Source organism: Eutrigla gurnardus (assembly GCF_963514095.1).
Source record: "Eutrigla gurnardus genome assembly, chromosome: 5".
Lineage (NCBI taxonomy): Eukaryota > Metazoa > Chordata > Actinopteri > Perciformes > Triglidae > Eutrigla > Eutrigla gurnardus.
In genome coordinates this window covers 12,141,721-12,213,809 of record NC_139919.1, presented here as the reverse complement: position 1 = coordinate 12,213,809, position 72,089 = coordinate 12,141,721, and the positions used below count along the sequence as shown (strand labels likewise).

The 72,089-nt window shown below is 41.9% G+C and overlaps 2 protein-coding genes across 4 annotated transcripts; one reads left to right on the top strand and one right to left on the bottom strand.

The window, feature by feature from the left end:
- Positions 1-47,254: 47,254 nt before the first annotated feature.
- On the top strand, positions 47,255-49,911 carry lbx2 (ladybird homeobox 2). The gene is made up of 2 exons (XM_084010529.1): positions 47,255-48,010; positions 48,717-49,911. Exons 1-2 carry the CDS (start codon positions 47,686-47,688, stop codon positions 49,178-49,180), a joined length of 789 nt encoding a protein of 262 aa, XP_083866655.1. The 5' UTR covers positions 47,255-47,685; the 3' UTR covers positions 49,181-49,911.
- Positions 49,912-54,784: 4,873 nt separating this feature from the next.
- pcgf1 (polycomb group ring finger 1) lies at positions 54,785-62,464 on the bottom strand. 3 transcript variants are annotated; one of them, XM_084009513.1, is made up of 9 exons: positions 62,356-62,464; positions 61,064-61,169; positions 60,799-60,951; positions 60,527-60,598; positions 58,086-58,191; positions 57,907-57,949; positions 56,045-56,131; positions 55,314-55,394; positions 54,785-54,963 (listed from the first exon to the last, which is right to left on the bottom strand). In XM_084009513.1, exons 1-9 carry the CDS (start codon positions 62,440-62,442, stop codon positions 54,913-54,915), a joined length of 786 nt encoding a protein of 261 aa, XP_083865639.1. In that variant the 5' UTR covers positions 62,443-62,464; the 3' UTR covers positions 54,785-54,912. The 3 variants fall into 3 exon arrangements, with proteins under 3 accessions (XP_083865639.1, XP_083865641.1, XP_083865640.1); XM_084009515.1 differs by having other exon boundaries at positions 56,045-56,128; XM_084009514.1 differs by having other exon boundaries at positions 61,064-61,166.
- Between the last annotated feature and the right edge of the window lie 9,625 nt (positions 62,465-72,089).

Below are 72,089 nucleotides of genomic sequence, written 5' to 3'. Positions count from 1 at the left end.
CAATAAGCAAATAACTTTTAATGCGGTTGTTTTCTGGCTATGCCAACACTGTAGCTGCTCCATAAACACATAACTACGGCCATGAACAGCCTCTGGTTTCGTTTTGTCAGGGCTCTGTACTAATGAGTTCTATCCTAGAGCTCAGGGAGACCACAGACCACTACAATATGTTTTGTCTCCATTTCTGATCCAGTGATGACTGGAGGAGAATCTCAACGCTGATTTTGTGTCACAGTGTCATACGGATCTTTTGCTCCAGTTGAAACATTTCAAATAAAATATTCGCCTCATTTGCGCTGCTTCTTGCAAATTTGCATCCAGTCGTGTCTTGCATTGACTTCGTATGCAACAGCGCGGAAAATTAGCTTTCCGTTTGGTCTGAACACACCTTAATGAGTCTTAAAACGCTGATGATTAACCTCCAATAATCATAACATAATGATCATTAGCTTGTATTCAAGATGTCAATAAATGGTTGAGTTCTCTTAGCCACTAAACCTGTTAAAAACACACATACACAATAGTTTCTTCAGACCCACAGTTTATACCCAACAACAGCTACTTGGTGCCACGTCACGACTTCTCCGATCTTGAAACGAAACGCAGAACTAAAGTCTAAAGGTGGGCCAAGAATTCCAGCGTTGAAGCTAATTTCACGTCCGACTCTGACAGTTTAATCATCCTTTTAGTTACAACCTCCTCGTTTATTTACATAGATCATGAAATGCATGAGGGGATTAGATCATTTCTAACGGAGCCTCCTCCATATTAATAGCAACATTCACAATGTTGTGGCACTTGCATTAATTTGTGTGGGCAATGACATTAGCCTCGATTGCTTTGCATTTCAGGCCAATTTCAGGGCAGTCGACTGGATCAGCAACCCCCCCCCTCCCCCCTCGGCGTCTAATGAAAAAGACATCAGCAGGCGTCGAGAAGGTCGCCCGTCCTGTTCTCTGTGACCTCGGCGTGTCTCTGTTCTCCCTCTGACAGGTTTTGATGCGTCAGGGGTGGCTGGTTTCCCAGCCAGGCGATGGGGATGGGCAGGACGGACCTTTCTCACAGCATCACTTCACTCACAGCCTCGGGCGACCACCCTCCTTTCCTCCATCCTCCCCCCCTCCCTACCTGCGCCTCAACCTCCCTTCTCACTCCCTGCACCCTTGCCACTCAATTACAATAATAGCAATAATAACCTCTATGTGGGAAATATTTGAATATATGGAGAAATAATGTGAAACAATGAGATTCAGATCAAAATAATGAGTTGAACCAGAGACTAAAAGTTAATACACAGATAAAATAATAACACCAGGAATCAAATATTTACTCAACTGTCCAGAATGCATGGCAGAATGAATGCTGGGAGATAAAATAACTGATCTTCTGGTGATCTTCGGCCCACAGAGCCAGAACACAAGTGTTTCCTTTAACCCTATCTTGCTCAGTCATGGGCTCATTCCAGCTCCATGAATGTAAATGAAAATATTTATTGAGCTATTACAAATGGAGTTACCTAACATAAACCTAACCGAAAACTAACTGAAACCGAACCGAAACAAACCTAAAGAGGTAACCTAACCTCGTTCCCAACGTAAGTCTATGGGGAAAACGTCTTTGGGCCCAGTGGCTCCATGTCCAAGGTCTTGTATTTTATTTTATTTGTATTGTGCTGTGCTGTTTTTTTTTTATGTGATATGGATCCACTGGGTCTGAAATAAAGGAACTATCATGTGACGGACCCAGAGGTTGGAATTCCACAGTTTGGGCACGACAGAAATTTGCTTTAAAGGCCATCACTCTTCCTGGTGGATTGGGCTGTACAAAGAAAATGAATGGATTACTGGATGTCTTTGGTATAATGTGCATAAACTAGTTGAGGTAGATTTTGTTTCATGACCCCCACCAAGATTACCTTTGTGACAACGCAAAACGTCACCTGTTGGAACTGAGAACGAGGGAGGGATAAGAAAACATTTTATTCCAAAAGTTGCGCTTTACAAAACAGCCAATATTCGGACTTTAGACAGCTAGCTATAATAGCTCAGGCTAATAAATGAAGGTGAGACGTGGTCTCTGACCTTATGGGAGCTTTACAGCACATGTAACTGGAGCTACAATGTTGGAGGGTTGCAGCAGACGGCGCTAGAAAGGTGGTGCTCCGCTTTGGGTGTGCTCGGCCTGCCAGAACATTTTAGGGTGAAAAATAGTCTGGAGTTTTGTATTAACATTCAATTTGGGCAACTTTTATGTTAACAAATTCCACAAGTCTCTTCTTTGCACCAAGTATGTCTAACAACTTAATTCAATGACATGGTCCACAATTCTCATATTCTTATTTTTCAGATAATAAGGACCCAAGGCCAGATTTTACTGTGAACATCAATGATATGACGCTTGATGATTTCTCCTCTTTTTAGCCTGCTTGGTTATAGTATCCGACGTACAAGGTACTTCAGTTTTCAGTTCTTATAAAGACTTTCTCACCTTTTTTATTTTGTGAAAAATAATCACTGGGATGGATGTATCTTCGGCTAATTTGTGCTGCCCAGAACAATGGAATAAGTTTATATGCAGTCGCGTCCCATCCCTTCATGTTCAACCCGACACCCAATAACAGTCGTCTTTATCGGAATCCTCCGACAGAGCGAGACATCCCCGCCTGAGGAGCTCTATAGGTACAACCCCCCTTGTAACGCTTTACAAAATGTGAGCTGTAGCTGGGAGCTAGAGCCGTCACTGTCACATCTAGAGTTGAAGTCCGTCACCTTGCTTGGTGGGCAAGGTGACGATGGCTCCCCGGGTCCCCGCCAGGTGTTCCCGTGTCCCCTTAATGAAACACAAAGGGCAGTCGGTTGAGACGGAGCGAGCCAAATTGAATCGGGGGCCTCTCCTTTTGTGTGCTGCATTAACAACTCAATTAAATGCCAGCAAGCATCTGCCGCTATGCCAGTCTGGCATGAATACCTTACTTACTCTGTCGCTGCTTCGAGGGGGCGAGACACAACAACACAGAGGGGGAAAGAGGATATGTGCAGGAACTCTAATCCTTCCCACTGACATATTAATCCTCAAGGTGAGACGTGTACATTTAATGCACAAATTCATGTTACAAAGATGATGTACACAAATACACCTAGTTATGTTGATTATAATGAGTGAAAATTTAAAGAAACGCATATTACAAAATAATTCAAATATACAAGAAGCTTTCTAATAATAATATTAACAATAAGGCATTAAATTAGGGATCATTTTACACTGATTTAGCAGGTCTATCTATGCAGCAGATATCCTGGAATCTGTTGTCAGTAACCATCTTTCACATCCTCCTAAAGCAACATTAAAAGCTCTGCATGTAACATGGCTGGAGGTTGTGATGAGACAGAGAGAGGGGAACACGAGGGAGAGAAAGGGGGGAGAGAGTGGGAGGAAGGAGAGACTGCTCATCCCAGTCTGGGAGTTCATCCATCATTGGAATCAGTGTGTGCTGTAATTACTGTGTCAAATAGATGGGATGATGCCTGGGAGGAACGCATGAGTGTGTGTGTGTGGTGTGTGTGTGTGTGTGCAATGCATGCATGTGTGTGTATAGGTCTGCATGCAGTGAGGGTGTCTGCATGTGTTTGAGAGGCATCCCATGGACACCTTATCTTCATAATCTCCCCATCACACACACACACACGCACACGCACACTAAACCACTCCCTCCTCTACTGTCATCTGTCATCCATAGCCGGCGCTGTCAACTGGCGCTGTCATGCATTGCCAACATCAGGCAGTCAGGAGAGGAAGTCTTAACTCTTTCAGCGGCGGAGCCCTTTGAGGATTCGGGAGGATGCAGCTATTTAAGGAATGCGCGGCATAAAGGATGGATGAATCAACTGAAACATGGGAAGCGTGGAAAATGTGGGCTATTGGCGGAGATCACGGTTCTTCTATGGTTGTCTTTTGGTATTTTTGATGTGCTCTACGGCAGACGTTACGTCACAACACAGAGAGCACAGGAGTTTACATAGAGTACAGAGAATAACGCTCGCTCAATGTGGGTTTTTCAAAAGCTGAGTGAAAAAATGTAATAAAAGATTCTGGGTATGCAAAAGTTTGAAATGCACCGAAGCCAAACTGATGAAGGTTTTTGAGGTTGTGCAGCTTTTTGACGTAATGATAGGTTTGAAGGCCAAACAGAGATACATGTGCCAGTTATCTCCTCAGGGTTTCTGCAGTGTCTTGGGAGTTTTGGGACGATTGCGGGATAACTCAACTAATTTGAAAAGAATACTATAATTTGAATAGAAAATGTATCCTTATAAAAGCTGTAGAAGCTTTAGACTAAACTTGACAGTGGCATAAACCCGCGGGAGATAAAACGCTTGGTTGTGTGTGCGTGCTGAGTGTCGGCATAATATCACATACTACTGGATCCATCAGCCTTATGTTTTATATTCCTTTATGACTGGATGCTCAAGTCCGGTCAGAGTCCTGCGATGTGTTTGGCTAACAGAATGTAAATGCTAACACAGCAGGACTGAGAGTCGCTGTTCAGAGTTAAACGGTGAATTGCAGTAACTATGACAACAGAACAGGTTTTCATGTAGGCTGAAGTACATTAGCTGAGTACAGTTTGGAGGTAATAGTATATTCAGTTCAGTGACAGTGTACACATTTACTCCTGTTCAGTACTCAAGTACGCTGTTGAGGTACTTGTACTCTGATAAAAATGTTTATACAGTTGATATTAATCACAAAGTGCTTTACATAAATATAAAGATAAAGAGTTCACTCAGATATAATCTGGATTATTTAAGAATCAATCCTGTTAATCCTGAATCTTTTAGTCTGACATTTTCTATTGCACTAACAAAATAAATATTGATATTTCCACATTGTAATGCTATTTTAATTATTGGATGCACTTCAGTAAATCTACTTTTTCCGCCACCGAGTACAATTGTGTAATTAGAAGCTGAATGCATTGCATCAGTTACACTTTCAAAATCAATTTCCCTTTAAAAAAAAAAAAACAATCCCCCCAAAGAACCATGACCAGCTAATAACGACTGCTCCTCTCTCCAGACCGTGCACAGTGGAACGGGGAGGGTGGGGGTACATCTTTCTTGTGCTTGCGTTCTGTCCTCTCGCTTGAGAAGTTATCTGAAAAATGGGGAGCGTGTCCATAAGCCATATGGCTCGGCGAGAGCAGCGGCGAGGAGAGCAGCGGAGCACGTAAAGAGGTGGAAATGGTGTTAGCCGCTTGGCTGCTCAATGTTGGCAATCAAAGTCCTGGTGAACCAGTGAATGATGTAAGCGGTGGAGAGGATCATGAGCTCGGTCACTCTGCTTGGCGACGTGACAGGCCCGTCCTGAGGGTGGAACAGTTTGATCTGTTAAGCGTGCAGACTTTCCCTATTGATTTCCTATGAGGGAACTCTGTGACCGGGTGAGAAATATCCACCTTAACAAGTCATTTACGGCTGTGGTCCGTTTTTGTTAAGGCTATAATGTTAACATTAGTCAGTAATGTCAAATGAGTGTCCTTGTTGAAAAGCATCCATATACAGTAATGTCAGTGATCAATGCATAAAGTGATAAAAAGTGAAGAAAATAAGGAAAAAGATGCAATACTCTAACGATATATGTTATTAATAAACTCAAATTTGACTCTAAATATATAATGAATGAGCCAAAGCAGCAGGTTATTACACCTCATCAACATGAAGGGAATCTCATGACAGGTACAGGTAAACGAGCACGTTTTAGAAAAGCCAGCAGCAGATGCCCCGCGCTGCTGCCACGTCCTCGAGCAAGGCAGCACTCCAGTGCCTTGCAACATGCTTCCAGTGAAAAAGACTATAATTAATTATATAGGTAGAGTGTGACTTAAGTTCCTTCTCTTCTCTAATTTGTGAACGCTGAGCGGCTCCGGGCGCTATGAACTCATAATGTTGGCAGGATGAACTGACAGCTCTCAGCTCCACCGTCGAGCCTCTGAAAGTGCCGACGTCTCTACACAGCCTTCCCTTTTCCTTCTGATGGCAGTGCTGCTACTCTCAGGGGCTATTAGGGGAATGTAACATTCGGTGCCATATGCTTGCAGGTTGTTTGGGAATAGCGAAGTGGCCATATCGTGACATGCTGTAGCTTACATTTTGCCAGTTAATTACCATCATGACATCGAAACTGGGAGCAAACTGCAGATGCCGAGCTGGTAAAAAGCTCTCTGGGAGGGAGGGGGAGGGGAGCCCTTAGGGGGGAGATCATTAAAAGATACAGTCTTCATTATTAAAAGGTGAGGGGGCTGACTTATTGAAAGAGTTGTTTCAGATTGGTGATGTTCAACCATTGTCAATTTGGTGAATAAGATTAAATCTAGTTTTGCTAGTTAGACTGGTTTTCAGGGCAGTTGAATGTAAAATTGTACGTAGCTGATATTATGGTAAAACTCAAACTGGTGTGGCCATGTTTTCACTCATAAATTCAGTTCTCAATTAGATGCCAGGTAACTTCTGTCCACATGCCACACATTGTGAGATCAGTTCAGCCTTTCAGTTTATTTCACAGAAACTATAAGTACCCAAGTATGATTTGTTCAGATTTACAGGCATGGTAAACAAGAGATTCCCTTTGAAACAATCATTTAGTCATGATATGTGTGCATTCCTCGAATATTCATATTCATTCAGTCTAAAAGGGTCCACCTACCAACACAATCAGAACGGTTGCATTTGAAGTGCATTGTTGTAATTCATTATTATTAACTATTGTTTAAATTGCCATGGAATGGTCTAGATGGTGGTGTTTCTTGACCTTTCCTCAAAGGTCTCGCTTATCCTGTAAAATACCTTTGCATCTTCTAGATAGAACGACATATGTACATTTCAGGCTTTCCTAAAAACATCGGTGATCCCCGACCTTTCCTCTATCGCCACCATGAGGTTGACATTTGAGGTTTTGAGTGAAATTGGATGAACCGCCATGGAATTATACGGACATTCACGTTCTGGCTTTTTGTGCTGCTTCATCATTAGATTTAATTCGCCCAATAATAAACAAATGTTAGCATGCTATCCAAGATGTGTTAGCATTTAGCATCACAGCTTCTTATCCGGCTACAAGTCTTGTCTGAGCCAAAAAATAAGGTTTTCTTCCTTCTGGAACACAACCGGAAAGATCAGGTTTCACTTTGGCTCTCGATCTAAACATACTTTATCTCTTCCCACAGTGAAATGTATAAATGCAGCAATGCTGATAAAATCTACACGTTTGCTGATAATGGAAATGTTTGATACACGTAATGGAAAAATAGAGCATGGAGCAGTGGTGGTTATATGTGGAGCTGGGTGCATGTGCACTTGGGGACGTGTGTGTGTGTGTGTGTGTGTGTGTGTGTGTGTCTACATTTAATATCCCCTGCAATGAAGAAAGCCAACTGTGGTCCAAAAGCCCAGGGGCTATTTATAGTGGGCAGCAGGCTGAGTGGCAGACTTCTCTTAATCAGCATGCTAGTACGAGAGGTAATTTAAAGATGCCTCGCTGCTGACAAGAAATTAAATTGTGTTTTGATTTTCTCATTAGCCTAATCTCAAGTGGGCCTCGTTATTGTGTAATTTTCCCGCTTTGACACGACATCTTGTTTTGGGCGATGACAGCCGTATGCCGCCGTTTTGGGGACAGGGGCAAGGGTGGCAGCGGCGGGGCGGGGGGTTGTTCCATGGTGACAGCTCGAAGTTATTTGGTTGGCTGTTCCTTCTGGTACCCCCCCCCCCAACACACACAAACTAACCCACATCAACACACAGACAGACCGCTGCTGACGGGGTTAGTTGGCGATGGATGGCTGCAGGGGGTGTTAGGAGGGCCAGGCGTGTGCGCCTGTGTGTGTTCAGTTTGGCGAACGCTGTGCAAATGAATCTTTCATTGTCACTCCGAGGCTGAAGGTTCGTCATCTTAGCAGCCAAGAGAATTTACTTGTCAATGCGTACGCGTTTGTGTGTCTGTAATGTTTGTAGGTAGTCTGCATCAATCTAATTCATCTGATTTACCACTAATTATTATTCATAATGGTCAGGACAGCCTGGTTCAACAAATGGCATATGAATGACAACAGCAATTTCCGAAGTCATTTTGTGTGTTTTCACAACATCGCTCTTGTTTTTGGTGTGTCACTTCACAGCATTTAGTCCGTACTGACTGCGATGCTACGTTCAGAGCTACTGATGAATAACGAGCGATGCTCAGAGCGACTGAGTCAGAGCTGAATAAAAAGTGAGAAAGCCTACTTCTGGCTCAACACAGCCCAACTCGTCACATTCTTTTAACGCTCGGTCAGGACCTTTCCTTTCACTTTCTAACGCACTCAATCTGTGACACTCTGCAGTAATCACTCGGGTAACATCGTAAATTCAAACAAAAGCACTTGCTTAGGCGGCAAAACCAATTACAGTAGTTAGATTTAGGAAAAAACAACATGATAACATAACTTAATGGAAAATATATAATTTATATCACTAATGAAACTCCTCAAAAACATTTTTTGACGGTCTTGAACACTGGTCTGTTTGACCACTCCACCCACATTTTCTCTCCAGTCATTAGATTATGTCATCTCATTCCCTGAGTGTCAGATTATAATGTGGGTGGTTTTACATTGTAGTTATTTGAAACACTGGTGCGCCTCATATAAATGCCTTCTGCGTTGGTATCGGACACCGAGGGGCGGGACAGAAGGAGCCCGGTGTTCATGTCCTGTGTGAAATCAAATGTTACTGACTCAATTTGACCATACAGTTACACTGTTTAGTTTCATATTTGGCTTAGTTTACGTACTTATTTTAAATACGACAACGATTCTTTTCCTAAAGTGCTTTGTTTTCCTAAACCAAAATAAGACCGTTACTACAGTTTTGTTGCCTAATTATAAACATGACGGTTTTATGTTAATGAGATGGCATGAAAAACTCTTTCACACCATTAACCCCCATGGCTGTAAATGACAGACGAAAAGCCTAAAATGTGTATCATGAGGCAGGAAATGTCCTTAAAACCGGCATTCTGTTTATTTGCCTTCCCATGAGATCATGTTGGTCAGAAGCGTCAGGAAATACCTTGGATGTCTTCCCCATTATCTCCCCTCTTAGATCTTCTAACTACTTATCTTTGTTTGTCCTACATTACATTTCTGGTATCATGGCATTAAGAATGTAAACGTGGATATTATATATCAGTTAAATGTGATGCAAACCATAACCACTTCATCTATTTTTTTTTTTTTAAATTAATTTATTTTGTCAAAGATTTTACTTCTACCTGCTACTGCCTATATTTGAACATTTTACATATTTTTGTAAAAACAGTAAATATTGTAAAAGTTATTTTTCCCTTTTAAGTCACTGAAGAAACGTTCACCACTCCTTTCATCGTATGACTTCAGCCCCCCCCCCCCCCCCCCCCTTTTCTTCTTCTTCAGTGAAATCTGTCATGGTACACAGGAGCTATATTACCACAAAGGTAAAAGATGATATTTATGTTCTTTTGTTGGCACTTCTGTACTTCTGTGTAATAAAGTATGAAAAGGCACATTAAAGTCTGACACACAGGGATTAAATTATTGACAACAGACTCTGTTTTCTAACCCTCCTGGCCGTTTTTCATACAGTCGTGGCAGGATTTTAGAAGAGGTGATAAATCACGTCCTTTAGTATCCTGGATTCTTTTCTTGCCGCAGGTTTCGTGTCGCCAGTCTTTAGCAAGCCAAATGTGAAAGCTGTGACCTCGCCGTTGCCCTCCACACCTGTTGTGGTGAATCTCGCTCCTCGTCGAGGTCTCAGGCAGAGACGGGAGACAAAGACGACTGGGGGCAAGATGGTATGTTCACTCTGTCTGGGAAACGGCTGCACTGATGCTTGTAATCCATCAGGATTCAGCCCTAGTTTTTATTGTCTCTAAATGTTTAGTTATAAACACTGCAAAATCAAAAATAAAAGTTCAGAATCATCCACTATGGAATTGTTGAAGTTTGTCTTAATGTGGCTTCCGTCCTGAATGTCCAAATCATATGGAGCGATCGTGAGAGATTGTGACTTAATTTCTCATGTCGCTGCTTTGATATTATATGATATGGTACGTGTAAACTGAAAACTGAAGATTAATATAATTTACGTTTTGTATTTTCCAAGACTTTTCCCTCTCTGTGGATTCAAATCCAGTTTTAAGCGTCTGACAGGGAAGCTGTCAAAACAACACAGTGAACCCCTCCCTTCTGTTTTTCACACTTGCATACATCAAAGTCGTAGAAGGAAGCCTTAGTCCGAAGAGGTCACAACCATCGAAACGATTTATCAACGTGAACAATGGTGTGACTTCATCGAACCAACCGATACCACATTTGCTGTCATCGCCTCAGCCTTGGTTCCCACACCTCCACGAGAAGAAAGAAAAGAAAAATGAGTCCTTTGGCACGTTTTTACAGAAAAGCGGAGCAGGTTTACAGAAGTCCTCGTGCTTCTTTAAGCATATCCTGTTTGGGTGAGGCGAGAGGGGCACGCACACTTTGACCCTCGTGAGCTCTCATGGTTCCTGTCAAGGCTGCGGTTAGAAACTGAACAGTGGACATCCATGTCTTGTGCCTTATTTTAAAATGAATTCCCGTCCTGTGTGACACCATCACTTAGGTTATATGGTAGAGTGTTCCATTTAGTAGGCCTACCCACAGCGAGGTAAAAACACAAACGCCTCTAATTAATCCTCCTGTTAATGAATCTTCCCGCAAGGATTATCACCACTAGTTTACCAGACCTCAAATTACACGCATTTTAATTTTCAGACCACGCAACGCAAGGCAAAACCATCATACTGTAAATTACCTGAAAATCATCATCAGCATCATTTTGTCTGTTTCACAGTTTCCAAGTATCCCTCTCTTGGTCTAACAGCTCCAATTTACATAAAAATGAGCCTGCCTCGCATGAGAGTGATGCAACATCTGTGCTGATCAGAATTAATTGAAATCTGTAACGTTGTGCAGCAGCGCTAATTCGCTGTGTTACTAGCAGCATATAAAGAAGCATTATGCTATTTAGGGACGTCTATTCACTAGCCCTGATTGAGACATGAGCTAAACGCTTTGCTGTGCTGCAGTGGTGATGACTGCTCCCTTTGTTGGATATGTAGTAACGTTTACCGCACATATACTGTTTTAAATACTCTGATTACTTTCGTTCATTTTGTCATTTAAGGTTCCTGTCAAAAAAAATTTGAAGATTCTGTTTTTTATTAGTTTATCCATAATTTCCCCCCAGCAGTGTTTTTATGAATAATGTCTTAGTTGATATAATCATAAAAAATAGTTTCTGCTCTTCTATAAAATATATACATATTTTAAAATGTAATCTGTGTTTACCTAGAAACATTGGATAGTGAGCCAGTAACACGTTAGGAGCAGCCTAAGTGCAAAAAAGGGTGGCGTTTATACAAAAAAATATGTCTGAAACAGAAGGAAATACAGACGGCCAGAAATTCAAGGAAACTAAATTAAGCTAAAAAAAATAAAATAATAATAATAAAAAATCCTACTAACTAATAACGTAAGCTGCAAATGTACAGCACCCTCCCGCCTCCTTCCTCCTCCATAGTGAAAGGCATTTTACCCCCTCAGGCTCAACCAACTGGAACCTACCACCTGCCCAGGTAAGTATAGGGTGAACTGAAGTGAGTGCAGGCATCAACACCATGCAAAAATAATTAACAAAACATTAATTGCAGATGTCAGAGTTACTGCTGACATCACAATTATCGCCGGGTGCCCAAACGCACCAAATATAGAGAACAGAAAAATCTTTCCTGTCTTCCTCCATCTTTACAGGCTCCAACCCCTCCCTGCTAACAGGACATAATGGGGCAAACACCACACAATAGGGTGAACCCCATTTAGATCAGAACCCTGTGAAACAATAAAACAAATAAATGAAATAAGGTTAATAATCTGGGATCAGGAAGAATCCAACGGAGAAAGGAGCACTCACAGCGTTTCATTTGTCCGGTGATAAACAAGATCCTGTTCCAATCACTCTTACTATATGCTAATAAACATGTTACCTGATCCTGCTGACTGCACTTTGAGAATGGATCAACATCGTCACCGTTGGTGTTAATAATAGTTTACTTGCTCAAGACAGTCAGGCAGCCACCATGAATCATTTCTTTGTGTGTGTGTGTGTGTGTGTGTGTGTGTGTGTGTGCCGCCTGCACAGGTTCAAGTCATTACATCAGCTCGTCCTCTACAGAAATACTACTGGAGCCTTTCTATTTCCATTCACAGAGATTACGTGGATTCCCGTCAAAGTAACGACGCCTTGTTAATTTTGCTGACTGAAATCCACGGCTGCTGGATTTGTACAGCGATGCAGAGATAAAAAAAAGAGAAATACAGTCTTCAGCTGGTGTAAATACAGAATTCGGTTAGCAAAGAGAACTACTGGATCACCAAGCGGGATAATCTGGCAGCTGCTGCTGAGTGATTCAGATTTGTGTCCATTTTTTGATTTTGTATTAATATTTATCTTTTAAGCACGATTTCGACTGAGATAAAAAGGAGCAACCTTAAATCCTGGTATATTTTGTAATCCTGAAGTCTTTAAGAGAAGAGCAAAGTCAAAATTCTGAGACTTTTTTTTAGCACTTTCGTGCTGCATTTCCAGAATCAAATTGAATGCCAAAGTAAGTAGACACATGCAGCTAAAACAAAGTTCAACAAAGTAAAGAGTAAATTAAATTGCACATCACACAGAAGGTGGGGAAACAATAGGTTAACCCACTGTTTGTTGCACCTCCAGCAGGTTAATCCAGCAGTGAGAGCTGTTAGCCAGACAAGACGAGGGTGTTTGCCCTTTGGTAAACGTAGTTAACATTAATGAGCTACAGGTGTCGACTCCACCAGCAAAACAATCACAGGGCTAAAAAAGGGAAGCTTCATTGTCTGAATGTCCTGAACCTTGTTTCTTCTGATTTAAAGAAAGAGGAGATAAAGGATTTAAAATATGCATTATCGCTTATGAAGTTGGATGTTTTTTACCAACTTTAAATCAGATCTAAAATATCAGAACCGGATTTGTTTTGTTTGTAAAAAAAATTTTTGTTTATAGAACATTCATGTCATTAGCAGAAATGCAAAGCATGGTATGCAAAATTCCGAGGTCCAGTATTTTTTATATTTTTTATATTTAATATAAAGAAGGAATAATAAAACAAAAAAACAAACAAGATGAACCTAAAAAACGAAACATACACCCACCCAGATAGTGTTGATGCTTACTGTAAAACTCCAGTGAGGTATCAGTTAGACGGACGAGGGAATAAAGAGAACCGAGAGTGAATAAATACAAAATCCAAAGGTTGCCAGTTCTTATTGCAATAATCATTACATCCTCTAAGTGCCTCTTTCATTTTTAAAGCCTCCTACTTGTGTTTTAAAAACGTTTCCAGAATAAAAACAGTCTTTAAAATCATCATCCGTCAAACCTTGTGGTAACTTCACTGCGTTGCCTCACCAAACACCACCGCAGCAGTAGCTAGTGCCTGTGACACTGTAACACTGCGGGGTCAACGGCACAATTGCACCCATTTATTCCAGCTTAATCGGGAAGAGAGGATGTGAGAGATGATGGGACCGGGGGAGTAGAGGACGGTTGGGGGGGGGGGGCACTACACCTAATGGGATTTGACTCTTAACACACATGTGCATTAGGTGGGCGATGATCTGTAAAGCTGCGCTCCGCTGGGGTACGCTAGTGAGTCTCTTTTACGGCGTGATCTATTGCCCCGCTCTACCTCCGATGATCTATCACACAGAACTGGCAGTAACGGATGAGAATGATCTGCTGGAAAAACTCTCTCATTTGTCTCTGTCGCAGCCAGTGAACTAGAGGAGACGCTAATACAGGGAGACGGCCCGGGGAGGGGATATAATTATGTCTCGGGACTCTTCTGCTAGCTGGCTGAGTATGGAAGGCATATTAGGATATAATAAAGCCAGGCCTCGCTTCCCTCCCCTCTGCCCCCCCCCCCCCTCTTGATTTCTTTCCAGTATTTTCTCTTTCACTTGCTCTCTCTCTCTCTCCACCTCTGTCTTTTCATGTCTCTCCTCCTCTTGCTGCGACTGTTTCCCCTTTTCTATAATCTCTCTCAGCCGCATCCACCTTCTCCTATAACCTATACAGTTGTATATATGTGTGATCATTTAAATGTAAGGAGATGTCCATCTGGTTGCCAGGCTTTGATTTCACAATACAAACATCCTTACACCTTTGTTGAATAAGAACATTGATCAAGACACGACTGAGGAAAATCAGGCTCCCTGGACAGTGTTTGCAACATGTTAACTCCAAATATCTTAATTCAGCCTGGTATCACCATATTGAAATATTGAATTGAATAATGCGTTAATTTCTTAATTTCAAGTGTCGCTATGGAAGTTTTGGTTTCCCGATTGTAGCACAAAGAGAAAAGTCCACGCAGGGAAGATGATGGTCAAACAAACACATGCCTTTCACCCAAATTTCATCCATGACTTATTTATTCAGTATTTATCTAAAATGGTTAATTTTACGCAAATAGACGCATTTTACGCATAGAAAAAATGTCCTCATCTTAAACAAAACCAAGTTTTGTTTGAATTCAGGTAAGCCACAAGTTTAAAACAGCAAACAAGCTGGGAATGAAAAGCTTAATGACATCACACTCCAAAATGTCCTTAAAAGTCTATGTGGAGACAAAAGGATGTTTACATCAGTGATGCTTAGCGCTCAAACACGGTCAAAGTTGTTGGACAATGTTTCCCTGATGTTGAATTTTAATTGTTTAATGTCGGCCATGTTGTGTTTGTTGCTGCTGTTTACGTTCCTCATGATGCAAATTAAAAAAAAGCTCGACAGGAATGCACTTCTGTTTTTGTTGTCGTGTTTTTCTCCTGAAGAACGGACTACAATGGGCATTGTATAGCAGAACGATAAATTATCCTTGTATGCTTAAACACGCCTTCCCATGAGATCACATTGCTTAATTCAAGCACAAAATGTGCTAAGTATTGGCCAACTGCACAGAGACAGGAAGCGCGTAGGAATGGCAGTTTTAGTTCATTCTTGCAGCGATTTCGAACTGAAACACGCAGCATGAAGCCGACTCAGAGAAGATAACCAGATCCTGATGACATAGATGTGTCTAACCTTTACCTTGAATCGGAATGCCATGCAATCTTTTTGCATTCACTTAGATATGAATGTTTTTTGGAATTTGTAAATTATTATTTTATATTTATTATTTAGAGATGCGTTTGAACTGATACAACCCATTTACATGAAAACCATTCATTTTCACATTCTGTTTACGCATTCAGAACCTTTAGTATTTTGATTCTACAACCGCATAATTCTTTCTTTACAAAAAGACCGAAGAGGAAGAAAAAAAAAAAAAAAACTAGAGCAGAGATTCTGAGCTGTGTTCAGATCGGTCTGTTAACACTCAAGTAATTTATAGTTGAATTTTTACCTCACAAATTCCAGATGTGACGGATTCACACATGATATAAATTGATGAAAGTCATAAACATTGATTTGCAAATGGCTGAACGTCTCCAGGTGATGCTGCTGCCAGTATGAATGAGGTGTGAGTCAACAGGCTCTTTGGAGAGAGGAACAAATACGCATGACTCGCAGCCAGCCCTCCTCTGTGTCTGGCCAGCCGGCCCCGAATTGCATTTCTCTCTGGGTTCCAGTTTGGATTTGGTGATAACTGCTGAGGCCAGGCAGCACTTGGACTGCGACTGCAGGCCGGCAGCCGAGCCAGAGCTGTTGCCTCCCATCTGGGTCGAGGTAGACGAGGCTACAGGCATCGCCTCAAACCCCAGGTTTCACCAGGCTGACTCATGTCGGATGTCAAGCCAAAATCAGAGGTGCTTTTGTTGGACACTTTTCCTCCGGCCCACAGGAAGTGCTGCATCTCAACAAAGAACAAGGTGCTTAGCTGAGGGTGCCCCTTATGTGTGTTTGAGCGGACAAGAACTGTGTCCAATTCAGTGGCCGCATCCTTCAGCCGCACCAAGCCGTCTCCGAAATGACATGGTCTGGCCGACGGAGGATTTCCTGTTTGAGCCACCTTTGCCGCTCTGTGGCCTAGCAAACAGTTGTGGTTGGCAAGAAAGAGAATAAAAGAGGTAACAAATGTTATGTGATTAAAACTGAGCCAGCGATCATATTTTATTCCCTTTTGTTTTATATCATGATCGCGGACGCCATCTTGACTAAAATACGATCGGCACTGGAGCGCAATGATTCTTGGGTAAGGTTGGGCTGTAAGGAATCCATTAGTTGGATCCTCTGAATCTAGGAAAAGAAGGCTGCATTTCTGGGCTGCATTTGAAGGAGACAATGAAATAGGACAGTCTTGTTGCAGTCGCTGTTACGCATTCGATCTTCAAACGCAGCCTTCGAAGGATACGGCCGCTGGATTGCGACACGGCTAAAGACATGGCAGAAAAATACCAATAAAACGAGGTGACACCCATCTCAATAGATTCATAGATGATAATATCGACATCACATTTAAACACAATGCTTACCATGATCCCTGTATGTAGTTATATGCACTAAAAATCTGATGGAGAAATTTGTGAAATATACAAATATGTTGTAGTTGCTTTTTGGAATTAATACAATGCAGTTATTGCTCTTGTTTGGTGTTTTCTATCTATACGTATGTAGACAAGAAAAACGAAGTCGACAGATTTTACTTTACAACCTCCCACAAAAGCTAAACTAAATACAGTGATATCTACCCCTTCACCTTCAAACAGACTAAGTGCCTATTGTAAGCGTCACGTTTGAGGGAAGACATCCGCCGCCTGCCTGGTGAGTCAGCTGCCCTGTCGCCTATTAAAGCTGCTGTAGGCAGGAAACAACCACTGTGTTACGGGTATAGTTCCTTCCTAAAGCATGGCACAGAGGCACACAGGAGATCTGCAGGATGTGTGTGTGTGTGTAGGTGTGTCAGTATGCATTTGTGTGTGCATTTGATGGCTTCATAGTCACATGCAGTTGTATACAAATGATTGTCTAGGGCTTTAATGTGTGTTTTGCTTGTATTTACTGCATTTTTCTGCATAATACTGAGTAATATGCACAATATCACTCTAAAAACTATTTTCACAGTACATGCACTATTGTACATTTTATGTTGTTTCTGCAAAATGTTCACTGTTTTTCACATCTCTTAATTGGATAATACTACAACGCGTTATATTATATATTATATGGCGGTAGTTTGAAACTCGGGTATGGTTAAGCCTTTGTTGGAGCGTGTGTGTGTGTGTGTGTGTTTGATCAGACGGAGGATTTCCTGTGAATCAAAGATAAGTACGTCACCCTGCCTCATCTGTCATTTCAGTAACAAGAACTGACTTAATCTCCATGCACTGTTTGTTCAAATAGTCACGGCACTGTTAAACTCTTTAGTAAAATACTATACTTACCCTCTGTGTGTATATATTCCCACAGATGTGTGTTTGTGTGTCACGAGAGAGGAAAAAGAGTGTAAGTGAAAGCCAGGGAAAGCACACAATATTGCGGAAAGCATCAACAAAGAGAGAAAGACAACTGTAATAGGTGTCTTGCGAATACGTGATTCCCCTGAAGTAAAGTTTCACCTCTGTTCCACGCCAGAAAATAACTGAATCGTCTCAATTTCTTTGGATGTCTGCTCCCTACTGCAAACTTTTCATACAGGTATACTGCATTTCCAAAACACTTCACGGGAATTACTGGGAATGAAAGGAGACTCCTCAAAGTTACAACACAGCGGCCGTATAACAATCTGAGCCATTGCTTGTTGGTGATCATATTATCTCAAACCACAAGCATGGCATCACACGATAAATTAGTTTAGCTATTGTCACTTTATAACTGCATGTATCCTGCATGATATTTCCCATGCATGGCAGCTAAAAAACAACCAAGAACAAGTAAAGGAGATCTCGAACAACAAAATCATTAATTGTAGTTGCACGAAAGAGACTAAGGAAGAGTGTCAGAAGGAGAAAAAAACAGTTGCCGAAGAGTAGATACAGCGAGGGATTGTGAATCAGGGAATGGAAATGTGTTCTACAATGAGAGGGAAACAGTGTGTGTGTGTGTTGGACCCCTTTTACGCGACCTGCGATGCCGTGTGACAGTTTGTTTGTGGAGTTGTAAACATGCGGCGTTGATGACGGCAGCGGTGTGCTGCTGGTTTGGAGGGGATACTAGACTGCCAATTGACCGCCTGCCTGAAGGCACGTTACCTCGGACGGCCTCCGCTGGATTACTGATTTATTGTTGCGTGCCATGTTCCATCATTCATCGGCACATCTCAGTCCTCTCTGAGCTGTTTTTCTTTCTTCGCCCGTAAACATCCTCCACATCCCCCGCTTCCTTAGCTAGCTGGCTGACTGACCTGGAATGACTGATCTTCACTGGAAAGGTATTGTACAAGTTGGTTTTTCGTGACATCGTTAAAAGTTCATTATGGTTTTTTCCATGTTACTGTAGGTTGATTGAAAGTGGTTTTCAATTCTGAATGAGTTTGGAGAGAGACTAGTTTTTCATTGTTGTGGGGAATTTGCATGGTGACATTTGCAGGTGATCCAAATGGCTACTAAAATCCCTCTTTACATTAAAGTCGCAGTCAGTATTCATTGAAACCAACACTATGCTTCGATAGAACAACATAAATCATCCGGTTTTAGAAAAAACACGACTCTACGTGCACGTAGAGCTTGCTGTTTGTTTTGCAAAAATCCACATGCCCGTAGCATCCTGTCCACTCAGCGCAGTTCACAGTTCGCATCCCACCTCCCCCCTCACGTATGTAAACAATATCACAGGCACACGCCTCAAGCTAGGCATACGCTAAATGACGTTAGCAGTTGCTATCTATGAGTTAGTTAGCCAGCCTACCTCTGTGTAGCGTGTACTCCATGCTGTTTATCGATGAGAGAAGACACGGGCGCGTTCACAGGAATCTGGTGCACACGCACTGAGGAGCACTGGATGGGAGGGAGCGGAGGAGCTCGGTGGTAGAGGCGGAGGGGCGTGAGTGTTTGAAACATTCAAACACAAGAAATTTGACTGAGTCAACTTTATCTGCCAGACTGGCCAACTGCAGCTTTAAGAAAATTATCTCTTATCAATTATTTAGACAAAACCCAATTTTTGTTAAAACCCTTAAAGGTTTTCTATACATTCAGAGCATTTATCAACTATTTGCCAAATGACTGCATCTTTGTGTAGCACAACCCTCCAATTTCAGGTAAACACTGTTCTTTGTTTGCACTGTTAGCTCCGTTAGCACCGTTAGCTGCAGGCCACCGACTCTCCACGTTGAAAGCCTAAGCAGGCAATACCTCTGCTCAGAATATCAAATTTAGCACCTTTCAATATTCAGCTGTCAGCATTAAGACAGCTGAATATTTTTCAATCAACTCCTGGCAGTAACGTTAGCTTAAATAGCTAGATGGCTAGGGCTGCTCACATTTGCTGGCAACATGTGTGCTTTCAGTTCGTAAAGTCATTGGCTACAAATTAAGCTTATTTTGTCCACTTCTGTCTGAAATAAAAAACTTTTCTTTCCAGAAGTGTCGGAGAACTTTGAGTGATTTGCCATCGTATCATATTATCACTGCAAACTACCACACGCATTGATAGAATGGAGATCGGCTGGTGTAATACCAGTAACTCTGGAAGATGAGGCTAAGCAGTAAAATCAAACGTGGCAAACTTTTTTATGCTGAAAACAAAATGTCACTCAATTCAAACCCAAAAAGCACATGCAAAATTGATTGTTCAGGGATTACACAGGGATATCACATGGACATGCAAGTGTATCAGGCTTTCGTGTGAATCTTTGACTGTATGTTAGCAAGGAGATAGAAATGCAAGTTATTGTACTGTCAGTAAAAAAAGAGAATGAAAATACATGTTAACATGCATTTCTTCCATTTGAAAAACATAAAGATATTTTCCAGTGAGCCGAAGAACGGTTTTCACCTGAAGGACGGCTGCAGGTTGCAGGGGAGTTGTCATTTAAGGAGATCTCTGCGTCTACATTCTCCTCTCCAGTTTTAGTAACTGAAAGAGGCAACAGCTCAAACGCCTCCACGCCTCTGCACTTGACCTGAATGTGTCCTCAGAGATCAACAGTCAATTAAGTGCCCCTTCAAATTTTTTCTTTTTTGTTGTTGTTTTACCCTGAGAGTAGAGAGGAGCTCAGTTTAGGCTTCTGCACTTCTACTCCGCTAATTGGAACCAGGATCTGTAAAAATGGGAACTTAAGTAAAACATGCCATAAAATTCTGAAGGCTAACCATAAACTAACCAATTTCTTTCATTCTTTTAAAGGGAACTCTAACTGAAACCTCCACGTAAACTTTTACGAGGATCCCTGGGGTCACCCGTAAACCCGTTAATAGAGATGAGATATGAGTGGGGCACTTGGGCCTCCCATTTCGTTTGCATTTCTTTCTCTCTTTTTTTTTTCTTCCTCTTGTTCCATTGCATTCTTGCAAGAGGTCAAATGCTGTTCGGAGGCAAACACTGCCGAGGCTCCAGCGTCGTCTTTATCAAAGAGCAAACTGAAAATTCGATCCACGTGGACAGATTTGAGCGGATAAGTGTCGACACGTCCGAGCCGTTGGTCCCGTTTTCTTCCCCCCGCACTATTTGTACCCTGCTCACTTTGACTGGGCCGGTTTGGTGCAGAGGTGTGAAAAGGTGAAGCTCACACTGTTTTAGTGGCCATAGTGCAGCAAGGTTTTTCTTTCATGTTCAGCGTGAGACAATTCATTAGCTCCACTTACCGTGTGATTGACGAACGAACATTTTCAATCACTCGGACTCGTGATCGGACCAGGTTTTTTTCAGATCGTACAATATATATTGTCATCCTTGTTCCGCACACTTTGAAAATCTTGCAAATGCAATGCAATGATGATAAAAGAACAGCAAACTATTGATGCCCATTAGCAGCACACACAAATTTATTGTACTGTCGTCAAAATCTGGCAGGTTGAAATCTTAACCGACACTAAAATGAAGTCGACCACATCCAGCAAAGCGATAAGTATCTCGACAGAGTAAGAGGGCTTAAAAGCCCTCGAGGCAATAACAAAAAAGAGAAAATCTGCGTTGTTGAGTGTGTCCTGGCGGACCTCCTGCTAAATATACTCAATGAACAAAGTCCATTCACACACCCTAATATTTTGGATGCAGTATAAAAAAAAACAAAAAAAGACAATCAATTTGTTAACTTGTGGTTTATGGACCAAGTAAAAAATATAAGGGAAAAGCCAAAGGAAAATAAAAGAGTTCAGGCCTGCTGTGAGTGTAGTGTTGAGAATCATTGTCTACTTAAATGCTGCAGCCTTTACTCTCTTTGTTTCTTTACTCAAAGCATGAGCTGTGTTTCATATCCCGTTGAGACTAATGAGAACAGTCTTGGGACCCATTGTGGTTATTTTGACAAATTGAGCCTGTAGTTGTTTTTCCTCTTACTCCCCCATATATTGCAATCTAAATCACCACTCTTACTGTAATAGAGATGATTTGGATCTTTAGTTGTGTGCTTTCTGGGGCCCGAATTATAATGCTGAGCATTGTAACCGCATATCCTGGGAGTGAAGTAAGTGGTCACTGACTCACTGCAAATCTATTAGCACAGGAATGATGGTGGCGCTGAAAAATCTGACAAAACAATTGGTTAATTTTACAAATGATAATGATTTTTTTCATGTCAGACAGCCCCTCTGGGCAACCAAAATAGGGGGCCTCGGTAAAACGTCATGTCACTAGAGTTCATGAGCCTCTGATGTCTTTGGTCGACAAGACAGCCGGCCACATTTTTTAGTGCGACGCAAACGTCTCAAGTTACACTGTAGCCCGAGCCAAGCAACGGCCCACCCTTCAATTAATCTTAGCCTTGTAGCGGCTTATAATTTGCCATTACAAAAGCCATTAAACCTGGGGGCCTGATTCAGAGCTCCTGGGACTGCTTGGGAGGAGGGAACGGGGATCGGACAGGCCTCCAGTTGGCCCCTTGGACCCCGGACGAGCCCCCTTCTACAAAACAGACAGGTACTTAAAAACAGGGTGAAAAGATCACCTTAAAGAAAACAAGGATGATTAATGGGGAAAAATGAGGGCCCTATAGGTTGCTTTCATCTGGGTCTGATTCAGGTCTTCAGTGAGCCATTAACCCAAAGGACAACTGTCCACCGCCAACGTGAGAAATGAAGTCCCCCCGCGCCGGTTCAGACAAATGTTTGAGCTGCTGCAGGAAAATTTGGAGTGGGTGGAACGCAGGGAGTGAATGTGCTTATGTTTCCTCCAAAATATACTGATCTCATCAGTGATTCAGGAAGCGGATGCTGATAACATTTGCAGGGTATGAGTACATATCTTGCTTTTTGGACTTCACTCAACTCCAAGACAATATTAGAATTGTTTTACACGGTAAATACTTAATTTTCATGAGCCCACAGCAGAAGTCAATATAAAACACTTGAGAAGAGGCCAAGCAGGGTAGGTCAAAACGAATCAGAGTCAAGTCCAAGCCCAGCCCAAGTCTCTACCATATGGAATATATAGGATTTCTACTTAGCCCAATGCAGTGCCAGGTGAGGAGGGTTTGCCACTTAAGAGGCAACCAGGTGCCAAAAGTCTTGACGACTACATGGACGTGCTCAGAATTCAATTGGATTGTCTGTGATCGCCTCTTACTGTACCTGACACAATGTGAAACAAAGTGATGCAGTAAACCTCAGCCATCAGACACATTTATTACAAAATATAAATAAAATACCATTTCAGATGAAAGCACTCAAATTGTTTAAAGTTATTTAAAGGTTTGTTACTGATAAAACTATAGCATAAACGTTAAGTGCTTATGAGCCTGTATGCTTAAAGAGATCAGCTTTTAGAGTAAGCAGACATTTGCAAGCAGAAGACAAATTGTGTCGCTACAATTAACGGGCTCATTATCTTCTCAGACCAACATATATGTCTACGACTTCCAAGCATGGCCACGTGTCCATAAACATCCCTCTGAAACAAGTGTGATTGGCGTGTGGATCTCGCAGCTGTATCAAATCATGAAAAATGTGTTTTGTACTCGCTCCCAAAGCTTGATTTTTTTTTAATGCTAGCTCACTTTGTGATCGATAAACTTCCATACAGGTAAATAAAAATGTTCTCCATCGTGTAAGATTAGCACAATCCCCCGAAATCAGTGGATACTTTTGCCATTTAGGCATCAGGTTTTGCACCAAGCAATATGGTGGACATCCCTTTCTGAGGCACTTCTGATTTAGGCGTTAGCAATTACATTGTCACGCAGACTCCAAAGGTGGGTATAAATAATCCAGCGCTGGATGGGAAGGCCGGAGCACCGGTACGGTTCGTGGCAAGTACAAAGCCAACACCTGGCCCCAAAGTGAAATCAAATCTATCCTGAACTCTGTCTCTCCTCTCATTTTGCTTCAGCAGTTTTCCGTGAGCGGAGTTCTGGGTCAGGAGTCAGGAGGAGTGATTTGAGTTCAGGTCACACACACAGACAGTTTCACACAATAATGTGTTTCAAAGCTGTTGCATCATGGGGTATAAGGAAACCACATTAAAATGCTTTTCATTTACAAGAAAAAGCATCATAGCTTCAGATCTCTGTTTTAAACACATTAGCTAAGTGTTAATCCACACATCGTGTGAATCATTTACAGTGACAAACTGCTGGTCCTTCACTGATAATGCGCAGTAATCACTTGCCATTAAACCACTTTCTATGGATTAACACCCACTGAATCCTCTGCAAGTCATTGTGTTCTCGTAAGAGGATCAATAAACCAATTCCTCTTGGTTATGTTTGCCTTGTCTACAGCAATCAGTTCAGTGCTGATTAAATCACAGCAAAGTATCTCCCTGGGATTTATCTTGCCTAAATTAAGTTTCTTTCACCCTCCTGGCCACGGGAGAGTGGGCAACGCCTGCTGGGAGAGAGAAATAATCATTCATTAACCTCTGACCTGGAAGGAGTGTCAATTGAGTCACCCGACTGTGTTTTCTTTTTCTCCCCCCGGTACCCCCCCAGCCAAGGCAAATTGACAATTTACACGCTGCAGCCCAAACTTTATTAACCTGCGCCGCGGTTTGATGCAGTCACTTGATCAGCCGGTAAAGTGAGCCGCTTAGATCTCCTCAAATCCGAATCACACGTGTTCAAGTGGTAAATTGTTTGTGCCTCCTTTTTCTCCTTTTGACTTTCAGGGTGATGTGGAGACAGACCGAAGGCGAACGGTGGAGGGAACTGCATGTGAAAACACAACAAGTTTAATTTATGGTGTGTGACGAGCTCAAAGGGAAGGACGTGTACATCATCCTGTCTGTCATTCTGCTTCTTAGCTGTCTTTCTTGCTTTCTTTTTGAACATCACATAGCTGCTGACCCACTGTGGAGCTTTCAACCTTGGGGGGGTTTGATGTCTTCATATGGTCACAGTAGGAGCGATAAATTACAGTTTCTGTTGGCCACATGGATGTCGTCATTCGGAGGCATGCTTCTGATTTTTAAACGGATTTCCTGCTTTAAATGCAAATCATTCCCAAATCAGTTTTATTGTGTAGCATCAAGTGACCACCCAAAAACACAATGCTGAAATACACACGTCTGAATAAACCTTGCACAATTTATGCCATTTTATATGTATTGAGTTTCTACATACGTCAATATCTGGGAACTAATCATCATGCATGAAAGAGGAAAATAGAAAAGCAGAGTGTTCCCTCAGAATATTAAATTGTAGCCTTGTGTATCGATCCTGTCGTCGATGGCAACCTTGTGGTATGAGTCATAACGCTATTCCTGAGCCTGCACGGTAGCAATAAACACAACCACACTGCCCCGAGATCTTTCCCTCTGACATTATTAGGAGCTACAACTATGTGAGACTCAACATGGTGTAAAAACAAACCAAATGTCAGCGCCATTGCCCAAGCGCCCCTGCTATAGCCAACAGCAAATGTAATGTAAGCTTGGAAGGGTCTGTTAGTATGCCGCTGACCTTTTATACATTTATTGTTCTCCTGACATTTCTCCCCGATGGAGGAGGTGAAAAACAGAATGAGGTGCTGAATCAGAAATCAGGATTTTTCAACTTCCATTTTCGCCCCCGTTAGAGAATGACTTTCATCGATCCAAACTCTCGGACCTTACTGAGGGTCGATGCTCTATGATTGCCAACACTAACTAACTTGCTGCCGCTCTCTCTGTAGACATGATGCAGTTTTTATTAGCTTTTGTGTCACTTTAGTGGAAAGTGAAAAGGGGACGAATTTCCCTTCCCCTTGGAGCAAAATAGCGAACGTTAAATTGGCTTGAGTTTTTCTAGCTCTTTCACTGTCTGAAAAAACCCCCAGTAAATGAAATGGAGTCGTGGATTTCTTACAACATTCAAGTACATTCCCAGTGCATAAAACCAAAAGCACCACCCTGTGAAAGGCAGTCAGACAAAGAAAGAGATTAGATAATATTACATGCACTCTTGCTAGTTCGTTAGCTGACCCAGTTCAAATTAGCTATACGAGCAAACGAGGCAAAACTAATTATTCATATTTTGGTAACAATATGGTAACCCCTAAAAATGCTAATATGGTGATAATAATGGGGTTATAACCTTATAATAATGAGTTAACAGGTTAGAATTCTGTAATAGGTTGTTTTCACAATATTATAAGTCAAACCTCTAAATGATGAGAAATTGTTTTCTTCTTTAATTGGTAATTATCATATTAAAATGTATGTTAAATGTTAAAACCTCCCCACGTTAGTACTATGTCATTTAATGCTGCGAGGCATTACTGAATTATTACCTATTTATTATCAAACTAATACCATGTAATTATTGAGCTGTAATAATAAGCTGTAAAGTGTCAATAACGTTACTGACTACAGTTGCTTCAATCAGTGTTTTATAGTTGAGTTGCTTTGGAACACAATTTGGATGTCCCTCTCTTGTCCAGCATGTTTGTCTTTTTGTCTTCACTTTTGAAAAGTGAAGCTATTAGTTCAAAATGGTCATACATACATTTTTTGTTTGTTGGATTCTTTTTGCAATAAAAGCAAAAAAGGAATATATATAACCGTGTCTCTCTCAGAGATACATTGTGCTCCTTTTCTGCCATGTAGACAGTTGTGTTAAGTTGGTCTTCATAAGATTTAAATCTATTGTGTTATTGTTGGGTAAGGCTTATGTCAGTAAACAGTGCATGCCTGTCTGCTGGGCAGGAAGTGATCTGTAGCAAATAAAAAGGGGGAAACAGCTGCTTAATAATTCAGGATGCTGAGATTAAAAAGTGAGTTTTCCAGGCGCGTTATTAAAAGGCGGTGTAATTACTTCAGAACTCCATGTCAAGGCTTCAATAAGAGGCGCCTAATTTGGTTACTGCCACCTCACGTGTAATTGGTGAAGATGAACAATGCCTTGCACACAAAGAGAGGTCCGGCTGCACGAAGTCCGCCGCTACGCACCGGAGTCGATAAGAAGAAACCTCTGAAAATGATAACTGGGATCTGGCATGTTATTTGACACGGTGTTAGAGACAATAGCCTGCTAGTGGGCGTACTGTATGTACACATCACACCGTGTTTGTGTGTATTCATTTATCTACATGCGCCTCTGTTATTAAAGGGGGCCTCATGTCGACATCTATCTTCAGGAATTCTGGTGATCTCATCCTGTTGATGTATACGTCCTTTATTTTCATTTTGAAAGTTTAATTTATAATTTTCATTGGAGGAATTATGGAGAAAACATACTCTGGAAAGCACAAAATAAACCAAATATGGTTGTCAGAGGAAAACTTTGATTTGGAGGATATATTTTTTAATTCTGATAATGGTTGTGGTCATTTTTAAATTAATCTTGTGTAGTTTTTCTAAATAAGCTCATCAGAAGTGTATCGCAGAGGCCGGCTGCTTTCCTTTAGCCCGACCCGTCGAATCAACAGTGTATGTGTACGTATGCATCCATATTGGGACTGGACTCCTTCCTTCCACAGGCACTCCATCACAAAACAGAGGGAGTTGCTACCAGATGGTTAAACAAACACATCGCCCAACTGCCCATAACTCAAATCCACTTAGCACCCTCTTGTCAACATGTCTCTCACTCGTTCACTACCTCTCCCCGTCTTCGGTGTGTGCAGAGCAGAGGCGAGAGGGAGGAGAGAAAAAATAATGCGGAAATAATGAGAATCAGCAAGAAAATTCCTGGGGGGGTGTGTTTCATTTTAATCACCAAGACTATTCATCCTCGGTAGCTCTCATCCCTTACCCCCGTCTCTCCCTCGGTGCCTCCCCCAGATGTATTGCAATGAAGGGGAATGGCGAGCACCTGGAGTGACAGCGCGTGTAAAGGTCACGGAGACAGAGTCCAAATGTGATGGTTGACTCAGGCTTTTCTGAGAGCTCTCAGGGAGGCGCCCAGGACTCAGGCCAGGGGTTAAGAGTTTGGAGGTCGGCGGGTCGCACTATTTTCCCTTTTCCCTTGGCCTCATCCCTGCGCTTAAAACCTCAATGGTGTACTTGAGAGGGTAATTTATTATCCGGCGAGCTGTCCAGCTTGGACAAGAAGTTGGGAGCAGGGAATTAAGCTTTGCACTTTTGAGGACATAACGTCTGTTCTCTCTTTTTAACGGACATAAGAACATAATATTTTTCAAGAGCACATTATTTAAATGTACGCAGCATGACTTACAGTACAATGACAGCAGATACGTTTTATAGTTTCCCTCTGTCAAACAATAGATTTTAACTGTATTGGCCTAACGTTATTATGAAAGGTTATCTTGCAAGGATTTGTATTTTCGTGATTGTTTTTCTTAATTTAAGGATTCTTTGCCGTTTTGTTCAACCTCTTAGTCATGTGTGCTTTCTGCCAAAGTGCAGTGCTTTTCCATAAAAGGAGCGATATACGACGATCAGAGCATTAATATAGCCGCAAACAACAATTTGCTACATAGATATAGTGGATTGATGTCTAGCTGAGCAGAGAATGAAGTCACTTTCACTCTGTGTGTGTTGCTAGTTCAAGGTCGCCGCTTCGCACTGCTCTCATACGGTGGTTACGTCTTAGAACGTTTGCCCTGACTGGTGGTGTCGCTGTGGAAGCGTTGCAGACGCCCTCCGGTTCCCCCGATATTGAAATTGTTAGCTCTGTTAGCGCGTTTGTCGTTGTTTGGAGCGTTGTTTGCCACCACTCTGGCTCTAACTAATCTAGGGGAGGCAGCACAGTTTGTTTGTCCTTAAAGATTTATCTCACAAATGCCTTTCCAACGAGTGACGCGACATCCTGAATGGTATCTTCCACCATGTTGATAGTGCTGCCTTGCGGCGCTTTAGCGTGGGTGAAAAGGTGAGATGATAAGCATTATCTCGGACACATAATTGTCAAAGGCATGGATAATTGACATGCATGCCACCGACGTCCAAAAGTAGGCCTGCCGATGACAGCCGAACCTGCGTTTGGCCCCTGGAATGTGCAGAGGCCGTTCTCAGACATCTGAACATCAAACGGCGCTCAGCTCTGTCAATCTAATAGCTCTGGATATGGGATTTATTGACTCTCACAGGCCAAAAGAGAGATGAGGGGCGAAAGCAAAACCAGATTTTCTCTCCCATATCAGTTTCTCCTCTGTCAGTCATGCTCTTATATGATCGGTAGAAGAGGTGTGTTACATTATTACCTCAGATTAACTGGATTAAAACAGTTCATATACACGTGCCTAGGCTCAGGTCCGGAGAGTCTGAAGAGTGATAAAGTAATATATAACCCATATTAAGACAGTTCAGGTTGGCACTTCAGGTTGATGCTTTACAGCTTGCTTCACAGTTCAACCTTTATGTTTATTGCAGTAAGTCTTCACTGGCAACCAAACAGCTGGCGTTTTCTCTGACATTAACATAATTCCAGCTTGTCTGTGATATAAAACTGGCAAATGTTTAAACATTTCTCTCCGCTCTCCATACGGCTGAAAAATACTGCACACGCTATTCTTACTCCTCTATAAATCAAACAGGCGTCCAACTTAACGGTAATGTTAAGCATTAGATGGGACGTGTGTGTTGATGATGGGTAACATTTGCAAACTATTTTGAGGAGGGATTTTTATTGATCATCTTGGTGGGTCTTCGCAGATCATGTTGCGCATAGCGGAGATCAGCCGCACTCTCGCACCATTAAAACTTCATTCAGACTGGTGACACAAACATGAGCCGCGGGGCCATAAGTTTGCTGCTGATGAAAACGGATGACATGGCGGCCAGACGCGGGGAAGAAAAGAGGAGAGCGGGGCCAAGAGCTGAGGACACCAGTCTTGTCTCGTTGTCCTCTCGCCTTGATAAAGACGAGGTTCTCACGGAGAAAGATGGAACCAAGAGCACTTCTATTTATCTCTGTTAGGCCTCCGAAAAAAACTCCCTGTCCCTGCTTAGATAGCCCTGCCAATGTGCCATGATGTCATCCCCCTGGCGTGCAGTGATTGATGCATCCTGGCTGCCAGCTCCGCACTAGCGGGAGGCGGGGGAGTGAGGAGGTCGGAGTAGGGAAGGGATGCATTTTCCACAGATAGAGACATCCAAATGTGAACGGAGCCCAGCGTGGGGTCGGTTCAGAGCTCGGGGCCAACGCGCCGCATACCTGCAGCACTGTGGATGTGCTGTTTTTAATGTCCTGGCTCCCTGTTGTCGGTCAGTTTTGATGTTTCAAAGGTGTTCACGAGCAGTTAATGGTGGGGATGGTGTTGCTGGCGGTGGTTTGATGGAGACGCAATGGGGGGAAAGCGGCCCGGCTCTGATTATGTACGTCCACTCGATCTTCCCTCTGAGTTCTGTTACATATCAAGGCTGAAGGAAGAAGGGAGGGAGCCGAGAGATGGAAGGGGTTATTGCGAGTGGAAGAGTAAGTGTTGCGCAGATAGTCGCGGATACGTGCTGAGATGAAGTCGACGGGGAGCCCCCGTCCTCTTGTCAGCAGGCCAAGTTAGTTCTGGGGCTTTAACGGCTCTATCATATGCTGTTTCATAACGTTTGGTGTTTCATGTCTGAAGGGAGATACGGCGATTTACAGGCTTGAAATAGTTGGTTTTCACGTGTGTTCAGTTATTTCGAGATATCGAGGCATGCCATTTCTCAATTATCTTCTGTTTTATTCATGCGTGTAAATGTGACTCAAGGTGGAAAAACTGAACCAAACTGGGGCAAAATACATTATGATGTCATATGCTGTCATTCCTTCAGTCATATTTTACTTAAACATTCAAGAAAAGGCAGCTCAACTCTTTCAGTGGGACTTTTTAATGTTTTCTCCAGAGGTGATCATTATTACCTTGGGATCAATATTGAAAAATAAAGATCCCCATTGACAAAAAACAGTCAATGATCCTTCACTGAATGTGTAAATGAGTAAACGCAACCTCATGCTTTCCAACTCAACTCTATTGACACATTCACAGTTAATTGAGGGTGTTTTCTGTTTCCTTAAATGTGCTTCCGATTTGGTCATCAGAGGTCATCGCACCTTTTTGTTGCGGTGTAGCGTGTGTGTGTGTGTTACATGAATGAGGGTGCGGGGAGTGGGGATGTTAAAGGGGTTTGTTTTATTTTATTTTAATGTAAAGCACTTTGGGCTGCATTTTTATATGTATGAAAGGTGCTATATAAATAAGGTGACTTGACTTGACTTGACATGACATGTTGAGAAGAAACCAACATTTTAAAATTACCTGTATAAAAAAATCTATAAAAAATAATTGGATTTGTGTACAAACACTATGTGGTGGCTGACAGACAACTAATTATGGTATTCAAAATGTGCAGGTCAAACATTGACGTATACATTTTAGGACTTGGGACTTTACTCGGGTCAATTAGGACATTACAATATTTTTCTCAGTTCACCTTTCATTATTGTAAATAAATGTGAGTCGGAGATCAATTAGCAGCATGTTGAGAGGCTGAAATATTTACTTTCATATTTCTTTGACTGACTGCAAACACTAACATTTTAGCATGAGTTTAAAGGGATTTATTGTTTGAAAAATATTTCCTAACTAGGAATGCGGGTCTTTGGATAGAGACAATTTAAATGTTGTCGTATATTCTGGTGTTTTGCTTCTTTAGTCTAATCAAAATGTTCCTTAGATGTTTAGTGTTAATTATGAAATAATGACTAAAATAAGGGTTTACATGAGCAGCCGTAGCTTTATCTATCTTTTTTAATATTGACTTTTGTGCATTTGAATTCAGATGATTATTTTGATGCTGGTACATCCCAGTGATGCTGGCGTTTCTGTCTGCAGGTATTTAATATGCTTTAAGTGTTGTGTGTGCATGTTGTGAATTAGCCATGTATGTGCTTGTGCGCTCGTCCATTTGTTGACATGCAGAGTGCTGCACGCGTGTCGGAGGGAAGGTGCTACACAATCAGTAGCGGCCCCTGCTCCTTTTCACTGTGGTCCGGCGACTGAGACTGAACATGAGGCGCAGGGAATTGAGGTGCATTGATCTGTCCTCTGCAGCGTCTCCCTGGACCGGTGAAATCATTAACCTCGCTGGCACAGACACAGGAAGCAACAACAGAGTATCTTTGAGAGGTTAATTAAAAATAAAAGCACAAGGGGGAAGGGCAGGGGGGTGTATTCACCAGGGAAAACTGCACTGACTTCCAAATGAGCTCACTCCAATAGCTTAGTGGATATGTTTGTGGTCAATGAACTGTAATGAAATATAAAAGGATAGCCGTTTCCCTGTTTCTTCCATGAAACAAACCAACCAGGTGAGCCCAGGTAGAAGCTGCGAAACAGTTTGGAAATTATATGAGAAGAAACTCCTTAAACTATTAAGGAACTGGAACCGTGCCAAAAGCTGAGTAAGCTTTCCTATAGAAGCCAGGTATTCATGCTGAATGATGTTTAAACCTAGCATAGGCCCTGTGGTCATAAATCTGGCAACGCCATTCTCCAATTTACCTTTAAGCTGCCTAAAGCCCTATTGGCACGGGACTAGTATTACACGTGATTTAGAAATTATCCCTGACCTCTGGGATTCATGCGGGGGATTCACACGGGATAAGTCTGAATTTTACTTATGATATGATTGAGAACATCACAGCCTGCGTAACATCCGTTTCCTGTGTACTGCTTTCCTTTTTCTTTAGCGACGAGAGAATACCACACAGAAATAACTTAGGCGTTTGTATTGAATGACATGCATGCCATGTCATTCATCCTATCATCTTTCTAGATTTCGCTCATTTGATGGATTTCAGCGTGCTCTATGTATAGGCCTAGGCTCTCCATATTGTGTAATGAAATGAGCCTCCTGAATTTGCACCCAAAATGCTGTCAAAACATTCATTTTTTAAATTTCAAACGCAGCCGGCATCATTTTTAGCAGAGAAAGAGGCGGGAAAAAACACGTTAAAATCACAACAAACAACCCTGAATTAGTGAGATTTGCACAGGACTAGTATTATCAGATACCGAATTTACAAATTACAGACATGGCTGATTCACACGGGATTAACATCACCGGCGTCCTCTGCAATTATTACAAATTAGAGTCCCGTGCGAATATGGTTTTAAATAAGGAGCACTCCGCAGCTCGACTCAGCCTTGTATGTACTTTGTATCTGCTTGGGTTTAACTGGTCCCACTGGATTGGAAGGAAGTATTGTCTTCATGCCAGGACCTGCTCAGTGGTCCAGCCCTCATCTCTACTTATGTAGCTCCTCTAGTCTTACACATGGTTCATCATTATGTCATAAAACCTGTCCTAGCATCCTCTGACGTATGGTGCAACTTCAAAACGTCCTTGAATCCTGTCCTAACCAAAGCAAAGAGCAGATGTTGGGCAGCATGACAGCCTCATATCTACACTGTATCCACTCAGGTTGCTACCACAGTCGCTGGCCCAACTGACTTCATATGCACCTTCATTTAATAGTCAAGGCTCACTCAGCTGTCCAACCACCATCACTGTTTTACTGGTTCCACTAGTCTCACCAGTAGCCAGAGGTGGGAAGTAACCAAGTACAAATACAGCCAGTAGAAATGTCCCTCATAGAGTTCATTTCAGATCCTGTACTTTTCACTTGAGTAAAACACTGCAGTATCTTTCAGGATTTGGACTTAGGAACAATGAAATTCAGACATCGGCTGGAAATACCACGGCGTGCCACTCGGCGGCCCACGTTAGAGCCGTTTCTCATCTGTGTCGCAGAAGTACGGTGGCCTTCAGGTATGTTAAACATGTCAGGCTCTAGCTAGATTAGCTAGTTTGGTGTGTCTTTGTTTTGTGCTGTAGAAACCGCAGACAATATGACTCTCTTTCACTCTTAGCGGAAAGGGAACCACACGACCAAAATCTACAATATTACAGTATTTATGACACTATTTCATTCATTTCTGTAAGTGGTGCTACCTTTCTAAACTCCAATGTTCTGCACAGTAGATGAAAACAAGATTATCCTCATATCAACACATACAATAAGTTATAATATGAATAAGTTATAACTTGGTCAGCTGTTATCCAATGAATTGCCATTCAGCTGAGAGTCCGTCAGTTCCCAGACAGTGTGACGGCTTCAAGACAAACAGCAGCTGATGTTTGAATGTCAATAAGATGTCAGATCAACCAGTGTGATGATGCAGTACGTCACCATCGATGAGCCCGCTGTTGAGACATTTTGAAATATTTCAGCTTCAGAACAGTGAGGCAAAGTGGAGCGAACATTTTGTCAGACCTTGTCAACAACGATGGCTCCACTTCTGCCTGAATTCATACATTCTTTATGAATGTTTTATTGAAAAGTCTCATTATGTTCATCAAACACATATTGGTACCAATGTTTCTTTACCCAATATTGCTTACAGTACAAGAGACATTATTTAAGAAGGCACTTCATTGGATTACATCCACACACAGCAATGAGTTGTTTTATTAGCTTTCTGCTGTTGTTTGTGACATAAACGGGTTAGGCGTTTGCGATTGTGTGAGAATGTGATGTGGATCAACTTGATGGGTCTGTTGAGCGGCGTTATTGCAGTCTGCGCTCCCCGCGAACACTCGGGAAATGATGCTCCCCCTGTCAGGGCTGCAAAGCCCCTCTGCCTCTGGATCTATGGGTAATTACTGGGAAGGTGCTGACTCAGGACGCACACACAAACCCATATGTACCCTCCACACATGCAAACAGCTCACATAGGAACGCATCAAGGCTAGTCTCCTTCTGATGATGAGATGAGCTGGATGAGATGAATATCCACAAATCTCTTGAAAAATGAAGAAAAGGTGCATTATTACTTCAGTATATCAAAATGTAATCCAGTTTGTTTGAATTTCCAACAGGAACTTCCATCCAGTAGACCTCTGTTCTTGTCCTGAGCAGACCAAGTACTTTTGTTGCATTTTTGTTCAATTTCATAGTTATTTTAAGCCAAATTGTGTTTTGTTGCCTAAACCTTACTATGTAGTTTTGTAGTGTTTTTCGTTCCATTCATTAACCATGTAGTTCAAATTGTTTAAAACTGCAAGTGTTAAAAAAAAAACCTTGCAGTTTAATTGTATTGGAATGTAATTTTGTAGCAGACAGGGTTGACGTTCAAATTCTTCAGAAATGTAAGGTAAGAACTCAAACAATTTCAGAGTGAGTAAAACTAACTTTGCTACATGCGTCCAAGTACATGTCATACAGCTGACGTACCAAAGATGACATCACTAGATAGCCCAAGCTTTACTGAAAATAACTATGGCATGCCAAACGAGGACTAAATCCTGCAAAAGAAGAGGGAAAACCAAGCAAGATAAATAGCCTTGGTTTTAAACTGTCTATCCAGATGTGTCTGTGTCCAAATGGGAAACTTTGAATGCTGTATTTTTGCCTTAAAGCCACAGCCTAAGTGCTCAATCTTAATGGGGAAGATTACAAGAGGTTTAAAGGTGTACACCATTAGTAGAATGGGTAGGTTGAAAGTCAAGTTTTGACACAATAATTACCTTTAGGATTCCTCATTGCTTCTGCTTATGACTGACATGAGTTATTGACTCTACTAACATTCCTCACCAGCTCAGCCTGTGATAATCTTTTGGATGTGAAATGACAGATTCACCAACTTCCATGGCAACCACCCACAGGACCTCAGCGAGAGAAAGCCCATCCCTCTTCAGAGATGAAATAATTCCCAGGTTTATTAGCCTCTGGAAATTGGCTTCAGTGGGAGGTGGAAAACAAATCATTTGAATACATACCCGGGTGTCCTAATGTTCATTTCAACGCTGTCACTTAGAAGGGGGGAGGGAGGAGGGACGGATGGAGCGCTTTGTGCTGCTGACAGCGTTGGCTTTTTGCGTGATGAATGGGGCTGTCACAGACGGTGACAGGTTTGTGTTCAATACATGTGGATGTACAATACGCTCTGCATCCCGTGACAAGCTGGGAGGCTTTTTGTCCCGATAATCTCCATATCGTTTCATCTCCGGCTGCTTATGGCGGATGTGGTCACTGAGGGGTGTTCCATGGCCGCTGCACACAGACTGTCGATCCTCCAGAGGCAGAAATGGGACACAAAGTTGACTGATGTGTTCAAGTTTGTCCCTTATTGTTTTCAAAGTCACTGGTCTGGTCGGGAAAATGCAGATTGGAATTTCAGATTCGACAAACATTTCTGAGGCCCTGTTCGCATGTGATGATTAAATTATCTGAGGAGAACTGATCACAAGTGAACGCACCTGAATACAGCTTACAATCGCCCAAAATACGTAGAGGATGCTACAAACACCCAAGCCGTCAACTGGCCTATTTTGCAAAATGGAAAAATGTAATCCTTCAATCACATTTTTATTCCAAAGAGCATTCACACTGAATGTATCTGAAAATATTGATTGTTAAAATCTATATCTGAGGTGAGGTAATAAATACCAAATCAGAAAAAAATAGTTGGAAGGCTGAGCACGATTTAAATGTTTTTCTTTTTGCATTTTCACCAAAGATTGTATATAAGAATTGGACGTAGTCAGCGTGACATCACCCATTGGCCTCAAGTTCGGCATTTGCAGTTCCACAATCGTCACCATCTCTGATTTTGGCTGACGCCATCTTGTGGGTGAGGGTGGGCGGAGCTAAGTACAACTGAATGCTGAATAAGACTTTTTAAGGTGACCAGAATACCATGGACGACTCCCGGACTGGACAACGCTTGTTGTCATTCTGTCAATCACAAGCTAGCCCCGCCCTAAAGCATACCCTGCTTTATGGTCTATTTGACTTTAGATGAACATCATGCTGGATTGAAGAAGACTTGAAACTAGAGATTGACACCACAAACTCATCTTTATAATGTCCACGGAGGTAATAAATCAAGTGAGAAGTAGGATCATTTTGTCATAGATTTCCATGCAATCCGACTTCTTTTTGCAACCGGAGGAATCGCCCCCTGATGGCCAGTAGACAGAATGCAAGTTTAAGGCACTTCAGGTTTCAAACCAGAGATAAAACTAATCATGAGTAGGGAAGACAAATCCTGCCATAAGTGTTCACTCTGACAACAAAATATCCACATCTGGACACAAACTGTACGAAAAAAACAAAGTGGGAACCTGGAGATGATAATAAAATACTATAGACAGTAATTTAATGAATCAAAATGATCATATATTTCCATTCATGTGTGGTGTTGGGTAATGTACTGCAGGTCAGGCTATCAAACACCCTCTACTGTAGACTTATATGCACCTGAGGCAAGTTTGAACGTGCAAGATGAGCTATAGGCCAACAAACTGTGTTTCCACTTTTTAACAGGAGCGCTAGGACTCATAACATTATTGTCATTTCCTCCTTTCTCCCCTGCCTCTGCCACTCGAACACAAACACTCAAGTTCTTTGGCTCCTGCGATTTATGTTTCACCCAAACCATAAGACGTTTTCTGCTCCTAAGGAGGCTTTTGGTACAGAAATGGAAAAGAGAAAGAAACAAAGGTGATCTACAATCACTTTTACACCAAACAATAAACCAGCAAAACAATTAAATAAACTACCAACAAAACAACAATTCCACAACTGGGATGCACAAAAGAAATGATGATGATGACAGCAACGTGGAAAATGGTAAGAATATAATAACATACGTAAAAAGAATGGAGGAAATGGAGAGATTTATTAAAATGGCTCTGCTGCAGGAAATAAAACCATAGAGGAAGTGAAACTGAGTGTGAGGGTGAATGCATGCATGTCTCTCTACAACTTACAGTATATTTATGCAGACAGATGGTGTTAAATGGAACAGGGAGGAGAGAAATGTGGGGGGAAAAGGTCAGTTTATTATTATAAAATGCGTAGATCTTATAAGAAATTGACAGTTCAAAAACTTCAGATATTGATGAATTATTCCTGCCAATGTTATGCATGAGCTACAGACAGTAAGTTATTAACACTGGACGAGGTTCTTTCTCAGTTCCTCAATTCGAGTAAAACTCTGCCTTGATGCCGACATAAAAATAAAAACATAAAAGCTTTTGAGTTTTTCTCCATGGATTTATTGCTCATGGTGGCGATGGAGTGTGAGCCTTTTCTTAATATTTATGAACTACAGCGACAGAGTAAGTTATGGACACACATGGAGCCAAGACCTTGCTTAGTATTTCTACTCCCTTAATATTTATGCTTGTCTGACTTTTTTCCCTCCGTATTGCTATGTTTCCTGTTTTCCTGCCCATTAAAATATCTCAACGAGAATTAAGGGAAGCTAAAAGAGAGTATAAGAGTGTTTTTCAGTAATGGGAGAAGTATAAGGGTTTTGTCTAAAAAAAAAAGTTACAAAAGGTTATTAATCACAAAAACTCCTAGCTTTTCCAGCGTGTAAAGGTCTTACATCTTTTATTTTTAAAGTGTGATTTGTTATAAAATGATGGAAATATCAGAATGGGCTTTGGGGACGCAGGTCTCTTTAAAACGTCACCATTTTCATTCTTTAAGCGCCTGTAACGACTTGTCTGTTTCACACGATATTAGCATTCATTACAGGAACTCTGAGATCCTGATCTGAGGGTTTCCCCCCGAAGCTTCTGACATCTGCACGGCTCTAAGCATAGACACGCGTTCACCATCAGGCTAATGGTATTACGCTTGATCCTCCTAAGCTTTATCATTGTTTGAATCTGTCAGAAAGAAAGGATCTCTTCCCAGAGGAGCAACTTTAATCTGATGATATGAATAAAAGAAAAATAGAAGGACATAATAATGATTTAACAGCTGGCTTAAAGCATCCAAACAGGTTCCAGTCAGTGCAGTGTTGTTTAATAGCTTGTATTTCACCTATGTGGACACGTGCGTTATTCCATCATGATTGGGCCAAATTGGGTGGGGGTTTGACAGTAATTCTTCGTGTTTGTTTTATCCTGCTGAGGCGAGAGCTGGTTTCTGGATTAGCACTATTTATATTTCACACTAGAACTCGATCACAGAGAGGTATACAAATGATTAAAACCTCTGGCAGTCGCGTTGTCCTGTGTGAGCCTCTCCATCCATCTGGTCGCCCAAGTCGGCAAAACAAACACCGGGAATTACGGCTAATCATTTCTACACCTGTTGCTCTCTGCTGGACGCCTAAACCGAGGTGAAGAACCCCTCAGTCTGGAATGAATAATGATCCTCACTTTTACTTTTCTACTCTTCATCACACACACACACACACACACACACACACACACACACACACAGTGGATACATCAAACATACATGTGACTGACAATGTAATGGCTAGATATGAAATATATATAATATGAGAGAGAGAGATGGGTTGGTTGGTGAGGGGAATTACTGTCTAAAAATAAATCTTTTAATCTGATGCTGTATCATCAGGATCATACTGTTCAATAAAATGTGCTTATTAAAACAAATAATTCATAAAAATATGAAAATTGTGAGTACAACCACTGTACATGTGTTGGACTCAGAAATACTGGGTTCTGTTAAAAATGCTAAAAAATACTTAAAAGTAAAAAAAAAAAGAAAAATAGGAGTGTGTTGTACCAGAAAAGCAGCATTTCCCTTCAAGCAGCCGCGGATGAACACTCATGGTGAATTGTCTAAACTCTGGAGGTTTCCCACCGCAGCCCTGTCCTCTGAGTATTGACAGGTAAAAGTATACACTGCGCTTTCACCTTTAACCTCAACTTTAAATAGAAGATAACACAAACTCAATCACCAGCGTCCCCACGGGGATCGTTCAGCCAGAATGGAGGACAAAAGGATGATGCAGCGGCCACATAACGCACTTTGGAAATGACCTCATATATCCTGATTAAAGGTCGTATACGTTTTTACGTAGCCTTACATCTGGATCATACATTTCCCTGAATGCTTGATAACCAGCGGTTAATGCTGCACGGTAATACTGATGGCTTTGTATTAAAGCTGCCTCCAGCCAACCGTATTGAGTTTCTTTAAATGTCACAAACAGCATTTCTTCAGGCGATTATTTCGGGGGGAAATAGTGAAGCAGCATTCAGGCAAGTGAGGGACTAGATGAGGAAATACGTCTTATCAAAGAGAAAATGTGTGAATAAAAATCACATTTTTTGCAGCTGTGGTCAGGACTTCCATCACCTTAAAAAATGACATGAAATATTTAATCATGGGGGCAAATAAATGCAATGAGACATGACTCATATAATCTTATTTTTTGTGAGCACACACTTTGTTGTGGTTGGAATACTCTAAAACAGAACCTCTGCTCTGAATGACATCAGACTATTAATGTGAATTTAAGTGAAAGCCCTCCTTGTGTTCTTCATGTGACCAATTAAGCACCATAAGTCTTACTGTGTGTGTGTTGCGTGTGTGTTTTTCTTCTGTGGAATTGCTGAACTTCCAACAACATGATGTACGGCAGCACGAGATATAACGCACGTCTGTGCAAAGTTCTGCCTCTCAGCTCTGAATGTGCACTTATCCTAAATATTGTTTGACCTCGCCAGGGCCGGCTATTATTCTCCTGTGAGTCCCCCATCACCTCCACCGACCCCCACTCGTTTGCTTTTTTTTTTTCCACAGATGGATTTTTTGTTGCATTAATCCCACAGATCAGGTGGGTTTTGTCAACGTGTTAAACTTTAATACTTTGGGTCATTTATCTTTACGGCCGAACCCGAGGTCTGTCAGCGACCAGACGAGCTATTTCCTCATTTGGTTTGGGAGCAAAGTGGCGCAGAAGAGAGCAAAGGGGGGGAGGGGGGGTGGTGATGGAGTGGATTGGGGGGCAAGGGGGTTTTCTGCTCGCCACTAAATGAAATCCTGATGTGAGAGGCAGGCTGGGTAGAGAGGTGATCTCGGGGGTCGCGGCACCACACCATCTAAAGAAAACGACGCCCCTCCAGAGAGGTGGCTTCACTTATTCATTTATGTTTTTCTTGCTTTGGAGGAGCTCGTAAAAAAAAAAACAGGAGCGTTCAGCGATGAGCCCCTCATTACGTGCGTTCGACGCAGAATTGGGGGCCCGCCGGGGGGGCGCCCAAGTGGACAAGGGTAGAATTGCAAGTGATTAATTTGTTGAAGGCTCCCCTGGAACGCGGTGTGCCCTCACAAGCATTTGTCTTCATTTGCCAAGATATGTACGGGGACGCGAGGAGATGGGCTCGAGGAGCCCCGAGTCCATCCCGCTTTTCCTTCTCTCAATTTACAAAACAACAGTTCAGGCTCTCGTCCAACATCCTGTACGCTGGTGGAGCTCGTTGCTTGTACATTGTCTTACTGTTCACATGCGGCAGGAAAACAAAAACGTTTCCTCGCTTCATTTAGCAGCTAAAGCCGTGGAACGAATGGACAAATAATGTGTGTCATAATGCTGGTACATACACTTTGTTTTGTTGCCTGCACGGAAGCGAGGGAAATGTCAGAGCTGTATTTCACTTGTTTAATTGCAAGTCTGTCAGATAGATTGAGAGAAAGAGAGCTTGTGATATATTCTCAGGGCCATTTGCAATAGTAGTGAATGTAAAATTGACAGTGTGTGGCTTGGAGATCGGGTTTAGCATGCAAACCATGTTTAATTCAGGATCATTGTATTAGAATGGTTTATCTATCTGCAACAATACACAAACATGCTAATTACCAGGAATTTAATTGAATCCCCTCTGGAATTGGATAAAAAAAAAGTCAGACTATTCTCATATTATTTGCATAATTAGGGAATTTTTGAGTACAAGAAGTGTGAGTTTTGAAAAGTGAAAGTCTTCATAAGAGCTCATGAAAGTCTTTGCCCCCTCATGCCGAAATTAAAGTAATTCACAGTAAAACCTGTTTGTTGAAAGTTTTAGTTCCTGTAAAAGTCAAAGAACCAATGCACTGCAGAATGTCTGGGTGTGTTCGATGGGGAGAGACTTTTCCGTGGGTGTGGCTGCACAGTACGCTGCAGGTAAATGGATGTGTTGGCTGTGGACCCTTGGGTCGCCACTTTAAGGCTTAGTCTTAAGTTTTGTTTGTCCGAATCTTTTATGATTATTGAGTTTATTTTCTTATTTCTGTGTGATCTTTTTATCTATTTGTTTTTTTCTTGCTTTGAACTTTTTTTTTGACAATCAGTTAAGTTTTGTTTATTTGTTTGTTTGAATCAGAACTGAGGGAGACCCTTGAAATGCCTTTCAGGCGTTCTTCACATATTTCATAATTATTTCTATCTTTTTGTAAAATGTTCCTTTTATGTACTTTTAAATAAAAAGAACAAAAAAAAGATAGCTGCAAATGCCCCACCCAAACGATAATATACTAATAATTATGATAAAGCTCAATTCAAGATCCAAAAACACAAATCAAAACATTGCTGTTTTCTTATGCTGTAAAATGTTTGCTCACATTAATAATTGTTAAGATTGGAGTAAAAGGCCTGTAACGTGATCACTGAAGAAACACCCAACATGCTGATTTTACATTTATAACTTAACCCCTTCAGCTATGTGTGCAGCTATATGTCAAACGCATGAGGTCATTATTAACTCATTATGAATAAAATCGAGGGGAAAGCAACCGACAGCCCGACGCCGTCATTTTCTCCAGTTGCCATGCAGCTTTAATATAATTAGAACAATATTAGTGTGGGGTCGTTCTAGTTCCTCTGCTTGGACAAGATGGCTTTGGGCAACACACACACACACACACACACACACACACACACACACACACACACACACACACACACACACACACACACACACTAACCATATAAATCTAATGTCTGGTATCAGATTCCAGGCTGTGTACCTCCAGTCATTGGGCTAATTACACAATAATGAAGCTAATCAAGAGTTAAACAGGAGAATGGCGTGGCCTTAATGCTGCTGTAAGCCTGCTTAAAGCCTCCACATATCCTTCTTTATGATCTTAAATGGGCCCCGGTGGACCATTAGAGAGCAACCAGGACGACCACGGTCCTCTCCCCGGAGACGGGGGGTGGTGAGTGCAGTGTGTGAACTCAGGCCACAGAACACAATGAAGCCACAGAGGTCTACTGTAGCCTTGTGTTCAGAGGTGGAAGGGCTTGGAAGCGGTTTGCTCCGGTTTATTTGTGGCTCTCTGCAGCCAATCCAAGTGGTTCAGTCGGAGGAGCTGAGTGGGCGGTGGTGGAGCTACACAATACAATCTCTGCTCTACAGTTGATTCCCTTCACGTGTATATGATGCAAGCAAATCCTGCACGCTCTCATCAACCAAACATTATTAACACTGCAAATAAACGCTGATGTCAGCAGGTACAGGAATGACAGTAGCTTATATGTTGTATACTGTTCTTCAAATTCTGAGATTTTACCTGAACCACCTGAAAATGCATGTGATCCATCTGTCAATAGATATATTTATTTGGTGTGTTGCATTGTGGGACAGCAATGTTCACCAACACACATTCAAAACTAAAAGTGCTTCATCCTATGTTCAGTACTACATATAGTTCATTGTTTCAGTATTTTACAAACAAATGTGACAAAAATATTCACTGATTTCAATGGGAATTTGCTTCCTTTAAGCATGTCATATGTATAATTATCATATTTAGGTTTTGGATGGTTTGTCTGACAAACAAAGTGACTTGAATATGACACTTAATATTCTCTGACATATGAGAGACAACACGAAAATAAACTGCAGATAAATCAATAATGACAATAATATAGTTTCCACTTTGGTGTCATAAGTCCCGGGTCTGAGCACTAATATACCATCATGTTAGAGTCTAAACTGAGTGATGAGTATAGATCATATCATGTATATAAGAACCAAATAAAACGAAGAGAAATTGATTGTAAGAGTATATCCACATCCTCTCTGTTTGATCACCAACACCATCCTGTCAGTCAACACTAATTGCTCCACACGTTCTCTTCAGGAATCCAATTAACAGCAGCATGAAGAGCGGAGTATCATTATACCGAAACAAAAGCACGCCGAGGAGAAATGATGTCATGGAATGCTGGGACGGAGACGAGTGGCCAATCAGAACTGTCGACGTCAGCGACGTCACCTCCAAACGGTAAAGATGCTGTGAGGAAGAACACCTGTAAAATGTAACGGTGCGTTCGAGGACAGCTTGGAAAGAACATACTCCCCAAGTGACACCTTGTACCAACACTGGCGCTCTCTTAATTTGATATAGGCTTAATAATAGACACAGGGATGCGTGCACACGTGGTCACGTGGTCACGGACACACACACGGCCTTGGAGGATGCCCTGTCCTCACTATTATACGCAGGTGAACTCAACAGCAAATCTGTTTTTTTCTTTATTCTTAAAATATCCCTATATTTATTTCTTATTGTGTTCTTTTTCTAGGCATTCAGCCGGTCCGTCCCTTGAAATAACATTATTTTGCCTTTTGTTTACACCAATATTCCACAAAGAGAATATTTCCACGTTTGGAGCCTCTTCAACACGCACCTTGATCCGGGTCTTAATCCAGTGAGCCTCTCAGGGTGTTGTACAGCGGTAACAGGCCGGTCGAGAACGGAAACAAACACCCACGGCGCCCTGGGCAGCCTTCTCCTGTATCATGTTATACCGAGAGGCGTTTACAGCTGTTTTGTTTCATAATACAGGACGACAAGCTGCGCTGTGAGAGCTGCGTTTACAGCGCAGACACCAAAAACGGAGCTTGTACGGCCTTTACACTTCCACTAGATATTAATTAACCCCAAATATATCACTCATTTCTAAGGGATAATATTACCGTTTTTTTTTTTTTTTTTTTTAATAACCCTAAAAGCACCCCAAAGGGATGATAGAATTGAAGGTACCAAATACCGATTTTATTGTGACCTTATTAAACTGTTGTTATTTTTATCTCCTATGAAACGTGTTATGTTTATATTACTGCTATGGAGATTTATTTTGGGCGCACTATGTGGCCTTGGGGATTATTTTATTGCATTGTGTCCCCCGTATAAAGTGATATTATTAAATATCCATTTAAGAACGTTTGTATTAAAATATTCTTACAACAGGGATTCAAAAAAATAGAAAAAAACAAAATTATTGACAAAGGAAAGACAGAATGTGCTTCGAATAACTTCATTCCTGCAGATTTGGATTGCATTGCTTTTACATGTTTGTGTTTTAGTACTTCACGGTGCAGCTCTGCGCCTGGAGAGATGCGCGGTAACGCGTTACAGCGCTGCAACTAATCCAATGTTCGGGATTATTATTACAGTTGTTGCATTTTGTCGCCACCTTCCTCGAGACTGACTCGGATACTTTCTCTGATATTCTGCTGCTCAGAATTAATTTGGTGATTAATGACAGAAAGCTGGGCTGACCTTTGGGGGGGGGGTCCTACTGCTTTGATTTTATCGAGCCAAAGGACGACACGAACACTGCACATGTGCGCCTCCTGATTCTTAGGACCAGTGGTTTTTAAATGGAATATGGAGGAAAAAATAACAGTAGCCTATAAACGCAGTAGATTTGGAGTGAAGAGGCCGGGGCTGATAGGAGGTAAAACCGAATCGAATTATCCAATTAAATCCCGCAAGAGTTGATGATTGATGATGTCAGCTGATCTGCTTCTAATTAACGTTTAAATTAAACCAAAAGGAAGAAAGAAAAAGAAAACGTACTGGGCATCGCTGCTTGACTTCAGGCCTTGAAGCCCATTGGAGCGGTGTTTGGGGAGGTCTGCAGGCCAGTCACGCTTAAACTAGATCTCAGGTTAATAATCTACAGCCGCGCGGGTCCAGATGGTCTCCAGTGCCCGCTGCACTTCTATCGTTCTGGACATCAAATGTGTAGAATTAAAAGAGAAATAGAAATCTGCAGGCTTCCCTGTCTCTCAGTGTCATGGCCCGCCAGTGTGGATGAGAGGCCTGCGGGGAGAAATAAAACGATCCGTATCGTGTGGACACATTATCCTCTATTACATCAAACATTCAGTCACGCGACACAAAAACATCGATGCATCTAAATTATCTCTATTATTTTTGTTTCATAAAAGTCATTTTCATTTAAATTCTTTGAAATAAGCATTCCTTACTTTATGCGGCAAATGTGCTTTAAATCGCAGATTATCTGACCTGTAAATCCCCTTAATATTTCAAATAATCTTCACGTATAAATGTAAATCTCTTTGATATTAGCATCTGCTCAGAGCAGCCGATATACCTTTACCTGTATATTTATGTATCCAACCTTGCATGTTTCTGTCCAAATCCCCCAAATTGAATATATCCACACACTCCGGCTTGTTATGGAGAAATACATATTCAAAGCAGCCACAAAGGGTGAACCTCCAAGGTAGCTAATAGAATTCCCTGCTGTTTTATAACTCTGCCCCTAAACCAATGTCACCATATGCTCCTGTTGGCACAAGACTCTCCGCAGAGGATTCATCCAAATGGGTCAAAATAATCTGATTGTATTAAAAAAAAAAAAAAATACTTGTAATTCCACCGTTTTATTCAGCCTCTGGTTTCTATCAGAGGCTGACACACAGATTAAAATATTCTGTTAAAATACAGGCTAAATTTAGATATTGTTCTGTCAGAAGAAGCTTTTGTTCTATTTCGCAGATAAAATTATAATTTGTCTCAGAACTACATTACGTATATATTCGTTCTGCCTTTCAGGTTATACTTTAAAATGCATGAAAACGAATAAAGCATTCTAGTGGCGACAGCATGTTAATGTGTTGATTTAGACGAGCCTTGTATAAAACACGGTGAGTCTCCTCTGAGCAGACGTACCTGCAGCTTTCCTCGGCGTCCACGTCGTCCCCGTTTTGTGTCTCTCTAATCCGGTTCTCTCTTTACATCTTAAAACCCTCATCAGTAAAAAAAAATAGTAATAATAATAAATACGGTAAAAACATTTCCCGTCCTCAGACTGAGCAAACAGCACGGCATCACATTTATTATTCGCTTGTTTCCCGCCAAGCATTCAATTACACAACTGTAAATCTGGATTTTACCTGTAGGGTCATAATGATAAACGGGTCATAAACAGAGGAAATTATTAGACATAAATAAACAACGTGAAGAAAATGGATGAACAAATTCAACCACGAAATTCTGTATTTTCTTTCTTCTCTATTCTTAAATCTTACAAATGTGTTGCTTCATGCACAGATTATAGCATTTATAAAATATCCAGGTGACAGAGAGATAGAGAAAATAAATATGAGCCATCATTTAAAAATATGTTTCAGATTATAAGCATCACCAATCCGCTGTCATAAAGAAAAAGGAGATAAAACAATCACCTGTCGTGTTGAACCACCTGAACCTGAACAGCGTCTCTTTACTTGGTTCAAATCATTTTAATATAGACTTCACTATCGGCTCCGGAGATGTGCTCAGTGTGGCTATTCTAAGCCAAATTCCCATGCAACACGGTGCCCTGATGCGCACATTACACATACCGACTCTATGCGTAATTACGCACGAAAAATGACTAAATGAACAGCGCGGCTGGAGACCATTGTTGGCATGAACTTTTCCATAATGCAAAGATGCTGGTGGTATAGCATTTTAATGGCCATCGGCTCTCCCTTCCCAGCAAGAACACACCAGCAGAGGGAAACAGATGCATAAACATTCAGGGCATCTTTCTCCTCGGCAGCAGACTCCAACAGACTCCTCCTCTCCCCCACGTCCAATTAGTTATTATGGTCCGGCCCTTTAAGACGCAGCAGCGGGTCAGCAAGTAGTGTAGTGTTACTCTAATTGAACTTCGCCCAATCAACAATAACTCGTTAGCAGTCGCGTTCTTTTTCTCTGCTGCCTGAGACAGCTTCTTTCCCCTTGTAGAGATTCACCCCCTCCAGTCCGTTACTTCCTAAAGATCTACATGGAGCTCGGCAGAGGAACTGCGACTCTCTGAGGGGAATACAGTCCGGCAGCCTCTGCAACTACGCCCGAAGCATGGTTATTTTGGAGGAAAGCTCTCAGGCGAGCTAAGTTGCGGCTTCGACTATACAGAGGGGAGGTCTGCGAGAACGCCGAGCACCGGAGGAACCGCTTGTTTTCAAAACTGCCATTTGAATGAAATAATCAACTTTTACTTGGAAGCAGCGATTCTTCGGGACTGCGATGACCTCCAGTAAAGACATGAAGGCAGGTTCTGTGTTGCAGTCCAGCGGCGAGGAGAGGAGACGCGCTCCCTTGGACCAGCTGCCTCCGCCGGCCAACTCCAACAAGCCTTTAACGCCGTTCAGCATTGAGGATATCCTTAACAAACCCTCGGTAAAGAAGTCGGTGGCCAGTATCTGTCCGCCCAGGGTGCTGGAGAAAGTGACGGGCTCCAACTCTGCGAGGAACGGGATCACCACTCCCTCCTCGCCGCTGTGCGCGCTGGAGGAGCTCGCCAGCAAAACGTTCAAGGGTCTGGAAGTCAGCGTGATCCAGGCAGCAGAAGGTAAAGGCGATTTGCATTTATGTATTTGTTTAAATGGAATATATACATTTTGAGATATTCAGAAGCACAAACACAGCTGAGACTCGTGCTGGCTGGACTTTAAATGCGGAAACACCATGACAGCTGTATAGGAATGCGTAACAGAGGAAGATACGACTTGGAAAATGCCACATTTGCGCATTTAAACGTGCATGCATCGGATCTGTTAAAGTGGCAAACCCGGCCAATATACTCAGCGTGCTGTCAAACAGTCAATCAGCCGTTATGGCCTGTACTCCACGCAGCGCTGCGTTTGATGAAAATCAACAGACTGACAGGGGAACGTAAACGACACACAGACTGTTAAAATGCAAACATAATGAGGCTCGCCATTCTAATTGATTTGGTTTGATTCTTGTTTGGCCCAAATATGGCGATAGACTCTCCATTTGGATTAATTATGTCGCTTATTATCAGTAATAAAACATTTATTTTACAATATTGACAGCACTTTAAAGGGATTTAAGGGGGCATTTGTTTTCAGCAAAGGTTTTAGGATTTGTCTCGTCTTTATTGGAACCAAATACAATTATATTTGCTATAAGAAAAAATGCTCTACCAAGCGTGTAACGCGAGGTAAACAGAGCCCTGTTGCTGCTGTTGTGTTCGGGGGAAGTGGCCTCGCGGTTGTTTTCATTCGCCTCGCGTGTTTTCTTCTTCCTCCAAGGTCGCGAGCACGTCAACGCTTTCGGACAGAGGCAGACGTCGAAGAAGAGGAGAAAGTCGCGGACGGCCTTCACGAACCACCAGATCTACGAGCTGGAGAAGAGGTTCCTGTACCAGAAGTACCTCTCTCCGGCCGACCGCGACCAGATCGCGCAGCAGCTGGGGCTCTCCAACGCGCAGGTCATCACCTGGTTCCAGAACCGCAGGGCCAAACTCAAGCGGGACCTGGAGGAGATGAAAGCGGACGTGGAGTCGCTAAAGAAGATCAACCCACAGACCCTGCAGAAGCTCGTCAGCATGGACAGCATTGAGGAGTCCCAGGGTGGGGGCCCCGAGGCCAGGTCGCCCAGTATCTCCCCGACCTCCCAAGGACACCGGGCCTTCCCACAGTCCCCCTCCTCATCCAGAGACCAAACGACGGATGAATTCTCGGAGGACGACGAGGAGATCGAGGTGGATGATTGACAGTCAGGGGGCCGACGGTTTTCATAAGCAACAACAAAAAAGAATATTAAAAAAGGGGGCATTTTTCTTCCCAAACTTTTGCACGGATATTAACAAAAAAAGGAGAATATATACATAAAAAACATTTCAGGAAAGTTTTTTTCCCCTCCTCCTATTTTTTCTCTCTATTTTAATTTATTAATCGGACTTCCACGTCTGTCGTTTAAGTTTCCCCACAGTGTTCGAGGAATATCCGCTTTCCTTTCAGACAACCTAACTGTTATGGTACAGTAAGACTGAAAATTGTGTCAACGTTTCATTTTTGTTTTTCACGTTCGTTTTAAAAAGGTGGGATGGAAAGTTGTGCAATTTTTTTTTTGTTTGTTTTTTTTGTTTTGTCATTTATTCGCATTTTCTTCCCTGTTAAACGAGTCGGATCTGATGACTATTTAAATCCCCCTTTGTTTTGTTTGGACATGCACAGCCCGAGGTCGATGTGTCACTCCATCCCTCCTTCAGTGTAAAATGATCAGGACTTTTTTTTTCCTCTTCCGAGCGAAGTGTGTCTGCGCGCATGCAGGCCTGTTCGCGGCGCGGAGGACGCATCACTTATCAGCATCGACTGCAAACCCTCACGCTCTGAGTTCTGTATATAGATCGAACATCCTACGCGATGATTTTATTGTAACATTCTATTTAATCAGCATCTATGTAAATAAAGGTTATATGATATTTCAAGGAGCTCTCGGCGCGATTGGCTTTGTGATTGTACATTAAAAAATGCTAAAATAATACAGTAATCCTTAACTACAAATCTCAGGAAGGAACACTAAAACGAGTACTGTTATTACAGCATAAGGAATAAGATTTATTAAATGGCATTCAATATAAATAAGCTCATAGAAACTATGGAGACTACTATAATATATAAAGGGGATGAGATGAAAACTCAATAGAGCACCACGGGCTCTCCATCGGAATGCTTTAATTGCCTTAATATGATTTTTAAAATATACTAACGTGGATTTTCCTGGGAGATTAAGCAGCAAAAAAAAAAAAAAAAAAAAAAAAAATCTGCCCCGCTTGGTAAAAAATGCCACTGTTGAATAATTGACCCCTGCTTTCAGCCTTGAAGTGCCACGACTTCAATTAGCTGCCTTTCTTCCCATTCTTCCGCCGCGCTTTGAATGCATCTCGCCACAAGAAGGTCCCGGTCTGGCTGCAGGCTGGAGAAAAGCTTGCTCCCAACCCCTGCACCATATGTTTTCTTCCTCCTCCTACGGGTCGTCTTTAACACAACTAGTGGACATGATTGATTAGGTTAACCCGCCTTTGCCTCGCATAAAAACAGCTTCACCGACACCGAGCCGCGGGCCATAATGGCGCGCATCTGCCACTCCAGACTCGGGGTTTGTTTGGAAAGAAAGAGAAAACAGTCTGCCATGAATAGCAAACGGGTTAGTGTGAGGATGCTAATGAATAAAGGTGAATGGGAGGTAGTGGAGATGTGGCGTGCTGCTGCTGGCTGCCCATTTCAGTTGCGCGTGAGCGAGAGAGTTATAAGAGTTATTTGATGATAAATGATATTTATTCTAAAACGAGTGTTTCTGGTGTTCGATATATAAACCGGTTTGTAATATACAAATTGTATAGCTCCTTTTGCGCGCGTCATTCTTCATTTGGAAATTAAAGGCTACTTAGTAATTTAATATGTTGTGGATATCCGAGATAAAAAAAATAAATATAGGGCCTATCTTATTTTTTTTAATTCTAACTCCGATCTCCTCCTAAAATACAAACTCCTAAAATAGTAATAAACGACAGTCCCACATATTTGGAAGGCAGATCAAGCCGGTATTTCTCATTTTAATCAGCTCCTCTCGCTGCCATTTGGAGGGGAAAGCAAGACAGACTTTGAGACTAAAAGGGAACTAAAGGGCTTGTTAGGACATTTTTTTCCTTTGTGGGGTGGGCAGAGGAACGGAGCAAGCTGGCGCACACAATGGAAGTAATCGGCTGGAATGGTAGAGGTTGAAAAGTCAAGCAAGCCTTTTATTATGGAGCCACCCTGCACTGGCAGGAGGAACAACACAGAGGATGGATTAAAAAAAAAGTTAGTGAAAATAAAAGCTAGTGTTTGTATTTATATTTATATAAATTGTAAATTGAGCCAAACCCAATCATAATATTTTTCAGTTTCTATATTTTACTCGTTTTATTTTATTATCTTATTGTGACATTTAAAACATGGACATATAACAACTTAGCCACCAAGCTATTTTACTATAAGCCTGATTGATTATTATTTTACATTAACCATCACAGCTATATTTCTGTCTTTGACCGACTGTCTTCCTTAAAATGGCATTCAATATCAGGTGAACAAGCTTTCCAAAATAAAATTCCCTTTGGGGGGAGGCCACATTTAGATGCATATGTCTGGTGTGTTATAAAAGAACCATTTAAGTCCAGAGGTGCCAAGAGAGACTAAATGAGCGGTCCAAAAGCACAACCTGAAATCTTGATTTTGGGCTAAAGGTCAGTTGGGGGTGATTGTTTTTCAGCAGGAGAGCCCTGAAGGGACTTATTCAGGCTTTACAAGCTTGGCTGGGGGTAAAACCCACAATATGCACGTGTTTGTACTGACTGGTAGGGAGGTTTACATTTTATTCTTTCTTTAACAACATGCATTGGAGCATCCAAACGGTTTAAATTCACTTAAAGGTGTTTAGATTATCCAAAAATATAGAATTATATTCAAAATCTGTCTTTAGGAATGTCAGCCCCGACTGTCTTTTAAACCTTTGTTTGTGCTCGTCTCCGTCAGGCCACACCTGCCTTATCCCACGTTATTGCCCTCTGCAGTAAAATGGCAAAGTGTTCTGCCCTTGATGAACACATGCTCTTCTTTTATATGAAATCTAAACTCTATTTCTAGCCTTTGACCTTTAAGACACATCAACACCAACCACTGATATTTGCCTTTGCACAGCGGAGAGAGAAATACCGTTACACCTACAGAATGCCATCCCAGTGTTCAACATTGTTTGAGCATGTTCAGTGTCATTTAGTCATTTCTCAAAAGGATATTGAAGACTCCACACCTGCAGCGTAGCTCAGTGTTGCTGCTGCAGCACAGCCGACTTTGAACAAGTAGAGACGGAACAAGATACAAGGCTTGTATATATTATCAGCCTGTGTCAGGTTATCTCACTCTCTCTCTCTCTCTCACACACACACACACACACACACACACACACACACACACACACACACACACACACACACACACACACACACACACACACACACACACACACACACACACACACACACACAATGTCTCAAGTGTGCCACCTGGTGTTAAACTGGGAGGATTGTCTTCAGCAATCAGTGCAAAGCCGAGTGGGTTCCAGAGAGAGACGGTGATGTGAAACGCCTGCAGATTAAGGAGGTTGTGGGTATTTTTTGAAGAAACTATAAACAACACGGTCAAAAGTCAAGCCTTCACAGTGCAGACGGCATAATTCACCAAACCTTGTTTTCTCTGCAAGCTTTTAAATTGTGCAAGAAAATGTCACCACATTAAGTGTGTCACATAAACATTTCAAAGATGAGGTGGAAAGCCAGCTGGCTTGTTCTGATGTGCTGCTTAAAAAGGAACACCACTGATTTTTCACCTGAAGCTGAGTTCACTCATCATTAGAGCAACGCCTGTAAATACTTTTGTATAATATCCATTATGTCTACAGAGGGAGCTTTCTAAAATCTAAAAAAATAAGAGCAGTGTCAGACCACTAATTTATGACAGAAAAAAATTGCAACCATACAATGTGGGGGTGTGGAGTTTGAAACACGTCATCTAATGAAGAGGTGCATTATATAGATCCCAGCATTCCTGTAGCCCCGCCCACATTATGGGACCTGACCATTCATTTAGAAGTCTGTCACCCAACTTTATGGAAATGGTATGATCAATCACAGAAGTTCTCCTTTACGTCAACCATATAATACCATCTTAATTTTTGGACCATTTTTTAAAAGCAAAACCACAATGCTATAATTAAATAAATTGTATGCTTATAATATCAACTTTCTATAGTATGTGATTTATGAGTCAAGAAAGATATTCAAGTGCTTAGGCCTCATTATTTTGGCACTGCTGGAACAAAACAAAAAACACGTAACTTTTAACATCCAAGTAAAAACTTCAATGAGTAAAAATATTGAATGAATGATTGTAGTTATTTGCTTTGACGTGCATCTTAATCACGACTTGCACAATTTTTAGAAGTTGCGCAATCATTTGAATTCGCCTGCGTAGAACACAAGTGTGACCGGTCACCTTAAAACCACTTGCATCTAATCATCAACATCACAAACAAATCTGTCACACATTTACCGGAAACTACCATTCGGGGGGGCGGGGCGGGGGGGATTCTCGTCAATTTCCCGAAAGTCTCTCATATTACAGTAAGGTCAATTTGAAATATGAAAAGTTCACAGCACAGCTGTAAATCTGCCTCGAGCAGGCCGAGAGAACTGGACCCAGAAGGAGCTACGAGTTCCACGGTGGAGATGAGAGACACGTAAAACCACTGCTGCCAACATTCACCAGTTGGGCCTTTGTGGCTGTGACTCATGTTAGCGTTTGCTGGAGGGCAGGTGGAAGACTGAAGATTCTGTGATCTGATGAAAAGTTATATTACGGCATAATTTATGGCATAGCACAAATCTTGCTGTGGAGATGCTGCTCTGCAACAGAATCAAGGGGACGTACAAACAAAACTTGATGCAGAAAATACAGCAAAATCCGCTGCAGTCTGCAAAAGAGCTGCAGCATGGGAGAAGATTTATTCTTCAGTAAAACAATAGCCTCAAACATGCAGTCAAAGCTGTACAGGAAGGGCTTCGGGGTACTAACGGCCAAGTCAGAGTGCAGAATCACAGAATTGACTCACAGACGCTGTGAAACTTCACAGAGCTTGAGCAGATTTGTAAAGGACATGATGTTAAACCACTGCCAAAACTCTTAGTGCAAAATCAGTTGGGTAAGACATTTGTTTACACTTCCTTTGGTGATCAATGATGAAAATATCATTACATCAGCTGAGATCCAGCTGTGAAACAAGACAAGAAACAAGACAACAAGAAAAACTGATTGCACCCTAAAATGTTCAATGTTCTTCAAATGCGAGGAGCTGCTTAACATTCAGAAAAGGTGAACGTGACATCATGTAAGAAGTTGTATACTTCATGATTTTTTTAAACTGCAGGATGAAGTTGACGTATTATCTTTACTGCATGTTAACTAGCGTTTCCAAACATCTTAACTCATGTGATCATCTCTATTCGGCTGGAACATGCTGGTGCTTCATTAGCAAGAGTTGGTAGCTACTTCTGTATAATCACTGACTGTAGGTTAGTGCACCTCGCTGCATAATTAAGCACACTTTGTGAGATAATGTTAGCCAAAAAGGTTATTACAAACACCAATAATAAAGTGATGTAAATCTAATGTAAGACATCTGAAGTATGAAGAAACTAGCGCCATGTGATTGACACTATCCCGTACATCTACAGAGATGGAAGTGAACTAGGCTGTAACCAAGTAATACAAACTAGTATTTTACCATTTAAAATTTATTTTCAAAAATACAAAACAAGGAAAATAAGTATATGTACACAAACACTATTAAAATAGAATATGTATTGTACAAAATATGTACAGAGTCCCAGAGTGAAACCATGTCCTATCTGGTCCTTTTGTCCTTGATGGTGTAGTGAAGGACTAATGGTTGGGCCTAGGGGAGAAAAAAGATTTCAAATATTATATGTGGGAAGGAAACATTTGAAGTGAATTATATGCAAATATTAAGACCTTGTAAATAAGATTAAACTACATGATTTAACTAAAAGTATTTTTTAGAATGCGTCAAATCCAGCACTGGATTTAAAACGTTTACTTTCATTTGAAATAGTGTTGAATAAAACAGTGGAATACAATGATTTTGTTTGATTTTGTTATAATTGAGCATTTCTATTTGCCGTTACACATCTTCAATGAACTTTATCCTGATTGCTCTAAATGAGCGAGAGCACAAAGTGTGAAGGAATGCATCGTTGGCACTAGTTACCGGCGGCTGTACCGTACCTTGCCAAACCAGTGTGAGAGCCACAACCGTTTCATGGTCATGTGATCGGGCAGAGACTCGTTATTGAACAACATCTGGACCTATGAGGAGACCACACAAACAGATGTGAAGAGAAAACTGAAAGGAACATTTGCCACGATTATTTTTACATGAGAAAACGGTTTGCTGCTGGTAAAAGATGAGGAAGCACAAGTACTTTTTCCTCCACTGAAAACACATAATTCACTGGTGACGGGGACATTGCCGCCAAGACAAACTAATATTTGTTAAGCGTGGATAAAACACTCATGCCAGCCTATTTGTTGATAGGATTTAACCCAAACTGCTCTGACAGAGCCTTCACATTGAGAAAATAAAATGTATTCAGTGACCAAAGAAACACTGCAGGCTTATTGGCTGAGAAGAAAAAGAATGAAGGACAGGCTTTCAGAGCCATTAAGGTCCAAAAGCCAGCAGATTCTGCTTTCTCCTGCTTTTTTACTGTTGTGATTTTGTTTAATAAACCACGTTTACAAGATAAAAAGGAGTTAAAATATAACAACCAGGCTCCAACTCTTCAGTGAGTTCAGCCAGTTCTATGCAAGCGATAATACACAATGATACTGCCTCAGGTGTATGATCGCCACTTGGCCAATTAGCAAAAGGACTTCATCAGCATGAGCCAAACAACTATCGACATCACTTTAATGTCATGCGTACCAACGTCTTCTTTTATCGGTTATTGACTGACCTGGTTTTTTTCCACGTTTAGCCGATGACAAAGCACTTTCCGTAGGTGTCTCACCTCCGCTCGGACAGAACAGCGTACAAACTTCTGCTGCAGAGACAAGGTCACACAAACACGCTGTGAAACTATGTCAAAGTCACGTCGAGATCAAGGAGGTGATGCCAATAAATCATGACCAGCTGTACATTTGGGTTTATTGCTCCAACTCAACATTTTAAGATGCCATACTTACTCCGATATTTAACACGTAGCTTTACCAAGGAAACTAGCTTACTATAAATCCTGCTGCATGTTTTTGATTTGCTTTAACGGTATCACCTGTGACACAAGCAACTTATGCTCAGAGAATAGACAGACATTTGGGTTTTGTTGTTCAGATGAAATAAAAAGTCCAAAGTAACAAAAAGGTGACAGAACACTTTCCAGCACATAAGAATCGTATCCTAACAAGGCATCAGCATATCGACAGGGTGTGGCAAACTGCCGTTACACTTAGATTTACAGGGAAGAAAAACCCAGCTGACTGCTGGACCTTCTCTAGTCCCAACTGACTTATTACACACTCTGAGGCCGTAGAGCTCAGCCTTCTTTTTCCACCTGAATGCGGCTCAAGACAGTATTTCTTTTAAAAGCTGAGGCGAAAATGTATTTTACAAAATTTCCATCTCAGTAAAAACATTGGATCAGGGTTGGACGTGCAGGGGAAAAAGTAGTACATAACAAAAAGGTTACGAGTCAAAGTCAATTCAAGTACGTTCTAAGTTCACACAGAGGTTACAAAACGGCATCAAGACTCAATAATGGTACCAATGAAACTGTGTGTGTCCTAAATAAGACACAACCAGACTAAAAGCCTCACAGCAGGATCCTGGTCTGTTTGAGACCTCGTCTCCCATGGAAACACAGGAACATAATTGATGGCCTTGTCTTCCAAGACCAGAGAATCTTTCAAATCCACTCCAGTAAAAACATATTTAAAATGAAGGAAATCTGAAATCTTAATTTGAGCCCAAACTTGGAAGACAGACTAGTGGTTCTACACAGGCACATGTTAAACAAGGGTGCCCTCTGGTGGCTGACTGAAGTCTCTGCAGTATGTATAACGATGTTGGATGGGCATGTGGATAGGAAGCACAGTGTAATCTGACACATTGATTTGTATTAACATATGCACGCACGCTTAAGAAGCGGTGTTTCAAATACCCACAATGTAAATGTGATGTATAATGTGTAAAATTAACTACACATACATACTATATAACTATATTCCGTATACTAACATCTCAGGATCCGTCATTTAGCATCGTCAATCTGTATCGATACTAACATTGGATTTTCTGGTGCCATAGTCAATTTAAAAACAAATAGTGGTATTTGTGGTATTTTGTGATTCATACAATTTATTTTAAATCTTCAGTCCTACAAACAATGAGTGGACATCTTGGTCACCTAACCCAAAGTTGTAGTCGATAAAACTTCAACAATTGGAAAATTGTCCAACTACTGAGACATTAGTGGTTTGGTCGGGAAATAAAGGAATGATTATATGCCTCACTGGTGTGCTTGTCCCACTTATCCTCGTCTCTCCTCGAGTCTGAGGCAGCCAGAATAACCAGCTCTGAGTGCTGAATTCTGCTGTTGCTGCAGATGTCATTGTGCCATGTATTTGCTTAGCAGTTAAGGGAAGAAAATTACTTGTTCAGGCTTCAAAATGTGCCCCTGGAGACATGTTTTGCACGGTTGTGCAAACCTGTGAGCTGAGTCGCTTTGAAAGCATCCATAACCAGCTCCACCATTTCACTAAGTACACAGACCGTACTGAAATACAGTGCTAAATATATGTGGGATCGTTTATTGGTACTAACCTGAAGAGTGAGTTTCGTCTTATCTTTTCCAGAAAGCGATGAGCTGTAAAGACAAAACAGAACATGGCTGTTACAGAGGTTTAACTACTCAAGTTAAATATGCTGATATCAGTCTCATCTCATTGGGATTGCATGACTTGAAAAACCAGAAAAACAATCCACCAGAGATAAAAGCTCACCTTAGCTTTTCTAAACACAGCGAGACCTGCTCATCATATCTGTAGAAGTGGGCTTTTGAATGGTCGAAGCTTGTGTACGGTAAACCAGTAGCATCGGGGACAGAATCTAAGGAGACGGAACATCAAAGCACACGTTAATCACCAGGTTTCTGCAACATAATCTGATGGTCAAATTCATTTGCAAAAAGTGGTCATTGCACAAGTTTAGTTTCATGCATTAGTAACAACAGTAGAAATCTATGTCAATATTAACATATACAAATAACAGTTTTACACTCCTTTCCCCACCAAAATGTGTGTATCTGCAAGTTTTTTTTAAATGTGGAAAAACACTAAAAATAGACTATGATTACTTTTCCATTGCTCATTAGATGAGTATGCATTTATTTTTTTTCTCCCTGGTGTGACATGGTCGACGAACCAGAAAAAAACAGAAGGTTACGGTGCTTTTCTGTTTTAATAGCTGCAATGTAAATGTTATTTTCAGTAAGGTAGTGAAATGCCCACCACGGGGTCTTATGTGGGGTCCTTGAGACAGAGCATTGAGGAAGTTAAGCTTTTGGATGGGCCCACCCCACCAGGAGGAACCCAGGGCCTACAGCACTAGGAGGAACCCAGGGCCACCGCACTAGGAGGAGCCCAGGGCCACCGCACTAGGAGGAACCCACGGCCTACAGCACCAGGAGGAACCCAGGGCCCACTGCACCAGGAGGAACCCAGGGCCCACTGCACCAGGAGGAACCCAGGGCCCACTGCACCAGGAGGAACCCAGGGCCTACAGCACCAGGAGGAACCCACGGCCTACAGCACCAGGAGGAACCCACGGCCTACAGCACCAGGAGGAACCCAGGGCCTACTGCACCAGGAGGAACCCAGGGCCCACAGCACCAGGAGGAACCCACGGCCTACAGCACCAGGAGGAACCCACGGCCTACAGCACCAGGAGGAACCCAGGGCCTACTGCACCAGGAGGAACCCAGGGCCCACCGCACCAGGAGGAACCCAGGGCCTACTGCACCAGGAGGAACCCAGGGCCCACCGCACCAGGAGGAAACCAGGGCCCACCGCACCAGGAGGAAACCAGGGCCCACCGCACCAGGAGGAAACCAGGGCCCACTGCACCAGGAGGAACCCAGGGCCCACCGCACCAGGAGGAAACCAGGGCCCACTGCACCAGGAGGAACCCAGGGCCCACTCCAAGGATTTGCCTCCCCAGACCGTCACTGAGCCACCAGTAAACTGGTCATGCTGGATGATGTTACAGGCAGCGTAACGTTCACCACGGCGTATCCAGCCTCTTTCACGCCTGTCAGTGTGAACCTGCTCTCATGTGTGAAGAGAACGGGCCGTCAATGGCAGAGCTGCCAGTTCTGGTATTTTCTGGTGAATACCAATGACGCTGCAGGGTGCTGGGCTGTGAGACCAGGTCCCACTAGAGGACGTCGGCCCTCATGACACCCTCATGGAGTCTGTTTCTGACAGTTTGATGTTTTTTTTATGCACAAGCATCTCTGAAGAACTCTGAAGCTAATGGGCTACAGCAGCAGAAGACCATACCGGACGACGAGCCTGTCTGCTAAGAACAGGAAACTGAGGCTACATTTCACACAGGCTCACCACAATTGGAAACTACAAGAACATCGTTGCCTCGTTTTTCTGCCGTAACAGTCGGGTGGAAAGGTCAGAACTTGGCGCAAACAATATAAAAGCAAATTAAAGCAAATGGCCTCCACAGGATTAGGATGTGGTGGAACGGGAGAGTCACATCATGGATGTGAAGCCGACAAATCTGCAGCAACTGTGTGATGCTGTCATGTTAACATGGACCGAAATCTAAGGGGCAAAAATGAGCGTGTCCAACTGGGTGTCAAGTTTCCATCACTGCTGATTGGAGTTTGAGTCCGTGACCGCTGCAGTCATATGTCCTGGGAATGAATGCAGATTGTAACTTCTCCCGTTAAAGAAAGAAGCCAGATGTTAGTGTGTTTTTGTCCAGTGAGAAAGGGGCTTTATACTCGCTTGCCAACTGATTACCTGATAGACTAAATAGTGATTGAACCTACAGCTACTTCATCACAACTTGTACATTTATTGATGTGTGAAAGTGTGTGATTTCTCAGCTGTGTTTGGTACTGGAGAGTTGTAAAATGACTCAGTACCACCTTGTATTTGCATACATTTTTAATTGCACATATATTGCATGTGGCATTACATCCTAAAGACGGGTGGCTTTTTCATACTGTCAAGATTTGTTGATATATTTACCTACAAAACAAAAACACAGCAAATTTCTAAAGCAGTCATGTGACCACTGAGACATGTGGTAAATAAAAACCACAGCAATCTTAGTGGAGCACCAAACATGACTGATCCGTTTCATTTCAATCTAAACACAAACCAACTTCATCAAAGACCGAGACACGTTTATGTTAAAGACTCACCGTCTCCAGTCGGTTGGATGACTCTCTCTAACCCACGTGACTGATAGAACTCCTTTATTCTTTTGTCTTCACCTGTGCAAACATGAACATGGAATATTAGAAAAACATGACAAATATAAATACAGTGACAACACCCATTTATCAAATATGCTGGGATTTACAATGTTTAATACTGTTAATGTAATACCGTTAATAACATGTTTTCTTTAGGGAATTGATAGTTAGGTAACAACAGTTTGTAATGATGATACAGACAGCGTTTCTCTACGTACTTTCTTGTAGACCAGGCACCAGTTTGTAGACGATGTCTTGCATCACTCGGTCGAGTTTGAGGTTGAGTAAAGGCTGTGTTTCGTGGATTTTGATGTTGCACATTGGACAATACTTGCTTGTTTGCAGGTATTTCACAATACAACTTTTACAGACTGTGGAGCAAAAAAAAAAAAGGGGGAGTGACATTTGAATTTCATCGAGATACTTTGAATTTCTATCGAAAATAGCACAATACTGATTTTGTCCAACTCTGTTTAAACTCACAGGTGTGCAAACACTCTGTAATCGTTGTGGCGTCGATGAAGTATCCCGCACAAAGGTAGCAGACGATGTGTTCATTCAGGTCCTTGATCTTCAATTTCACCTCCTCCTGTCCGGATGTCAAAAAGGTGTTTTTACACATCTTTAAAGTTTCCAACATTTACTTATCCTCTGCTCCGCCAAGCAACAAAATATATTAAACATATATAGATATGTTTCTGTTCTATGGGATCAAGATAGATCAACAACAATGGATCAATAAACTATGACTTTACAAGTATTTGCTTACTGTTTGGGTCAATGATCTCTATTTTGTATGTAAATGTATTGCATGCAATATTTGCAGTATTATGAACTGTGGTGACTTTCCCGGGGGAGGGATGTGACCATGAATAAAAAGGTGGAACTATGCAGACAATTCTGAAACGCTGAAGTATTGGTAAAAACACTCCAGACTGGTCTAAGCTGGACAGCATCTCACAACATTACAATGTAAGTAAAGCCGTTGAGACGGCTAGATAAAGAGCACCCAATTGCACTTTTTTGCTGACTTCCATACAGAATCTGCTTATAAGTCGTCTAAGCTCCAGTGCTTTATGGGCAAGTCAGGTGACCCTGACCTTTGACCTCAGCTTGTAACGGAGGAAGTAAAAACGTTTAGAAATGATCCAATTTATTTACACAACGCTAAACGTGCACAGCCATGAACACTGACAGGAAAGTGGGTCGAGGTTCAAATTGGTGTTTTTTTCGGACTGGCGGGACCAGTTGAGACTAAGTTAGTGACACAGACGTAACGGGAAATTCAACGCTGCGGAACCAATAACTGTGTCTCTGTCGGACAAAAACCAACCGTTGTTCGAAACTCACCGCCGTTACTTGAAGCGTTAAGAGACCCGCGCCGTTACCGTCCCAGCTCACTCACACACACACACACACGCACGCACGAACGAACGAACGAACGCAAAGCAAAGCACGACCGCGTTAACTCAAAGTAAACTCCGAGTCGAGTTGGGGCTACATTGCGTACAATGAATGAAACAGCAGTTACTTGGGTTTCGGCACGTTGTTCCACTGTTGAGGCAGAACAACACGGGTGGACTCGCACCGTCCACGCATGCTCAGACTAGCTCCCTTCACAGCGCTCCAGCACTGCTCTCCTCTCTCTCCATCAGCGCCGCGGAGACGACAACGCTCTCCCGCTAATGCGTGCGTTCAGCGGGGCTCTGCTGCAGCTCGGCCCCCCGTGCGTTCGAACCGCAGCGCGGACGAACCCGAACAACGTGGCTACTCACCTCGTTTCTCAGCGGGTCCAGTTTGTAGACGGACTGTAGCTGATTTCGTAGCCGCATCGCTATGGCCATCGGACCTTGCTCCGCCATCTTTGGAAATTGTGCGTAGTTCCGGGTAAACCGGAAGTGGCATTTGTGCACTCTGGAGGGGGCGGGTCACTGCAAAATATGAACGAGAAAAAAGGAAAATACACAAATAAGATAAATACAAAGATTTTTTTTTTAAAGCCACTTTTCAAAGTAAAAAGTCACACTCACGGTTGCAGGGCTACATAGTCTCTTGATTTTATTTCTATAAAAAACACAAAATGCTGCTCCACTTTACTATTTAATTTAGCATTAGTGGATTTTAGGCTACAAGTTAATACATGGATACATAAATTGATTATAAAAATGGGGTTGGGTTATTTTTTTTAAAAGGTTTAAAAAACCCTCTAAAACATTTTGATTTGAGCCCACTCTTTTTTAAAGGGATGGGAATCTCTGAAAGGTACTCATTTTAAACAAATTTAGAGCCTCACCTCAATATTGTTTTTAATGGATAAATCAGTTATAGGACTATTATTCAGCTTTCTGTCCAAAAGATATACTCAAACATACATTCTCTTACTGTCACACACAAATACTTGTGACATGCCTTCTCTTTAGTTGATATCAGGTAAATTAAGAACCATTTGGCTACATTAAAAGCTATCTTACCTTTTCCAATCTAAATCTGTATTTAGCATTTTGGGTTTCATTTTGGATAATGTGTGTGAATTAATAATACACTCAGTTTCCGGTTCATTAGGCTACATCATTAGGTTCATCTGGTATACTCCTCTACCTGGTGAACAACCAAGTCTGTGAGGGGAACTAAGTCACACAGGGAAGAATAGACTTTGTTAGTTTGTCAGTGTAAATCTGTTTAAGTGTGAACGTGGTCCTACAGCTTCAGTTAGCTTCTTCTTCTCTCTGGTTCTTTTGTGTTGATCCACACAGAAAATGATTCAGTGGTGGACACCGACTGACGACGCAGACACGTAGCATCAAATCAAATGTGTGTGTGTGTGTGTGTGTGTGTGTGTGTTTGTGTGTGTGTGTGTGTGTGTGTGTGTGTGTGTGTGTGTGTGTGTGTGTGTGTGTGTGTGTGTGTGTGATTTAATTGTCTGTTCCAAACAAAAAAAGCGAAACATTTCAAATGCCACAATTACAAAGTTGTTGGTTGAACTTTCACTTCAAATTCAAATTTCTGAATTCCCAGCATCAACGTATACAAGGAGGGGACAGGAATGTAAAAGTCCAATTAAGCCCACATGGTTCTTGAGCTAGATAGCCTTCCAGCTAGCTTGGCAGGCATTTTGCTTTTGTTATTACTTTATATTACCTGCATTGTTTCAGTCTGCAGGCTGTTCATCTGATTCTGCAGGAGCTGGAGCTGATCATGTGACCTTCACCTGCATATTACATATCATACAGTAAAACCTGCCTAATTGAGGTGTTAAATGGATCATCTGCATCAGTTCTGTTAGGTGAGGTTACATAAGGGGTACATTTATGGATTGATAAGATTGATTGATTCTACCTCCAGTTACATTTATTTAAGCCTTAAAAGTCTCGAGTTCGTTCTGTCTTTTATTTTGAGCAGAACTCACCTTTCCCCACAAGGGTTTATGTATGAATTACCTCAATATTCTTTGTTAGAGAGAAAAATCCAATGAAATGTAACAAACAGTATTAAAGCCACCTCAAAACTTTCACCTTTCACTGACTCCACTTTAAAGAGGTTAAACATTCTTAAAATGTTGTTTCATTCATCTAGACACTGTTTATGTCTTTATTTGGTTCAACTACGTACAATTCACTTTCCAGAGAGAGGCAAAGCAGTTTGAGGATAAACTAGATTAATGTTAGCCCACTTGTTAGTCTCTTCTCTTGGCAATAGAGGGCACTGCAGGTACACACTTCAGCCAATTGGTTGCAGTGTTTGGCTACTGCTGACATTAATGTAGCATCAAGTAAAGCAATGTCATACAGTCATTCATGTACTCGGGGGTTTAATGCAGTTAAAATAAAGATGTTATTAAAATTTCCCAATTAACTAGCAAGCTGTTGTGCACACAAAGCCTTAAACCAGGTGCTTTATTCTTAAATCATTGAATTTTTTTATTAGCCATGCAAAGAAACGTATTATCGGATCACGCAGGCTGTCTAGTACTGTATTGGTATGTTAGAAGCCTGCTGATAAGATGCACATTTGGCACAAGCCCAGATTAAAATGATGTTATGAGGTTGTACTGCTGGTATTCAAACAGCAAAACACGGGGGGGAAGAGTGCTAATGGTACCATACCTGAAGATGTTCAGTGTTCAACCACAATCCTTGGCAACAAACAGAACATGGTGGGTCTTGTAACCTGAATCCGCTGACATCTTGAGACCTACAGTACTCAGGCATCATGGAGGGTGGGCCGCTCTCGCCATCGCACGCAATCCCATTAAGTCTGGTGAGTTGCGTCAGACACCTTGATGCGGCCCACATCAATATCTAATCAGCAATGTGGTATCAAAAGATAACTAAATAACAAGATGTTTCAGAATGTACAAAAAAAAAAAAAAAAACACACACACATATGACTTTCTTAAAAAGTGTGCTTCACACAATGCACATTAAGAATTTCTATCAGCTGAATTCGACTGTGGTTCACAAATAAACATTTTTAATCTATGTATCAAACCCTTTCACTCTGAAGAGAGCTTGTGACTGGCGTGCTGGATCCCTCCCAGACTGTTTGGAGGTTGAATGAGGGCCTCTTGACCAAAGAACTGAACCATCGGCTCCGTCGCCAGACCTACGTTTAAATGTGTGAATATGATGGAGGGTGTTGAAATAAAACAGTGTGTGGGCTCCATGAACATTACCCAAGCTAGTCACATGGCTTGTGCATTTGGGACAATATTATTTAAATAAACAGTTTGAATTGTGTTGTGCTGTATTGTTGCTATTTATTTGGGTTTTTGTGGTGGTGAGATGTCATATGCTTTTATACATATAATATATCTGAGGTTTTTACCCAGACGTGGGCTGGAACCAGTGTATTTCCCCCCACAATTACTGACAATTATTTAATCATGGGAAGAATGAAAAGTACAACTTTGTGGAAAAATTAATTTTCAAATGGGGGAGAAAATGTATTGGTTGTGGCTGAGTTGCGTCTGAATTAGCGCCCTGTTTCAACAGGTCTTCGTATTGGTATTATATGTGGAGGTCTCCTTGATCCCTCCCAGAGGGCTTCCAACCTGCGGACCACCCAAAAGCTGCCGTCCTAAACAAAGACTCGCCCTTCATTCATCCTCTTGTAATTTCCCAGCACAACAGAATGACTGGCAAGTTTGTCTTATTCCAACCACCTCGGTGAGTCCGTCGCAGCCAAGATGGCTATGTGCAGGCCGTTTATTGAGACTGTTAAATCTGGCATGAATGCTTTGTTCATGGGTGTCTATCAGTGATAATTAAGAATTATAATTGACATTTCTGACATATATATATTACTTCAACCTGACTACGAATTTTAACCCAAGCCTAATAATGTTGGCTTCACAAGTACAGTACTGTTCAACATTCAACAAAGCATCATTCATTCTTGAAAAGTTTCCCTTTTCCATTCATCCTTTCGAGAGAAAACTTGTTACACCTTGGGATTTTTTCCCCTTCAGATAGAAAAAGACAAGCACTTGCCAATGAAGTCCAAATCACATTCAGTCAATCTAAATTGAAAAAAAAAAGAAAAGGCACAAGCAATATATTTTCATTCTTGGCAGCCTTTTTTAGTTTGAAGAGCCGCTGTGATCAGTCTCGCTTCACCGAGCCTTCATAGTCAGGCCTTGTGTCCCCTGCTGTCTGCCATTTCCTCTTGCCATGTAACGTCTTATCTGCTGGGCCTGCGAGGTCACTGCTTATCTGACTGACAGGGCTTTGACTCCATGCGATATCCAAATAACCTGAGGGCCTGGAGGCGCAGGAGGATCACAGCATGGCAAAATCCAGCGGTCGGGAGAGAGCGAGAGCAAGAGAGAGTGAGTGAAGAGGCAAAAGAGCCGACGAGGAGGGAGAGGATCGAGACGAATCCGGGCTTTTCATTTGTTGTCATTGCTTCATGTCAAAACCGTGGACAATAGAACCCCTATTTCCTTGAAGTGTCTGCAAATCTGCCAATTATTTCTCCCGTCCTATGCTTTTATTGGGGAATGACGAGTTTATCTGGAGGATGAAACGCCTGCCTGGGCTACAAAGACACTGTTATTATGAAGAATTTGAGGATTATTTTTTGTTGAAAACGTAAAAACGCGAGGGTGTATTACAAACTTCTTCTCTGTGTCTATCCTTAGGTTGGATGTTGACTGTTGCTCCGTGTAATGAAATCATGCATGAGGAAACTCCTTGAAACCAAGAGGGTCTGAATCAACTGAAAACCCTCTGAGCTGATAGAGACCCCATTTACCTCTGTCCTGCACAGCCTGTGCCAAAACAACCACACAACCACCCTGCTACTAGAACATGCGGTCCACCATGCCAAAAAGGAGGCCCCCATCCCTCTCTCTCTCTCTCTCTCTCTCTCTCTCTCTCTCTCTCTCTCTCTCTCTCAGAGCAATCAGAGCATGCAGGGGTGGACTGCAGCTTTTGTCTCTTTTGCTCCAACAATTGGCCGCCAAGTGGCAAGCTAATGATGAGAGCCCTCTTGGAATGACTCCAGAGCAGTACAGCTAGCGCTGCTTGATGGGCAAGGGCATAATGAATGATGTAGGGCAAGCCCTTAGGCCTCCCCCTGGCACAAAACCCAAACTCCCAATATCACAATGTGAATCACATCAAATGCTGGAAAAATACGTGCGCAGGAATTTGTCTCAGTGAGAAAATGATGCCAGGATTTGCAGATGCGTCACAAAATTGCATAGTATGAACTGGCATACAAAGAACAATGAATAAATGACTCAAAGAGAGTATACAACTAAAGTAAACAAGAGAGACAGTTATGTTGCGTAATGATTTGTGGTTGTGATTGGAGGTTTCTAATATGTCTGTGCAAGGTTTTTGCATTTTGTCCAGGTGGTTCTGTCAAGTAAAGTCTATGAGGAAACACCTTAGTCTTCTTTCCCATTCCTTTCCAGAAGGGACAATTCCTATGGTTGCCCCAAAAAATCAGATTGTGTAGGAGTATATGAGAATATGAACTACTTCTGACTTGATTAATTATCTCAGTAACCATTGTCATCATGAGTTAATGGTCTCAGTCGCTAGTTCGTTCATTTAGAGTCATAAAGCAGGGTATGCTTCAGTGTGTGGCTACCTTGTGATTTTCACCGTTAACCCTTTCACACTGTGTTTTCAGTTCATGAAATTGAATCATCACGTTTGGTTGCCTAAAAATATGTTGTTCAGCGTGCGGCTGTAATTAGCTCCACCCTCTTGTGTGACGTCTGGTTGCAAAAACCAAGATGGCGACCACCAAAAATGACAAACTGTATGCTTCAAAACTGACGTCACAGTGACTACCTACTACCACTTATACAGTCTACGATTTGATCATCACATTAGCTCAAAGCACAACAGAAACTCCTTTCCCCCCCATTTATCAGTTTATTTGAATTGGATATAAAGCTCACAAATCAACATGAGGCATCCCGCAAAGGTTCATCATCATCAGGGCAAAAACGCCTGGTTTTATTGAAGCCTATTTCATTAAGTTGGTCTTATAGGGCTTTTTAGTTGGTGTGAATGTGTGTGTGTGCGTGTGTGTGTCTCGTATGTAGCGGGCCTGCTTGTTCGAGTTGATGAAACTTCAGAGATATATTTGATCATTATCACACCTTTACATCAGCAGTTGCATGCCTCTTTTGCACCGGAGTAAACAAGCAAATAATGAAAACAGGTCATGCAGAAATCTGGCACTTTGACGATCGCTCTTTTTTGTGTTGTTGTTGTTTTAATAAAAACATTACTGTAAATGTCACATTTCCCCTCCTGTGGGAGTCTGTATGCCTTGAAAAATGTAGTCCTCAGTTCAGATAAGCTAGAGGCCAAATAATGAATGACACGATTGGAAGATGCTGAGATAAGACGAGTTTGCCAGCAAGAACAAGTTGGCCTGCCAGTGTCGGAGCAAAAGAAAGCTCCGTATTAAATCTTATTAATGCAGCACAAGAGAGCTTTGTCTGTCATCTATTGAATTTTCATTAATCACGTGCGCGTGTGCAGCTTTGTGGAGGGTGTATCTGTGCGCTCAGGCCTGTGCGGCATGTGTGTGTGTGTCGAGTGCACACAAATGCACACACAGGATGCAGTGAGCCGTGATAACTTTCAAGCTTCTTGGAAATCTCAGGAATATCAAAGGACTTTGACTTTTCTCCACAAGGGGCATGAAACATGAGCCATTTAATTGCGAAATAAAAAAAATAGGATTTCAGTAGTTTAAAGTACGGTCCCCAAAAGGGTATGTGGGCTCCTACGTGGCCTTGAGCAAGGCACAGAACCCACTGTTTCACTACTATATCCATGAATTAAGTAAATATATCAACCTCTTTAAAAATGGTAGTAGACCCTCTCTCTCTCTCTCTCTCTCTCTCTCTCTCTCTCACACACACACACACACACACACGCACACAAGCACACACGTCATACTAAGATAAGGTGATTTGTTGCATGTGCTCATAATCCACCCAATCATAACAAGAAGCAAATCATGTAATTTATGGATCAGGGTATGTTGCATAACAGAGACTTTCAGTAGCTGTCGTGAGGATATAAATTAAGATAAACCGTCTAATTCAGATTTCCGCGATTGCTCATCTCTCACGTGATGTGACCGAAACATTACAGGGTTTTCTGAGTCCCATTCATGCAAGTCTCGCCAGCTCAACCTGCCCACACTGATCTCTCTTTGAAATGCAAGACCCACAAAGAGGACGGACACACTTGCTGGTCGTATCTGCCCTGTGCAGGGAGGTGCACGCTCACTTATCACACAGCCATCTTATCTTCATGGCCATTTAAGAGAATAAGGGTAAAGGGATAACAAACTCGGCAGAGAGGAAGCGTCGCCGAAATCCAAATGAAAGATGCAGGCTAAGCCAGTTCCAGCGTTACAGTCCGCCTCGGCCAGGGTGAGACCGATACGTTGGTTTTTGTCAATATTGGACTTATTATAAGTCATATTATATGTATTATTTGCCAACAAGATAAACACATCTCTAATTGTCTCGATTTTATTCACTGTTTTATAATGTTTGTGACTACTGTATACCAAAGTTGAAAATATATTTTAAAGGAACCCTGTTGTGTTTTCGACCACCAGAGGTGGAGCATGTTTGGTCATCCTGTACAAGCAAACGTATGCAGCCAGGTCCTACATGTTCAACTCCAGTTTCATCAGTTGAGTATAAGAGTATTACATTGGATCGAGTGGTAAAAATCAAAAACCTGTAATCAATAGTATTTCATTGGATATTGTTGACTAAAAGACAGGGTGAAAAGGAGATGAGGGAAGGGAAATGTTGGCTGACAGGCATCAAAGGTCCCCAGCTGGACTCAAACCGAGGATGTTGCAGTTGCAACAATGCCAGCAGAACGTCCCCAAGTTGCAATATGAATAGGGCAAAGCAATGCCGTAGCAGCACCCACATGCTCAAAACTCAGGGCAGTCTGTAAAATATTTGTTTATCCCCTAAGACACAATTAGATACTACGTATAGTTGAGTATTTGTTTTTGATGAGGACCTCACTGTTCACATTCTCTGCAGATTGTTGTCCTTTCTGTGCTGCACAAATATCGGTATCGGCCTTTAACCAACTGTAACTCGGTCGGCTGCTTAAAACACAGAGGCCTTGCAACACCAGTTTGCAACATTCAGATAAATGCACATCAAAGCATTATGGTGCTCTAAGATGCCTCTGAGAAAATCATGGGCTTATGTGTGTGTGTGTGTGTGTGTGTGTGTGTGTGTGTGTGTGTGTGTGTGTGTGTGAGATAATGGCAATCCTTTGATGCCCAAGAGTGATTTGGTTCAAGCTTTCTGGCGCATTATTTTCCTTTTGGCCTCCTGCATAGAACTTTGATGAGGACCCAGAAGAGAAGACCCTTATGGCCTGCACTATAGTCAGTAACAGAATTGTTTTGGAGACTTCAACCTCTCATCTTCTTCTCTTCCAGGCTCACATGCAGGCAGTCTTTCATCTATCTCTGCTATCTTCTTTTGTAGCATGCAACTTCTGAGACCGGCGAACCCGCGCCACCACCTCTTGGAGGAAGCGGAGCTATCTGCACGGGTCGCCTCGATGGCGCTTAGCGCTCACTCTCACTGAAACACACAGGAAGCTGATGAGTACATGATTCATGGGTACTTAGATGAGCAGTTAGATGATGCAACATGGTACAGACTGAAAACCTTGCAGATATAATCAATTTAAAGCCACTACGGCAATTTTCAACCATATTAGATTCAACTCTATTCTTTCTGCACAGAGTACTGAGACAACAAAATGCAGTTTTAGAATTTAAGGAGAAGTGGAAATGTGCAGAGTGATGGTCATATTTATAGTGGGATTATATATAAGGGGTTTATGAAAATGCTAGAGCACTATGAACAGTGACTATGCTCAGTATTTATAGGGATTTAGCATGCTGCTAGCACGGCTATATGAGATTTATATCAGATTTTCCTTCAAAAAGTAGACAAATAATAAAATAAGATCAACCAGCTGAATTTCCACAAATACAACATGTGCATTTTTCCAATAATTGCATGGATTTAAATGTAATTATTAACATTTAAAACCAACCAAGTGGACTTATATTCTACCTTCGTTCCTACACCGTTATGTGCACAAACCAGGGCTTAGTCACTAATTCCTCTCTCAAAATTAAGAAATTGTTTAAGGCCATACATCATTTTTCAAACTCTGCTTAAGAAAGCGGCTGCTTCGAGTAATTACAGGGAATCAAAGTCTAAGTGGTGTAAGATCAAAGGCAGGCATTCTTCTGTAATCCTGGGGTGTTGCAAATCTTTTGTAATCTGGTTGCTGCGTTCCACCACTGTTTGACATCTATTTACTGTATAAAAAGGAACGGTGCCATCAATTATGGGCCTGCTAGTGCTGTTGTTTACTTTTGCCAAGCCCTGAGTGCCGGGGCCCGCTTTGTGAAATATAGATCTCCCCTCTCCCCTGTTTGCTCTCCACAGTCGAAGGTGTGCTCCTTTGCTTGCCCTTGGCTTTGAGTAGGGGGTTGTCTGGCTGCTTCCTGGTCTGTGATGTAGGCTGAGAGATTAAGGGGGATCGAGTTTTGGCGGCTCTCAGGTTTTGCATGTTTGTTCAGTGTTGAGATGTGGAAACTGACATGTTCCTGTCTATCAATGCACGACTGGCTGCAGTGGCTGCACGACTGGCTGCATGATTTTGGTGGAGTGCTTGTGACAAAGGAGAAGTGAATGATTGGGACGTATCACCTGCAACTTTAGAAGAAATTGGGAATTTAGCACACTTCACTCAAATTTGATTTATATATATAACATCATCTGTTTTCTCTTGTGATGGTTTGGGATGCATGGAATACCAGTATACCAGTATATTGTAAGATATTTTCAGGCGACCACAAAGGTTACAATTAACTTTCATGTACTGAAAAGACGCTGTGAAAGAGTTGAAGTTGTAAGATGAAAAACAAGGACAACTCCCAGACTGGACAACGGCATAGTAGTCACCTG

Coding starts and splice junctions, on each gene's coding strand:
- lbx2 (XM_084010529.1), top strand. CDS start 47,686: ATGACCTCCAGTAAAGACATGAAGGCAGGTTCTGTGTTGCAGTCCAGC. Junction 48,011..48,716: donor CGTGATCCAGGCAGCAGAAG/GTAAAGGCGATT, acceptor TCTTCCTCCAAG/GTCGCGAGCACGTCAACGCT.
- pcgf1 (XM_084009513.1), bottom strand. CDS start 62,442: ATGGCGGAGCAAGGTCCGATGGCCATAGCGATGCGGCTACGAAATCAG. Junction 61,170..62,355: donor TGGACCCGCTGAGAAACGAG/GTGAGTAGCCAC, acceptor ACATCCGGACAG/GAGGAGGTGAAATTGAAGAT. Junction 54,964..55,313: donor TCTCACACTGGTTTGGCAAG/GTACGGTACAGC, acceptor TTTCTCCCCTAG/GCCCAACCATTAGTCCTTCA.